At 45.1% G+C, this 71092-nt stretch overlaps 5 protein-coding genes across 8 annotated transcripts in view; 3 read left to right on the top strand and 2 right to left on the bottom strand.

Moving 5' to 3' along the window:
- The first annotated feature begins 851 nt into the window (after positions 1-851).
- On the top strand, positions 852-13674 carry DEK (DEK proto-oncogene). The gene is made up of 12 exons (XM_061549370.1): positions 852-1050; positions 2508-2856; positions 3761-3877; positions 4511-4620; positions 4836-4930; positions 5530-5653; positions 6115-6393; positions 7295-7489; positions 7807-7948; positions 9756-9928; positions 10647-10715; positions 10940-13674. The coding sequence occupies exons 2-12, from the start codon at positions 2580-2582 to the stop codon at positions 10949-10951; spliced, it is 1593 nt and encodes a 530-aa protein (XP_061405354.1). The 5' UTR covers positions 852-1050; positions 2508-2579; the 3' UTR covers positions 10952-13674.
- A 5982-nt stretch (positions 13675-19656) lies between these two features.
- On the top strand, positions 19657-25515 carry LOC133340892 (uncharacterized). The gene is made up of 2 exons (XM_061549365.1): positions 19657-19755; positions 20537-25515. Exon 2 carries the CDS (start codon positions 20567-20569, stop codon positions 23996-23998), a length of 3432 nt encoding a protein of 1143 aa, XP_061405349.1. The 5' UTR covers positions 19657-19755; positions 20537-20566; the 3' UTR covers positions 23999-25515.
- LOC133340893 (transient receptor potential channel pyrexia-like) lies at positions 25115-43368 on the top strand. Of its 2 annotated transcripts, none has more exons than XM_061549367.1 (23): positions 25115-25252; positions 27564-27645; positions 27903-28033; positions 28685-28771; positions 29307-29457; positions 29812-29973; positions 30540-30649; positions 31376-31466; positions 32351-32379; positions 33196-33287; positions 33789-33897; positions 34775-34945; positions 35356-35408; positions 35781-35948; positions 36917-37035; positions 37318-37519; positions 38265-38420; positions 39210-39258; positions 39829-39923; positions 40051-40208; positions 40342-40450; positions 42470-42533; positions 43206-43368. In XM_061549367.1, the coding sequence occupies exons 1-22, from the start codon at positions 25247-25249 to the stop codon at positions 42498-42500; spliced, it is 2361 nt and encodes a 786-aa protein (XP_061405351.1). In that variant the 5' UTR covers positions 25115-25246; the 3' UTR covers positions 42501-42533; positions 43206-43368. The 2 variants fall into 2 exon arrangements, with proteins under 2 accessions (XP_061405351.1, XP_061405350.1); XM_061549366.1 differs by having other exon boundaries at positions 35338-35408.
- SPO11 (SPO11 initiator of meiotic double strand breaks) lies at positions 42174-57111 on the bottom strand. Its single transcript, XM_061549368.1, is given in 14 exon segments — positions 42174-43860; positions 44590-44625; positions 44627-44702; positions 45872-45948; positions 47220-47257; positions 48208-48307; positions 48927-49036; positions 49648-49684; positions 50663-50749; positions 51718-51826; positions 51952-52018; positions 52674-52762; positions 53746-53859; positions 56862-57111. Coding segments are annotated over 14 exon segments (1263 nt in total). The 5' UTR covers positions 57065-57111; the 3' UTR covers positions 42174-43740.
- Positions 57112-70107: 12996 nt separating this feature from the next.
- The window catches only part of LOC133340891 (regulator of G-protein signaling 20-like), a 17647-nt gene continuing 16662 nt past the window's right edge, over positions 70108-71092 (bottom strand). For all 3 annotated transcript variants that reach the window (XM_061549363.1, XM_061549362.1, XM_061549364.1), the window contains exon 5: positions 70108-71092. This exon is cut by the window's right edge and continues 7698 nt beyond it. The gene's annotated coding sequence lies outside the window, so the exon portion shown is untranslated.

Below are 71092 nucleotides of genomic sequence, written 5' to 3'. Positions count from 1 at the left end.
TCAATCAACTATTAGCATGCCAATTCCAAAACGGGTCATCAATAATAATAGTTTTAAACATGGTACACCATGGGAGGTGTAAATAAGTGCAAGTCGCCAACTCTCATTTCCCACACCGTCTCTTCTGCCTCCCTGTGTGCTCTCGAGGAGGAACATTGCCCCAGAACATCGCTAAGTGTACACTTTTTCTTTCAAGGCCACACACATCCAGTGTTATTGAGGAACTTGTAGATTTTTTAAAATTATACACAGTACCCGAGTTGCGGACGGGCCCGACTTACGGAAATCCAAACCTTACAGAAACTCTCCCATAAATCGTTGCAAAATAATAAATTGCGCGGAAATCTTCTTGTTTTTTTCGGTAAAGTCACGTAGGGAAAAAAATGTTTATAAAAATGTTTTTTTATTATTTAATTAAAAATAAAAATTGTATTATTATTTTTTTCCCTTCTATGTGGTTTTACCAAAAGAACCAAGAAGATTAATCCCTGCAGTCACGAAAGCTTTAAATCGAAAAATGCGCGGAAATGTTCGCGTTACTTACGCAAACGCAAGTAGCGCAGCGCGGTGAGGTTGCGGCTTCACTCGGATTAAAGTAATTGTAATTTATCTTGATTTTGGGGAGCGGGGAAATCGTCCAGTTTCCAACATACGGAAAATTCGGGTTACGGATCGTTCTCGGGAACGTATCCCTTGCGTAGACGCGGGGACTGCCTGACGTCAACGATTGGCGGAGCGGCTGCAGACGATGCCACGAAACCCAAGAATCTCAGCGCGTGCCCACCGGATCCACACGTGACCCGAACGGCGCCCTCTCATTGGCCGGCGGTGGCTTTTGGGCCTCGCGCGGGGACTTTTTTTTTGCCTCCATCTTGACGTCGCGCGCGGGAGATGAGCGACACGGAGCTTCGCGTTTAAACAGAAAAAAAAACAATTTTGTTGCTAAAACAATCAAAGAGAAAAAAATTAAACCACGAATATATAAAGAAAAAAAATTACAATACACGAAACTCAACAGAGCGATTCGACGAGCGTAGCGCTGACGGCCCGGTACGTGCAATGATTCGATTAAACCGAGTTTTTTAAAATGTTCCCTTAAAAAAAAAAGAGATTAATACACGTTAGCTCAAGCCATCGATTTATCGATTCAATTAACGCGATTATTCACCCGAGATCTTTCGTCTTATTAATTCGTTCGCTTTGATGATTCGTACGGAGGATGGGAGGGGAGATGCTGTAATGTGCAGTTCGTGGTATTTTGTTTTACGACTGCGTCGCTTGTTATTTGCTGAATGCCAAATGTTGGGGCCTTGTGCGGCTCGTGAGATTAACGCTCGCTCGCTCGCAACTCTTGCAATTTATAACTTAAATAAGCAACGCGATCAAAACCTACGCCGGTTTTAAAGCATCAACAATCTCTCCCGAGTTATTTGCAATCGGTTGATTTCAAGCTCGCGAAACAAAAACACCGCGTTCTTTTGATTCAAGAGTGTGTGGATTTGCTTAGCCGCCCGGTGGTTAAATCATTTGTGGTGAAGTATGGTCAAAGTGAGACTCTCACGACGACCCCGCCACGTGTGTGGTGAGGACCTTCATCCAGCAGTGGAGAGACTCTCCCCCCCCCCCATACGCTCGGGGTCATACTAAACATTTTTTTAAACTCCTAAATTAATTCTAGATTTGAAGCTTTCGTGACTGCAATGATTCATATTCTTAGGTTGTTTCGGTAAAGTCACGTAGGTAAAAACATAAAGTAAAATTAAAATAAAAATCACGACGTTTCGGAGGCAACACAAGCTTCCGTCTTCAGGTGGAACCGTCACAGCCACGACAGCTGTATCAAGTAAATGAGAGATTGCAGGAGCTACCACTCTGTTTATATAATGGTTGGAGAAAATTAATCTTCTTGGTTCTTTCGGTAAAGTCACGTAGAATGGAAATAATAAAATAATAAAAATAAAACATTTTTATTTCCCTTCTACGCGACTTTACCGAAAGAACCAAGAAGATGAATCCCTGCAGTCACGAAAGCTTTAAATCCTAAATGAATTATAATAGATGATGTTTCGGGAACTAATTATAGCAGAAACGTCATCTATTCTATTTTTTATATTTTAAGTGAGTGGTATTGACCAAGGTGTTGAGTTTTAGTTATCTATTAATGCACCACTGCGAACTCAGTATCTCACACTTGTTTTTACTTAATTTTAACGCATTTATAAGGCTACTGTAACCTCACTGGAGCTCTTTGGCGATCAAATGTGAACGACGCAAATTTATTTGTTCATAAGGCCATTGAGTGCACGTCGGCTCAACCAAAACACGTGGACATTCCCGCCCAGAGGTTTTGCTTTCATTTTGTGTAAGAGAAGATATATAGATCGGGTAGATACGTGTTAAGTGAAGTCGAGCAGTCTTTGACACTTGATCCGTGTTCCTTGTTGGACGTTTTCCTTGCCGCATTTCACTCGTATAACTGTGCTGCACCATGTTGCCCTCTGCTGTAGCATCGCCCCTCCCTGCCCCGCGTAGGACGACTGCTAACCACCCTAGTGGCTTGCCATTACCCTCGAGTCGTCATGTCGAAGGACGCCAAAGCGAGCGATGCTGAGGCTGGAGAGAAGGTGGCACCCCCTTCACAGCCGGAGAAGGCAGTGGAGACCGAGGTGAAGGAAGAGAAGCATAAAAAAGATACCGAGGAGGTGAAGACTGATGAAAAGAAGGAGGTGAAACAAGACGAGAAAGAGTCTAAGAAAAAGGTGCAGGCGAAAAAGAAGGGGGAGAAAACGAAGAAGAAAGAGGAAGGGGAGGGGGAATCGGACCAGGGTGAGGAGAGTTCAGAGGAAGAGCTAAAGTGTAAGTATTCCTGTTGATGTGATTATTGTGGAGCATGTGAAAATACTTTTTACATATTATTGCGGCGGAAAACAGAGCAAGTTCATCTTGTCTAAAGACCCAATCAGAGACTGCTCTGCAAAATGCCCCATCAGATACGGTTGATATGATTATTGTGGAGCATGTGAAAATATGATAATTGGTTTTTTACCCTTCTATCTGGCAACAAAACTGACACCTTTTTTACAAGGAGTCATGTTTGCATAGACCACAATACCTGCAGTCATAATGCAAGCAAAAAACATAACTCTGATAATGTATGCACTGTCCTTGAAGTTGATTGGTCCACACCCGAGACAGCTTTCCTTAGAGCCTAGTCTCACATGGGTTGAACCAGATGACGCCAAATGGCAAGCTGTCTCGGGTGTGGACCAATCAACTTCAAGGACAGTGCATACATTATCAGAGTTATGTTTTTTGTTTGCATTATGACTGCAGGTATTGTGGTCTATGCAAACATGACTCCTTGTAAAAAAGGTGTCAGTTTTGTTGCCATATAGAAGGGTAAAAAACCAATTATATTTTTTACTGGCAAATGAGGTTCCGATGGTGCACGTGAAAATACTTTTTACATATTGCGGCTGAAAACAGAGCAAGTTCATCTTGTCTAAAGACCCAATCAGAGACTGCTTTGCAAAATGCCCCATCAGATACCGTTGATATGATTATTGTGGAGCATGTGAAAATACTTTTTACATATTATTGTGGCTGAAAACAGAGCAAGTTCATCTTGTCTAAAGACCCAATAATCAGTCTCTTGTTTTAGAGACCCAATCAAAATAATGGTGACCATCTGCGTGCGTCGTGATCACATCGATGACGATCGCGTTGGTTCTCAACTTTGCCGCGGGCCCCTTGTTCTCAGTGGGGCTACTGGAGCGGGACCCTGTGGTGAAGGAGGGGAAGCGAGAGAAGAAAAAGGTGGAGCGCCTCAGCTTCCAGGCGCCCAAGTCCAAGGCTGAAACGCACAAGATAGAGGAGGGTGAGCCCTTGCCGTTGCACTACCCTCGTATTTCACCGTGCTCTTGAAATTCGATTGGTTCAGTTTTTCTGCATTCAATATTTGTACCGTGAATGTTTGTTGCTCGGTATTTCATACCTGTCAACCCTTTATCAGTGCTTACCTTATTACAGACCAATTCAGACCTTATTGGTCACCCCGTGCCCTTATACATTTCCACGTTCGTCCTACAAAGTCCCATCACAAGGGAGAAACATCAACAAAAAAATATTGCCCGTATTGAAACGGCTGTACGCCGTATGGACCTGAAAACTCTTATTTCCCTGTACAGGAATATGGGTAAACCGTATCGGTTGACAGGTATGGTATTTTCACTCAGGTCTCACCTGCTTCTGCGCAAGTAAAGTGTATTGATTGAGTTTTATTTAGCCACGTATGTTGTCTAATCATCCTGTACAGGCTTATGCATGCATGATAAACTAAAACCTTTATCGTCAAAACGCTAGGTACAGTGCTGGCCACACCACCACTTGGTGTACCGTCCCAGCCTTCAATAGGTTGCTTGTTAACAGCACTTGTCCCAACCACCTATATTGGCTACATGGTAGATCTTTGATCATGTGGCAATTGCATGTTCCATGTGTGCTCATGCAGGCACAGGAGAGCGGCTGGGTGAAATCGAGAGGGTCAACTTTTTCATGAATAAAATGAAGGCTGATATTCTGAAGCCACTGCACAAGGTTATCTACAACCGTCCAGGCAATGTAAGCACTGTCTCCTTACCATGAGCTATCCTGTGGTAAGGAACACTCTTTACTATGATATATCCCATGGTAATGAATACCCTGTTTACCCAGGAAAGCTGTACTGAGTCTCATTACTTTTTTCAGGAGGGTCCTCGCCAAGATCCTTCGAACAAGAAGCAAGGGTAATGAATAAACTCCTAATTTTAATCGTACCCTGTGACTTTTTATTACAGCTTACAGAAGTCAAGAAGAACATCCGTCAGTTTAATGGCTTCTCCTTCTCCAAGGACAGCGATATATACAAGCGCAAGGAGGACTCAATCAAGAAGTATGTTAAGGGGATTTTACATTTTGTGTGTAGGCTGGTGGTATATGTGTGTCGTACATCTGTGTTTGTAATACGTGTGTGTTGCACTTGCAGTGGTGATTGCTACCTATCTTGCGCTTGTTTGTGGAGTGGGCATTACGTGGAACTTGGTCTGAACAATTTTATGCTAACACTGGCACTGCCTGCACATTTGCGCCAGGTGCATGGCCGGCCAAAGGGGTGGGTGGGGGGGGGAACACATGACATCAGCACGATGCATGAACCCGGCTCAATGCTGTAGGATGCGGGTGATGTCACCACACACACGTGTGTGGTGACATCACCACCATGCACTTTCCCACCCACGCACCAGCCAGCCAGCAAAACTTATTTTATATACAGTATGTTGTGGCATTCTTTCACGTGGACAATATATATTTAAGGCTGAGTTAACTTCGGGACGCCCCATCACCAGTTGAGATGTCACTTGACACATATGCTAACAGTGGATGGGAATTGATGCTGACTAACTGCAATTGTTCAAGTAATATTTATGGCGATATGGGTATGTTTGGGGTTTTTTTTGTACGTGTTTAATTGGTATCGCTGCACCACTGCAGGTACCACAAGGACGTGCTGAAGGCTAGCTTCTGTGATGTGCTGGACTTAGAGAAGGGAGGAAACAAGGATGAGGTCGTCGCGCGCATAATGGAATTCCTGCTGCAGCCCAAGTCTTCTGGCAAGGTGCACGTTGTACACACATTTGCACGCCTGTGGAGTATATGGGTATTGACTCACGTTTTCACATGAGCCATGAAAAGGTACACATGCCAACAATGCCACCTAATTACCACTAAATGGCAGCAATGGCAACATAGTGCTCACCGTCTAAATTCCTAGGAGCAATTTTGCTGACCCGAATTCTGATGTTGAATTCAAGCCAAGTGGAAATATAAATAGCTTTGAAAAGACTTGCATGATAACTAGAGTAACCTGGACATCGTCAAAGAAGCGAGGTTTGTTGTTTGAATAAAGTGGAGCTATTTCCTAAATAATACAATTAGACAACTGAAATTCCACAATCGTCAGCGTATAAACTCCATGCAGAATACTAAATTCTGCAAACTAACCTCTTAGGTGTTTTTTTTAAACAACACAATGACTCTGATGTAACATCTCTGCCCTCTGGTTATGTGGTCCGTCAGTCTCTGCCAAAGTCGAGCCACAAGCGGAAGAGCTCTGGACGGGGCTCAAGAGCTTCGCACTCGAAAAAAACTCCCGGGTCAGCTGGCGGCAAAAAGAAACGCAAGGTGGTAAAGAAAGATGATGAAGAGGTACCCTCAGATTCCAACTCGAGCAATGATGAGGAAGAGGAGGAGGACGAAGAGGAGGAAGAAGAGAAGGAAGAAGGGGATGCAGAGTCGAGTAAAGATGAGGAGGAGGAGGATGAGGCTGGAGAGGGGGATGGGGACGATGAAGATGAGGTAAGGGGGAAAAAGACCTTACACCCAGGGCCTCTGACAGAAGTGTTTGTTGAATATTAATTAAATGTTCTTTGGGTCTTTCGGTAAAGCCACGTGGATAGAAAAATAATAAAAATATCACGACGTTTCGATTGCAACACAAGCAATCGTCATCAGGTGAAATAAACTCCTTGAATTTTTTTTTTTAAACAACGGTTTTATTCACAACTTTGTTGAACTCGCCCTCGCGAAGTACGTCAATGATGCAGCGCCTGCTCCCACATCAACGCTTACCTGAAATAATTGGTTAATTTATAAATTAATCTTCAATGTACAACTTTTTGTGTGTGTGGAGTGATGGTGCCCATAACTCGTTCACACGGAGCAGGCGCGCCTGAGACACGCGGCGCCTGCTTTTTGTGCGAGGCCATTGGACAGTTTAGGGACCGCGGCGTTTTTGACCTACACAAAAATATATAATTAATAAGGCGTCCATACTAAAATTGTAATTGCTTGAAAGGAGCCAATTAATTGACGAATTGATGCCGATTTTGATACAGGCATTATCACCGGATCTGAGTACGTGTGCAAATTTTCAATTGATTGGACAACAGGAAGTAGACAAAATTTTGATTACAAGATTTGACCACAACAAACAGGAGTCAAGTTAAATAAAACCGTTGAAAAAATATATATCTACGTGGCTTTACCGAAAGCCCCAAAGAATATGAATTCCTGCAGTCACGAAAGCTCTAAGTCAAGATTTACTAATTAAAAATTGTGTTTATTATTTGGATGTGTTGATGTTAATGTGACTGCCCCGTACACCGTATAAAGGTTTTTTTGTATGCCGACAGTATGTAATTTGACCACAATCTAGTTGCGGTTGATTTTTCACTTTGGTATTTTTCCCCTTTCACAGCCGGCCCCAGGCTCAAGCCGTAAGAAGGGGGGCGGCCGGGCTACCGGTGGAGCCAAGAAGGCTCAGGGTGGAAACAAGAAGGCTCGGGGAGGGGCTCGCAGAGTCATCTCCAGTGACAGTTCAAGTGACGGCGAGGCCGATGAAGAGGCCAAAGAGGAAGAGGAGGGAGAGGACACGTCCAGCCCAACCTTAAAGGTGGCACCCGTGGGGTTGCGACAGAGCTGTGTAAACAGGGACTTGAATCTTTTAAAAGTGCGTGTGTAAGATTGTTATAATTCATGCTAAATGCGAGCTGTGGGACCAACACACTCCACATCAAAAAGTTACGCGAATGGATTATTCATCGCATGACATGAAACCAAGAGCACAATTAGGATAAAGTTGAGGGGAAAAGGTAAATGGTAAGAAAACATCCCAGTGCAGGACCTTCCTGCAAAAGTTTGAGCCCAAATAAGGCCTTCCTGGTTAAACAAAAGGGCATTCGTTATTTTGTAATATTTGTTTCTCCACAGGAAAAGGAGTCCTCAAAAGGGAAGAGTCCGAAACAGAAGTCGCAGACGAAACGGAAGAGGGCCGACCTGAAAGCGTACGTGAAGAAGGCAGACAGCAGCACCAATAAGAAAGCTGCAGCACCCCAGCCTAAGAAGAAGCCAGGTATGCCTTGTACTGCATGTCTCCTGCGCATTTGACTTGTTTATCACATATTTCCAGTCTATTTTTAAATCCTTTATATTAAGTTCACTTGCTTGCGCGCTTACAACCGTGCAAATCTTTCGGTCGTTTTTTAACCCACTTCCCGTGATCCAATCGAGCTGACATTTTCCACACAGACTCGTTGTGTGTGACAATTAATTTTCGTGAAAAATTTTTTCCTAAATTTTACACTTTTTAGGAATTTTTTAAAAATATTTAATTACCAATTGTTTAATGGTGGCAGGCAATCATCTGACCCATAGGTGGCAGCCATCTCAAGCCAGAGGACGAGAGGACTCTAGCCGCCACGCATATAAAGGATTTATAGTGAAAAACTTTGTTTTTACGGGTTACCTTTACGCTACCTTTTACCTTACCGCAATACAATCACTCTACCTTTACCTTTTATCCTTTAGCAAGGTAAGGTAAAAGTTAAAAAGCAACGAGTCTACCCTTACCCTACCTTCTACCCTTACCCCATACAAATGACCCGATTACAGGGTAATTACCGGGGTACTACACGTGAAAAAGGTTTATAAATGCGAGGTAGAGCGCTTTATTCGTATCGAATACTCTCTAATCGGGCGTTGAGGCTGTCGACGACACCGTCCTCCATAACCTCATCCCAGTCGTCTTGGTCGATGACGATCTCATCAACAACCTGATCAAGTTAGTCATTGGCGTCGTCCTTGGACGAACGACGGGCAATAAGATATTTTGCCGCTCCGGCCCGGTTAGACGGGACCTTCAGGCAGCCGGCTACAACCTACGATCACAAGCACATGGACTGGATGAATGAGCGTCGACGACAGCGACTGGCAAACGCATGTGAACTCCCGCCTGGCTCCGCTATTCGCGCGTTCGCAGAGAGTTGACGTCGCCGGTGCTCCCAAGTAGTCGCAGGCCATCTTGTAGTGGGCGTGGAGCAGATCTTTGCAGGGAGACCACCACTGCATTACGTCAATGAAGGCGCTGGCGGTCGTGACGCCCATGCTCAGAAAACGATTGACTTCATCTTCGATGGAGCTGCCGACGTTGCTGAATAGGGTGCTGAACAGCGACCCCTTCTCCATGTGGGCAGCGACTGCCGTCGGTGGGAACGCGAGCACGTCCAAGTAGCGATGCTGCAGGACAGAGCTGGATCGTGGCCTTCAGTGTAGCTAGCTCGTCTTGGTCTGTCGTTTTCGGCAGCTGTGGATTCAAGTAGGATGCCACAATGGCAGGGTTCCTGAACCAGGAAGTCACGGTACCAGCACCAGCTCAGCCTTCATCTCGGGTCGACGGGCCCTCGTATCCCTGCGTCATGTGTGGACCAAGGTCTTGAACTTGTCGCTGCCGGCGGCTCGCAAAGAGATTGCACCTTGGATAACAAAATCAACCAGCCGCAGTTCTGAAACTTTACCAGGAGGCAATCCGGGATTGCTGGGTGGCTCAGCATTTGCTGTATTAGGCGGCTTTCCACCCCGACTGTGTTCGTGTGGGAGAAAACCACTTGCGGCAGTCTTGGTGACATCTCACATCATCGGCCACATCACTGACCATGGCTTGTGGTGGGTTTTTCTCACCTTAGGGAAGCAAAATGTGTGGGCAGCAACCATTTTTAAGGGGCCCGAGTATTCAGTAATAAATGTCGAAAATGGTAAATTCAGCGACAACTCGTTCAAGGACTAATTTAGACACTAAATCTGAATTTTAATTTGTATAAAACTATCAAAGAAGATTTTATACATGTCTTGTCTGCTTAATCCATCCCCATACACATGCACAGCGAGTGGCGCTGGTGATGGTGCCAACTCAGACTGGTCCGACAGCTCGGACGACGAGCCCCTGATCAAAAAGACAAAAAGGCCGCCGTCCGACGACGATCTGCGTCAAGCCGTGCGCCTCCTCCTCGACGGAGCCGACTTGGAAAGCGTCACCATGAAGCATGTGTGCAAAGAGGTGTGTGGGGCAGACCGGGGCATGGGCTGCAAGGGAAGGGTGAGGGGGGAGTTGGTGATGATGGCTAGAAGGATTTGATATCGGGAGGGCATGGGGGAGGATTGGGCGTTAGAGGATGTTGAATGTGATGGCACTGGTGGTAGGTGGACGAGAAGCTGTGAGTGGGGAAAAAAAGTTTGGGAGGAAGTGGGTGGTGAAGGAAAAGGAAGATAGTGCACTTAAAAGGAAGGCGCACTGGGTTATGGCTCACCGTGACATGAAAAGATGCAGATTATAGTATGATGACAGAGAGATAAACAAGAAATATAGATGAGACAGCTGTAGACAGAAGATAGAGGTTATTGAGGTTATAGCAAGATAACAGATGAGAGACGTGGAGATGAGACGTCATAACATATCTCCATGTGACGTAAAGTCACGTGGCCCACGGGAAGTCATAGTTGAAGAACTCTGGTATTGGTTAAGGAAGCGTGGGAGGCATTGGCCATTCTAGCTGAAGGGAAATTGACATTTGGGGTGTAAAGATGCATTGATTCATCAATTAAACTCGATTTTCACGGCAATGGTTAAAGGAAGATTTTGAGGATACTGTGCTCTAGTGTTGGATATATGGATACACCGGGTACGGAGGACTGCTAGTGTTGTAGAGGGGAGTACGAGAGTTGTGCCTTGTGTTCTTGTGTCACATGGGGATGTGATGGTGGTGTCGTACTGCCAGGTGTATGCGAAATTTCCTGACTTTGACCTCACGGAGAGGAAGGACCTCATTAAACAGGCGGTGAAGGAGGTAAGAGATGCAAACACGGAACCCATTTTCAGACTGGTGTGATATGCATCTGTATGTGTGGTGTGTGGGAAGTTAAGCTCGGTGGCATAGTTGTAATGCACACTACTGTACAACTTTTGACAATGTTTTGACAAAGTGCTTCCTTAACACCTGTCCCTAAAATCTTGGCCTAAAAGTGTGCCCTGTTTGTGTGTGTGTACGCGCATGCGTTGCTATGCTCACAGCTCATTTCGTGAAGATCAGCAGCGCACTCCTCCCCCAACGGGTATGGCGTTTCTATACCTCGGCATTCCTGAGCCCCGGCCGGCATTCCTGAACGTGGCTCTCGCATCCTTCCCCACAGCCCTCAGCGGGCTGTTTTCACAACAGTCCTCGGTATTGATTTACTGTCAATAATCAATGAGATCTGGGGAGAATAACACGCCAATGAAAACGGGCATACAAAAACATGAGGTCTAGTTGTAAGTGGTGTTAGGGATACATAAAGGCCAATCTTAAGGAACTTTAGGATTACTTCCTATCCAATCCAATGTCACAGATGTATAGTGATTAATTGTGGGGCAAAGTTTGACGTCATATTTGATCATCGGACAAGCCCAGTGTCCATAAAGCCCTACTCGGAGCAAGTATGGGTTCATTTACTTTTGGGTTATGAGACAAAAATCGGGTATAATGTGTGTTTTTTAAGATTATCACAGTGTGGTATAAAACATTTTTCGTGAAAAATTTGCATAAATTGATGTTGATTTTGTTTATCGTTTAATGGAAGGGAAGCCTGAATGGTGTTTTGTATAATCTTGGTTGTTTCTACACAAATAGGGATTTAAACATCTCACGCATGGGTGATTTTTAAATAAAGTCATAGATATTATTTTTTAAGTAGTGATTCTTCCAGTTAAGTCTGAGCAGGGGGTTGGGAGGGCTGGTGGAACCTTATTTGTTACCAGTGAGACCTTTTTTTTAATGTTTATAAAAATATGATTACCATCAGAATTAACAGGCGTCATGACAGCAGCCAATGGAGCTCCAATCCCATGTGGAATTTTCTCATCTGACCTTTATTTTGTTACAGAGCACGTTCTTCATGTGAAACACATGCATTACCTTTATTGAATACGTTTCACATGACGAGAGCGCCTTTTAGACATCCATACTTCAGAAATGTCATTGTATCTGGACAGTTTGTTTGAAAACCCATCGTCTCGCTCCAATTTGCCTGGTGGCTCAAGACATCAGACCACTAAGCTGGGAATCTTAAGATTGCTGGGTTCAAATCTGGGAAGCCTTTAAGTATTTTTTTTTCATGTAAGTTGTGCCAAACAGCAGGGCCATTAAACTAAATTCATGTTGTGGCCACGATAAAAGTTCGGCATACACAGGAGAATGCCTTTAACTATCTAGACCTGTGTTCAACCAGTCGTGAATTATTACGACATGCTCACACAGACTTTCAGCCCATGGAATGGAAATATGGTTGGCAAAGATTGTTTGACTCCAGTTTATCAATTTGAGCTATTGAAAAATATTGCTTGGTTCCATGTAGCGTCATTCATCCAAATTGCGTCTCACAGTTCCTAGAGAGCCAAAGACAAGCCAGAAAGCAGCCAGGTGGTGAGCCAGCACAAACAATTACCCCCAAGCCCTACAATCTTAAAATGTTTTCAGCCCATTAATGAGTGTATCTACATGCGGGAAGAAACTGTAGCAGCTGGAGAAAACCCATGTGCGAGGGAGCAACTGTCCCATACAGATGGAACATGATATCAGTCTGCATTGTGTGCTTGTCTTCTCCTGGCAAGCCAGAGTATGGCTCCTCCTCTACTTCCCACGGGAAGAGAGATTCACAAATGGAAATTGTATATTACAATGCAATTTCACTTATTTTGAAATGTCTATTTCCCGAAGATTACAAGTAATTATAACCCTTTACCAATCCACTGCTGCATAAAGGCTTTCCCACACTCTGTCACAGGGGATGTTTGAACGTAATTCACCGTTGTGCTCCGTGTACATTGGTGAAGAGGGGGAGGGAGAGTTTCCAGGGCCAACGAAAATATCACTCGCCACTAATATTTAGCCGTGGCTGGGATTTCAACTTGGGTCTCTCGGTTTACGGGACTCGTGCACCACCAATCCACCTTGAAGATATATAGGACGAAAATAAAGGCGTTTTCTTTCATGGATGCCTCGCAGTATTTAAACATGCTTGGATTTGTTGCAGAGACTCTGCAGACTCACTTGCAGCCGATGTTAAAAGCTCAACTTGACACAAACTGCTAACGCTAATTGACTCCCGTTTCCATTTTGAGGTGAGAGCTCTTGAGCTATGCTAAGTTAATCCACTGCAGGGGAAGCTTATCAGTATGACCTCAGGGTGTCTCGCTTTAGCCGTCTACCCGCTCTAACTTTTCGCTGGAGGGATGCATGCCGGCATGAGCCAACTCAAGTATTTAGCCTGGGTTAGTGGTCACACGGTCAGGTTGATATAATTGAATCTGTGACAAGCGTCCCCATGATTATCTTGCTGATAACCAGAGCTCAATAAGGTTTGTCTTTGTGAATGTAGGCTGTTATAAATCGTATACATGTTTCAATAGTGTCACATAAAGCACACGAGGTTTTGTCCCACAAAAGTTTGAAATTCAACTCTTAGAATTGATTGCAAATAAGGGTGTCCCAAAAGCAAATTCTGTCACGTCTGTGGGTTATATTTTGTAATTTTTTTTACTCCGTTTTAACAGATTAGCGTGTGTTTAGGCGCTATCGATGTTTCCACCTACTTTTTTTATGATGGGAGATATGAAAAGTGGGTGTGGTTTTGAGCCTGTGAAGGAAGGCGAGTCTGGAGGCTGTGGTGCAAGTTCTCACTTCCGCCTGCCCTATTGGTGGTAATGTTGATGTATTTGCGCATGTTTTTATCTATTTTGTGTCCGTTTTCAATAAAATTTCTGAACTTAAATATTTGTGCTCCGCATTTCTTTCAGAGAGATCATCAAGTACATACATCGTATTGATTTACACAAGCGTGCTGTTTGAATAATTAATACTTGTGGAACAAATGCCCCCCTACATCTCAAGGCCCTCCCCTGCAACGAGCTCTAACGTGATTATACTGGTAGGAACCTCCTGGTTACACCAGCCCACAGGGGATTATTGTGTCCGTCGTGCAGGGAGGAGCTGGATGGGGAGGGAGGAGCTGGGTGGCGAGGGGAGGGTGGGACTGGGTGAGGAGGGGCTGGTCACCATGTGGTGCCCTTATAAAACTCAACGTTTAACCTACTCACGCCGGCTTGTGCCCGTCCTCACAGTCGGGCATATTTGCGGAATACACCACGCCGCCGTTGACCCTGGCCATTGACCGAGCAACCCAACGTTCCTACCAGCTCCCTCCGCAGGAATGTGTTATATAACGTTCATGTATAGTATATCAGACATTTAAAGGAACGGGTATACAAAACCAATATTCATATACTGGTCTGAATGCTGGACTTGGGAAAAACCATGGAGCAGATGTGCACCATTGACAGGATGGGAGATGTATTTCAGGTATACAAGGCTGGATTGAGTAAAAATTCAAGGAAGAAGGGTTTGTGGTACCCGTCTCACACAAGCTGAATGGTACAGTCGTTTATTCAAATGAAATGGGAAGATAGGTGGTGAATAGGAAATCACCAGGGTAGAGACCAAGGAATCGGCCTAAAATGAATGTAAAACTTCTGTCCCACCATACGTAGCCAACCGTGTTCGTCGGAGGTGCAGGAAGAGGCGGTTTCATGTGATGGAGGACTGCTGTCGACATGGTGATCATGGCCAGAACAGAAATTGGTGAAAAAATTAACCCGTAAAAACTAAGTTTTTCACTATAAATCCTTTATATGCGTGGCATCGGTTTTATTTTATTATTCATTTCTGTTTTTCTTGAGTAAGAGTTTCATTTTTATCACATTGGTATTTTAAATTAAATATGAAAAAAAAAATCCTAAAAAGTGGAAAATTTTGGATACATTTTTACACGAACATTAATTGTCACGCACAACGAGTCTGTGTGCAAAATGTCAGCTCGATTGGATCACGGGAAGTGGGTTCAAAAACAACCGAAAGGTTTGCACGGTCGTAAGCAAGCACGCAAGCAAGCGAACTTAATATAAAGGATTTAAAAAGAGCACTAGGGAGGCAGATTCCACATGAGTGGAAAAAATTGGGAAAAAATGATGACGAGCACACGTACAATTGTATCCCAATTGTGCTATCAGGATGGCCAATGGCCAGGAACAATGACAGCCAAGGAATGAAACCACCAAGAGAATCTTCTTGGTTCTTTCGGTAAAATCACGTGATACGTGACTTTACCGAAAGAACCAAGAAGATGAATCCCTGCAGTCACGAAAGCTTTACACCAAGAGAATGTCTACCGAGGTGGAGTAGTTAAATCAGCTTGTGTACAGGTGACTGGTCGAATACAGTATTCCATTTCAGAATTGTGAGAGATGGTGCTTTGGGAAGCCTTTAGAAGTGAGTTGATCGTGGCTGATGATGATATGCCATGGGTGTCACGCTACGAGATGAAGCATCCATTCGGATTTCGCAGAGCAGTACAACATCTTCATGTTCTTAGGTTTTTTCGGTAAAGTCACGTAGGTAAAAAATACAATTAAAAGTTAATAAAAGTAATAATGGAAATAAAATAAAATAATAAATCACGACGTTTCTGGGGCAACACAAGTCTCCGTCATCAGGTGGGACCGTCACAGCTAAAATTACTGCATTAAGTATTACTTTTATTAACTTTTTATTTTATTTTTTACCTACGTGACTTTACCGAAAAAACCTAAGAGTATCAATCCTTGCAGTCACGAAAGCTTCAAATCTAGAACATCTTCATGTTCGACAACGGTCCGTCGACGCGGATGTCACAGAACTACCCATAAGGTCCCTTCGAGTGAACCTCTGGTCTACAAACTATAGGAGCAGCACTCTTGCCCTGCTGCAGAGAATAATGTTCGTCGTATGACTGTCAAAGCAATATGTCTTGAACTCGTCGCTGCTGGCGGCTCGCAAAGAGATTGCACCACCTTGGATAACAAAATCAACCACCGCGTTCTCAAGTTTTACCAGTAGGCGATCAGGAATTGCTGGCCGGCTCAGCATTTGCTGCATTAGGCGGCTTTCCACCCCGACGCGTTCGTGTGGGAGAAAAACCACTCGCGATTTCACATTTGGGAGCCCCCTATACCAATACACTATGTATAGTAATACTGTAATGCTGTTTGATGGCACGAGAGTTCTGGACTTTCACGGGAATGCATCACCCTGCCTCCCAGCTGCCGTCCGTCCATGACGCAAACACCCGTGTCAGTGGCATGACGCGTGATGCTATCTTTAACACCATTACTCCTGGGCAAGTGTTGTTCTTTTACGAGATATATTTTAGCAGATGTCATCATCATCATCAATAGCAGCAGTTGCCATTTTCTATCCACTGCTGAATGAAGTCATCCCCCTGTTGACGCGGCGATGTGGTAAGATCTCAAAATAGCGCCGAGTTGTGAACGCTGTTTTCTTTTACAGACTTCCGTTAATCCGCGAGCTGCTGGATGAAGGCTTCTCCGCGTTGGTGTGTCAGTCATGGGAGTTGTTTGATCACATCTCTCTCTCTCTGCTGGTCTTTGCAAGTTGGTGTAGCGGCTGTGGGTGGGGGGGTGGGGGAGAGCCCAGTAACCGGTTCAGATATCTCTCGCCACTGGTGTTTGCCAAAACGAACTTATTACTGGTAGGAACCTCCTGGTTACACCAGCCCACAGGGGATTATTGTGTCCCTTCTGCGTGCAGGGAGGGGCTGGGTGGGGAGGGGCTTGGTGGGGAGGGGCTGGGTGGGGAGGGTGAGAAGGGGCTGGGTGGGGAGGGTGGGGCTGGGTGGGGCTGGGTGGGGAGGGTGGGGCTGGGTGGGGAGGGTGGGGAGGAGCTGGGTGGGAGGGGTGGGGCTGGGTGGGGAGGGGCTGGGTGGGGAGGGGAGGGTGGGGAGGGGCTGGGTGAGGAGGGTGGGGAGGGACTAGGTGGGGAGGGTGGGGAGGGGCTGGGTGGGGAGGGTGGGGCTGGGTGGGGCGTGGGAGGGGTGGGGCTGGGTGGGGAGGGGCTGGTCACCCCGTGGTGCCCTTATAAAACTCAACGTTTAACCTACTCACGCCGGCTTGTGCCCGCCCTCACAGTCGAGCATATTTGCGGAATACACCACGCCGCCGTTGACCCTGGCCATTGATCGAGCAACCCAACGTTATTTTATTATATTATTTTATTTCCATTATTATTCATATAATTTTATTATTTATATTTATTTTGTATTTTTCCCTACGTGACTTTACCGAAAAAACCTAAGAGTATGAGTATCAACCCAACGTTCCTACCAGCTCCCTCCGCAGGAATGTGTTTTTTTGTGGATTCAAAGCGCAGTGGGCCAACCACTGTGTCACCGCTCCCCCGGCTCCTCTCCACTGTCGTAAATTATGAACGAGTTGGGTGTTGACACTTAGTTTTTACTTTTGGTATAAAACCTAAACCCTAAACACATCTCTTTACCAATCCACACTGACCGGCGTGGTGAAGTATGGTCCAGCAACCCCATGACCGACACGTCGGCTTGGGGTGGCTTGCTACCTTGACAAAGGGCTGCGGATTAACATAATATACACCTATAGACAAACCAATTACCATGGCAATATCAATATCGCTGGATCTAGTGGTTGTGCTGTATAAGCGCTCCAATGTTTTTGTCAGGTAGTATACCACGTGCTGTCCGACATGATGTCCAACGTTTCCCCCCACGTGCTCCAATCATGATTAAAGAAGCTCCAAGCAGGTGGAGCGAAACGTCGGACATCATTCCGAACAACACGGGGTGCAACCTGAACACACATCGAAGTCTAACTTTATCCCCTATCTCCTACCCATAGGAATGTCTCGGCCAATGTGTCTTGGGTACACTTTGTAAATGTGCACAGGCCCTCCCTCCAGAAATCCTCAACCCAGCTCCCTGCACTGGGAGGATGAGGCTCCGCGCTGATTGGAAAAGCTGACAGACCGGAGAGTGTCACTTGAGGTGACCAGTTCTGGTGTTAAGGAGACCCCCTTGGGCTTGGCTGAGGAATCTCCCGTACGGCCTGCCTCTGTGGTTAACATGCACGGGCAGCTCTTTTGTCAATCGACTGATGGCCATTTCTCGAAACGTTGCCGATTAAACAATTTTACTTTTCAGGCCACAATGTTGTTGACGAATGTTTTGAGTTTTTTGTTGTTACGCACGCTGGTTAGTACGGGTTGATGGAGGCGGGGGGGGCGTACAACGATGTATTTTATTCGTCCCCACAACCACATTTGACAACCTGGTGGGCATGACGATTCATTCCAGCGGTATACACGCTTAGCCCTGCTTAGCTTCCGAAATCTGACAATAACGATGGCCCACCTGTGGTGGCTATCCACATCTCGAATCCAGTACTGGAGGCAAGCCTTGGTGGATCACACAAAAGATGTGGTGGATCACACAAAAGATGTGAAAGTTCATTCCCGTGGGCATCGATGAAGTGCCATTGCCATGGCTCGTCAGGATAAGTCAGTACAGCAAAATGCAGACAAATAGCATGTTCAATCGGTATGCGATAGTGTTGCCACCTCAAGCGTGCGTTTTCTCCGGGTGCTCCGTTTGTTACCCACATGCAAACACTCATTAACACCTTAATATACAGAGGACCGCAGAGCTTGGGAAACTCTTGGCGCCGGATCACTGCGTAGCTGCTGCCTTTGCCTCTTGTCTGTGGTTTCTCTTTGCGCCTATGAGTCGTTCTGTCTGTGATAGTGAGTGAATTCTGTCCGACAGCACGTTATGAGTTGAAATGTATTATTATTCCGCGTGATGTAGTCATACATTGATGGTTCCGGTCAGCATCTGCAGGTTATCACGATACTTTAATCCGTTTATTTTTTTATATATTTCATTTGACCTTCCTTTATCAACAAGAATGAATTTACTCTCGCCTACATTCCTCGCCAAGGTGTTCACTAACAAGTTTCCACAAACAGTTGCCGAATCTAGCTCCGCAAGTAAAGCCTCGCGGCTTCGGAGGTGTTTTTACATTCTGATACAATGTTCGAGAGAGAGGCCAATGATTCAATATGCTAAATCCTCTTTTACAACAATATCACGTATGGAATACTCTTACAAACTACGCCATCCCAAACCTGACTTTAACCCTTTCGATCGCTTACTTCAACGGTATACGTGGGGTTTTGTGTTTTTAATAAAGGGCAATAAAATCGCATGTATTTATGCCCCATCGATTTTAAACGACCCTTTCACTTTCGTCTCAACAGCCGATTAGATGTTGTGAAAACGATGCTTTCCATGTCTTACAGAGCTAGAGGCGCGAGAAGATTTAACGTGTGCATTGAGATTGGTGGCGGGAGACCTGTGGAGGCTTTGAAACGAAGACACCGGATTTCCCTCCAGTGTTGTTCCTCCAATCATTGTTTAAGTGGCACATCTATAAATGTATCACCCTGTGTGTTTCGAATACTGACATGTTATGGATACAATAGTCACGACGTTTTTTTTAGTATTTAATAGTGATTGAACAATTGGAATATTTTGTTCATAATTTTGTTTTTTAATCGCGTCTCAATTTTTGTATCGTTACATTTTTCTATATTTTTTATTTTGTGGTCTCGCTGTGATTTTTATTTTATACTTCTGATCTCCCTTGATTTGACTGCCATCGTCTCTTCTCCCCAAAACGACGTCCATTTAGATGGGAGAAGCCATCCAATGGTGGCGTGTTGTAGCCGTGAACATCCTGGGTGCACTTTGTAGTTTGCTGATGCATAGGGGAGGTGTAGATAACGTGGCAGCCTCTCTATATTTATCCATGGCAGATGCATGCACGAGCGCCTGGGATGCCACACCGTCCTATATTTAACCCACAGGCCCAAAGGCAGCCACAGACACACGGGGGCCGCTGCTGCACTTGAGGCTGCTCTGCTCTCTGGCTCTGTAAGTGTTTGGCAAGCTCGCTAAAGGCCATGCCGCTTGATCTCATGATACCCGAATGACAGTTTAAATGTTCACTTTGCCTAATCTTGACAAAACTAAAGATGTGTGTACATTGGTCTTATTTTGCTAGAATACTTGGTGTTTATTACGGTTAAAAAAACTACTATGAAGGCTTTGGAAATTTAATTAATGAAATAAAGTAAGCCTAATAAAAATGTATTATCATGTGAAACCGAGACGTGAATTTGCCTTCATTTGTTATTTACATACATTTGCAAAAGGGAAATGTTTTTATATTCTTTGGGTCTTTCGGTAAAGTCACGTATATAGGTTCAAAAAAAATAACAAAAAAACTACGACGTTTCGATCGCAAAACAAGCGGTCGTCATCAGGAAAAGGATGTTTTTGTTAATTATTCTTGTAGATTAAGCGATGTCTTCTACTTTAAATGGGAAATCGGTGACTTGTCCATGTATCGGTTAATATTTTCCTGTGTATCCCAATCAAACCAACTGTGTAGGCAGTGTATTCCATATAAAATATACTCGACTTATATGAAGATATAACTATTCACTCGATTTGTCTATTAAATATGAGTTGTATTTAATATTTTATGGATAATTGTCTAACAATAGTTTATTGTATATGTAATCGTATTTAACGGTTTTTGTGTATTCCTGGTAAGCAGAATTGGCTAACACTATCAGCGAAACTGAGGCAACCGAATGAGTCAGAGATTCTCATGCTTTCTGTACCTTTCGCACCCTTGACACGCTGATAGGTTGAGCGGTGATACACGAGAAGAGGCACCATGGTGGTGGGAGGCTCGTCCGAGCTGAAGATTTCCCTCGGGGATATATTTAAGAAGTTCAACCGCGCACCCATCACGCAAGGGCCATCCTCACAACCCACGTCCCCCGGCACGAGAGACGAGCCAAGTGGCGCGGAGGAGACTGATGGGAAGGGATCACAAAGTCGGCAGGATGATGACCCGGGTAATGCGAACGATCGGACCTGCGGTGCTTCCGAGAAGTTGCAGGAAAGGGCGGTGAACGGCAGAGTGGTGGAGCGAGGTGCACGGCAGGACCGTTGTGTCCCTGACAAGTCTAGCGATGCGCAACCAGAGTGCGAACTGAGGCCGGCTCAGGTGGATCAAGCAACGGAGAGGAGGCGGAACGGTGAGGTGATCGAGCAAGGTGGAACGTTGGGGAGAAGTAATGTTTTAAACAAGTTAATCAATGATCAGCTGGAGAAAAAGTTGAGTTCAATTCTGTCAGAAAAACTACAACAGAGGATGCAGAATGGTGAGGTGGTTGAGAAGGGTGGAATGTTGGAAGGAAGTAATGTTTTAAACGAGTCAAGCGATGAGCAGCTGAAGCAAGAATTGAGTTTGACACGGTCAGAAAAGCTAAAGGAGAGGAGGCGGAATGGTGAGATGATTGAGCAACGTGCATTGTTGGAAGCCAAAGGTGTTTCAATTGAGGCCAACACAAAGACCGAGAAGCAATCCCATGAACTAAGTTCAGGTCAACGAGAGAAGCCATCAGAAGATAAAAGACTTGAGAACAAGGCCTGTGGTGAATCTGGGGAGAATGGAGACAGAGATATTTTAAATATGTCAAATGGCGACTTGCCCAGTAGTGAGGTCAAATCAACTCTGTTCGAAAAGCCATTGCAGGATGATAAAGCAGCAGACAATGTTACAACTCAAAATGACAAAGAAATGCGAGACCTTATAAACAAGTTGATTTTGAACCATCGCAGCGGCCAGGGGCTCAAGCATGTAGGTCTACAACCTCAGCAGAAGCAGCCAAAACAGCAACAACAGCAAGGAAAATCCAATCAGATACATCAGCCACATGGAAAATGCCGTGTAGTTGAGCCAGCAGGTAACCAGGATGCTGCAGCAGTTTCAACTGCTTCTGCAGACTCTCCTCCCGACTCTTCAGAGTCTGTCGACTCAGATGAATCAGCGCAGGAGGATTCGACGCGCAGTGTCGTGTGGAACGGGGTCATGGAAGAATTACGAGATCGCGCGGCTGCAAAGAAGGCTGCGAGCTTCCGTTTGATCAACAGGTCGAGTAAGTCGAACCAGCCTGCGATAAAGAGACCCAATCGCGGAGCAAACGAGCTGAATGAAGGACTAAAGTCAAACACAAGCACTGTACAGCCTACCTCTGATCCATCAGCTAACACCAGTTTAAAATCTGAATGTTTGGAGCAGCAGGTTGGGAACGCTGAAACTCGTGCTGATGGCACCAAGCAATGCGAGTCTTCGTCCACCATCGGCCGGATTGCGACCTCGAATGTGTGCAAACCAGAGCAAAAAAAACCTGTACCAAACGGTTCAATAACAAAGCAAGCCTCCACTGTTGATCTATCGAAAGATTCCATCAATCCTCAGGCAAGTGTTGCCATCAGCTCCCGCAATTCAGAGCCTCCTCAGCCGGATCAACAACAACCTGTGCAACGATCCAGGCGACGTCAATACGGCATCAACAAGGGCACCAATCTGGCGTCTCAAGACCGTTCTGCTGAACCACAAACAGAAAAGCCTGTTAGTATGAGCAAAACATTGGAGTCGACCCAGCTGGAGAAACCACTGCGCTGTGAGACCACCGGCATTTGTAAGACTGATCAATGCTGTACGACTGAATCTCATAGCCCCACCAAACCAGCTTCTGCCCGTTCGCCAATCAGCTGCCCTTTGTTGCAATCCGCCCCTCTGCAACATCTGAATAAGCCCATTGGAGGAGATCGACCTGTAAATGCACAAGTTGAGAACCAGGCGATCGGTCCAGTGACGCCCCCACCAACGAATGAGAATACACTGTGTTCTTCAAAAATGGTGATTACCCTGTCGAGTGGATGGGGCAAGACGAGCTATGAGTCGACCCCGGCGAACGCCCGACACTTATCTCGCAGCACTTCACAGGTGTCCATCTCCCAGAAGACCTCGTCAGACCAAGGTGTTCATTCAGCTATCCCACCAGCTTACTCCAATGGCACCCTCAGCCCGACCGAACGTGTCCCAGTGGGGTCCCTCCAAACGAAGCGAGACAGGCCCAGTGATCATAAATCCGAGCCAAAGCAAGATACCAGTGGCTCCAAAGAGGACATGAATGATTCTAGGAGACTCAAAGAGGTGTCAAAACTAAGCTTCAATGTATCAGGACAAACCTCGCCTACTACTAGCACTGCAGGAAAGACCTTTAAGATATGCAATCCATCGACAGATGCATGCCAAAGTATAACCGCCAACATAAAGCTGAAAGAGTCAGAGAATGTTTATGTGGAAGTGAAGAAACCTGTCACCAGCCCATTAGCTTCCCCAATCTCCGGTGAGGTGCACGTTGTGAAGAAGGACTCAGTCAATCGAGGACCAACACCAACTGCAGTTACACCCAAGCCGGAGAAATGCACTCCCATGCAGACTGCAAAGCAGCTTAGTCAGCTGAACGGGGTATCTGCTGAGCATGACTCCACCATCATGACGGTCGTGGAGGATCAAGAACCATCAAAAGCCCATAGCATCCGAGACGACCAGCTTCAGAGCAATGGGGTGGTCAAACAGGAATTGAAAAAAGTCACTCATTCGGACATACAACCAAAGCAGGAGCCCCGTAAGTCCCAAGGCGCAACAGATATAGGTAGCAACAAGAAAGGGATGGACTTGGAGCCCAAAGGGGGTTCGCAGCAGCCAGTGTCAGCAGCAGCAGCAGGTACTAGTAGACGCCAACGGGTCCCTCTCAGCAACAACAGCAGTAGCAAGGAGTATGGTGTCGGTGGTCCGCGCGTCCCGCCTGGCTCGGGTGGCTGTGTCGGTGGGCTGCGCGGCGCCTGGGAGCAATGGTCGGACGACTACACAGAGAGGCAGAAGTTGAACCCATTCAGCCAGCGCTTCGACATGGAGCAGGCGCTGTCCACGCTGCCGCAGAAGGGTGAAGAGGGCTACGGGAGGCCCAAGGAGGGCACGCGGACGGCCGAGAGGGCGGCTCGTGCGCAACAGGACGTGCGCAAGGAGATGCTGGAGATGTGCTACCTCATCCGGCGCATCGGTGAACCGGGAAGCGACGGGCGCACACAGGTTGCCTTTGGGCGACTCTTCCACACGTACGCCCGTGTCTCCGACAAACTCGTGGGCATCCTGCTGCGGGCTCGCAAGCATGGGCTGGTGAACTTCGAAGGCGAGATGCTGTGGCAGGGACGCGACGACCACGTGCAGATCACGCTGCTTTGCTGACCACGTGGTGGCGCGAATCAATGCGGCACAAAGAAGAGGGGTGGGGCTTAAGGAGGCTGTGCCGCCCATATTGAGACGGTGGTGTGATGTCCAGTTGCCACCTGTCCTGGTTTTCCCGGGATTGTCTTTTTGTTTAGAGATAGAGTTAGGGCTGGGAAATATGTAAATCTTCCCCAGACGTTAAAATTGCATTGTAAGTATGATTTCAATTATCTAACCACTTTAAACTAGCGTTGGTGGATCACGCTTGAGATGGAGCAATAAAAATGTGCGTTACGCACACCTTCAGGGAAAAATAAGGTACATATAAGGGGGCAGTACAGCAAATAGGTATGATATTGTGTTGAAGGTTTGTAGGTGCAAAATGTAATAACTTTTCACATGGGTTATTATTGTTATTTTAATTCAGGACGCTCAGGTTCCCTCTGCCTCCTCGGCCACGAAAACACCACAACCACAAAAGGAGATCTCACGTATTACTAAATCGCTCGATCTTGTCGGATCTCTGAAGCTAAGCAGGGGGGGGGGGTTCGGCCTGGAGAGTGGCTTTTATGGAGCGACCACCACGGGTATAAAAAGGTGTCACAGGTTGTCGTGGGTGCTACTTGGGGGGGGGACACATCCCCCCCCCCCCCCCATATTCAAATAATCTCAAAATGCCCCCCCAATATATTGCTATAAAATAGATTTCTGTTTATATGATTGTGGTTATGGTTGTACTTTATTAATCCCTAATCTCTGCCATTACATACAATGAAACAAGAAAAGGTAAAAAAAAAAGAAAAAAACGGAGCTATGTAATACAATACACTATTAGACATTATTGTAAAAAAAAGTCCATCCCATGTGTTAGTGGTTTTTTTAAATATTTAATCAGGAAATGGGAGGAATTTTTTTTCAAATTTATATATTTTTTTTTAGGGGGGAGACCCCCAGACCCCTGGAAGATTTGGTCCCCCCCCCAATGTTGGTGAAATGTCAAATCACCCGCGGGTGACGTCACGACCACGTGACCCACGTGCTCACGGGGTCACGGGGTCGTTTGTTTCCCGCGCAAAAGCGAGGCGCTTCGACTCACATCGCTGTTAAACTTTACAATGTTTTTATCATAATAATTACGAAACGAGTTTAAAGTGCAAGTTAGGGAACGTATTCGAGGTTTCTTTTTTTTCCCCCGTGAACATCTTGAGAGGAAATAAATCTGTAAAAAAATAAAAAAAACTTTGTTTTTCTTCACGTAACTCACGTATGGAGGTACGTTTTATTAAATCAATTAACTCGCGGGTGTTATTGCGTGGCATGCTTTAATTATTATTATGTATTTGCAATCAAATGAAAGTGCAATGTATAGTTTTTTCAATGATTACAGTAGTTAGTGTTAGCAGTAATACGCTATTCGCAATACTGTACTGTAATACGACTTTGCTATTTTTTCATTTCGCTTAAATGTGCACTTTTTATGTAACGTATTTCATGTGTTTATAATATGGGAGTTAATAAATAAACGTAACATTTTCCATGTGCCTGATGTATCTGATTGGATTCGGTTTTCGTACAGCCTTTCATAAAGATCGCGACCACTTTGTAGTAAATAAAGTGGTTGTCTTGTGGACAGACTGGCTCCCGCCACGTGAACGTGGAATTGTCACCAATGGGCTCATCGATCATCATTTTGTGTGTGTTTAATTCGTTCTTCCCGGTCGGCTACGTACGTTGCGATTCAACAAACGTACAATGCAATAGCCAGATCACTTAACTCAATGTATGTCTTTTGATTTAAAGCTTTCGTGACTGCAGGGATTCATATTGTTTTATATTATTTTATTATTTCCCTTCTACGTGACTTTACCGAAAGAACCAATAATATAATATCAATGTATGTCGTCGTTTATACAAAATATACATTTAGTACATTCCACTGCGGGATGAAGGCCTTACCCGCACACCGTATCGGTTATTGGGGGGCACATTTGACCAAAGATTCATAGCTGTCAACCCACATACGGCTTAACCCCTATTCTTCTACATGGAAATTGAGTTTTCAGGTCCATAGGCCGTTTCAATACAACAACAAATGTCTTTGTGTCTCTCCCTCGTGATGGGACTTTGTGGCATGAACATTGAGGTTTATAAGGGGCACGGGGTGGCCAATGAGGTCTGAATTGGTCTGTAACAAGGTAGGGGGCACTGATAAGGGGGTTGACAGATATTCAGTGGTGAGTGTCTATTTGTTTGTGTTTCTCCCTCGTGATGGGACTTTGTGGCATGAACATTGAGGTTTATAAGGGGCACGGGGTGACCAATGAGGTCTGAATTGGTCTGTAACAAGGTAGGGGGCACTGATAAGGGGGTTGACATATTCAGTGGTGAGTGTCTATTTGTGTTTCTCCCTCGTGATGGGATTTTGTGGCATGCACGTTGAGATCTATAAGGGGGCACGCGGTGACCAATAAGGTCTGCATTGGTCTGTAACAAGGTAGGAGGCACTGATAAGGGGTTGACAGATATGATTATACCTCACCACACTGCCCAATGCGGGTTGGTAAAAAGGTGGAATCCTGGAACGATTAAGGCATCAACTCGCCACTGATTTGAGCCTTGCCCCAGAATCCAACTCGTACGTACGTGTAATACGTTTGCAAAACCAAATAATATAATTGTCCGGAACGACGCTACACAACGAATGTAACAAAAACTAAAAAGCACTACAATAAGCGTTAAGAGGTGCGTGCCTGTACGCACACTGAGGTTTAGAAAGAAGAACGCGTGGATCAGAAAACAGGCAAAATCTTGACTTGAAGGAACGGCTTGGATAAGAGCGTATTACTAAAAGTGATCATGGACGAGACTAGGGACAGAATGACAGCCAAAGGAGTGAGGATGAGCACTGGGTATGATGAGATCAGCTCATGTGATGAGTGACATGGATAACGGTATTATTGTATTGCAATACCGTGAGAGATGGTGTTGACATGGGTGAGGCATGTCTCCTGCAGTAGATAGATCATGTCTGATTAGGATTATGTCATGTTAGTTGAGGATGTGGGGCCATATGTTCTCCAATCAGCGTGTCTCAGGGGTTCCATATTTTGTGTCCTCTCCCAAAGCCACTGCGGGAGCCCTTTATAGTAATACGACCGCTTGTCGAGTACTGTGTTGTTAGGCTTACCACGGACCAATTCAGGAAGCATGTCATGGATCACCTGCGCTTCCAACACGATTTGATTGTCACCATTCTTCAAGGTCACGGTTTTATATTAAAATATATTTTTATCTCGTCTATTCAGTCGCGTTTTCTCCATTATAAAAGGTGCACGTGTTTATAATGTGCATACATTGCCACTAAAATTGGTCCCTCGTGATGCCATTGTATGCATGTATCTTGAGTGCAATCATCAATTTTAATCAGTTAACCAATTAAAGGTCACACGGCTACGATGCAGTTTGAGGTCTCCGCTGTCTTTATGGGATTTAACACGGCAACCGTGAAGACCTGAATAGGTTCTCACGAACAGATGGTTGCCGTTTGATGAACTGATATAATGTGTGTGTGTGTGTGTGGCAGTACCCGGTGGACCCAGAATGGAGGGGATTCTCCACCCAAAGATGCTGCTCCAGCTGCTTGAGCAATTCTTCTTTTAGTGCATGTATGTATATGTATGTATGTTGAACTTCTTTCGCACCGTACTTAGCCAACCGTGCTAATCGGACGTGCGTCGAGATGATAAAAATTGCAAGCAGTGATATCAGTGGTGGTCGATCTTCAGTGTCTTCCAATGTTTGCTATCTGCTCATTGGAGCGAGCAGTTTTGTTTTTGTTATGGAGGTCACGTATCGTGGAAATCGAAAGGTCTCCTCCCAGCCCCACCCTGTGACTTTCATGATCCCCCGTGACCCTGAGCAGCTTCGAGTCCACATGAGGCCTGTGCAAGTATCAGCAGCAAGGATCAACCACCACCCAATGAGGCAAAACTGAACACGGCCTTCCTGGAGTACTTCCACAGACTGGGCAGCGGTGACAGAGAGCAGCATGAGGTGATCAGAGCTTCCCCCACCTGTGTTTAGGTGTAGTTATTCGTGTTATTTATATTAGGCCAGATGTTTCCATCGTGTAATGATAACTCGCTAGACTTGCACACTCCGTTCCACGAGAACGGCGAGACTTGCCCAGCCCAGGATGTTTCACCCGGCGCTGGGGCGACGAACCTTCTCGAACGCAGCCCCAAAAATCTGGAACACCCCGCCTGCCACCGGACATCCGAAACGCGCCGAGTGTCTCTCAATTCCTTAGTCTGTGCAAGACACACCTATGCAGACTTGACTCCTCATAAAATGTAAAATGAGAAAACAAAAAACCTCTCTGTTTCTTTACTTATTATTTATTTTATTTACTACTTACCTGATGATATTCGTTGCACACGATTGCATTTTATTATGGACTAGGTTCCAATTTACTTGGCTCAGTCCGTGTTAGCCACTGAGGTCGTGACAGTTTTTTTTTCATTCCTTTTCCTCTATGCCCCCTGTACCATTCCCGCTATTGAGTGCGATATTGGCAGATAAAGTAAAGATTGATTGGACAAGTTTCTTAAATCCACCACCTATGCCCACCTCAATCAGCAGACAGCAAAGGCTCCATTAGTGTGCTGATTTTCTTGTATTTTTTTCTGCCCTCTGACCCAGCAGCTTGACGTTGGATTCCTCAGTAGCCTCATTGGAAGCGGTGCCAACGTGAACACCAAGGACCAGTACGGCCAGACGGCACTGCACATGGTTGGGTTGCTCTCCATTAGCGTTCCGATCGCGCCACTATGAACTTCACCTTTCAATTTCCGAATGTCCCCAAGCTCCTGAAAAGCCTCTTTCCAGATCAGTGCCTTTAAATGCGCAGTTGTGTTGGATCATATTTCTGGAAGACCTGTTGAATTCATTTGAGTTAAAAATGTTACGCTAGTGTGTGTGTTTGTATAAGGGTTAAACGACAGTGTAGTGATTCGTGCACCTGCGCTGCGAACCCGGCGATCTGAGTTTGATTCCTGGCCATGGCCAAATCAATGGTGAACCGGTCCCCTGTGCTTTTCCCTAGGTCAACTCAGTCTTACATGAGTACCTGGTGTGGTGTGTTAACGTCACCACTTGGGAGCCATAGGCAGCAGGCATGGCGCTGCCCACACCTACCTTGTGCTTTCATGCCATCTTTCATAGGTGCTCACTAACAGCACTTGTCCCGACAGTCTGCTAAAGGCTACAGGGGGATCTTTGTTTTGTGTATTATAATGCCTGCGTGTGTGTGTGCGCGCTCGTACAGGCGGCGCAGGCAGGGCACCTTGACGCGGCGCGATTCCTGGTGGAACGTGGCGCGCACGTTGACGAGCCGGACACGAACGGACGCACGCCCCTGCACGTGGCTGCCGCACTGGACCACCCCAATGTCATCGACTTCTTTGTGAAGCACGGAGGTGGCCACGGCCACCGCTGTCGCGCGCTAAAGCCGCCTCCATCGCCGCTGATGCCATCAACACTGCCGCAAATCACTAACACCACCACCATTGACACCGCTGCCACCCACTACCATTCACTTACTTTTAAAGTACAGTAAAGCATATTATCTATTGTAGAGCACTTTGAACTTTATTTGGTTCCATTAACCTTTATTTGTGCATTGTGTAACTGTCATTTTCTAAAGTTGCTTACATATATAAATTTTTATATACGACATTGTTACTGACCGTATCTTTAATTCCGTGTACAAAAATCGACCTTGACCTAAGTAAAGCGTTTCGGCGGCCGTGTGTGGTTTTGGCCCCGGGCAGGCGATGTGGAGGCGGCGACGCGGGAGGAGCTTCAAACGGCCGCTCATTACGCCGCCAAGCACGGCGCGCGAGCCGCCCTCGAGTGTCTATACCGGCGCCTCTCCAACATCCACGCCCGGGACTACTGCGCTCGCACACCGCTCTTCCTCGCCGCCAAGCACGGTAGGTCCGCCAGCACCACCGCGATGGGTCGAATTTTGTCGATGGGAAATTGGCTGACATGGCCAAGTGGTAGCGTGTTTGCCGCTTGTTGCGGAGGCTTGCGGTTCCTGCCCAGCGGCCGACCTGCTTAATGCTGCGAGGCGTACTAACCATGAATACACACCGTCTGCTGCACAGTGGACGTTATAGAACTGGTGACATTCAAAAAGATGGTAGGCCATGTATACAAGGTTCACGGTCCAAATTTGGTAAATTACTCACAAAATTACTGAATTGGGAAAATCCATATAACACCATCTCTCCCTACTGGCTAACTCATGTCGATTTACAGGCCAGTGCTGATTATATGTTGTGATGCACCTGTACAGCTGCCACTGGGGGTCCCCTTGGCTAAACTGCAAAGGGCATAGAAATAGTTGATATGAGATGTGAGGCACTCATGAGTTGCTGAGAAATTTAAGCACCCTATACATGCTAATTATTATCCAAATTTTGTCTCAAGTCCTCCTTTTCTCCTGTGCTTGAGACTTTTTTAACAACACAACCACAACTAAAATGTTGGGTAGGCCAGCGCGGCACGGTGCAGCTGCTACTGAACGTGGGGGCGGACGCTGGTGCCGAGGACTCGTTGGGGACATCCTGCCTGAGCGTCATTCTCGACACCGTTCCTGACATGGTGACACCAGCACAGCCACCAACAACCGCCATGACAACTGATAGCACCACCACTGCTCCGACTGACACTATAACCCCTACTGCGACTACTGCGTCAACGTTTACTACCACTGTTACCATCACCATTAGCACTACTTTAAACACTGCTAATAATACTGCCACTGCCATCACCGATACAACTACCACAACTTTCACCACCACGACTATTGCTATTACCACTGCCGCAACCATTGTCATCACGAATACTAGCGCCAACACCACTACTGCTCCTTTTACCACTGCTGCTGCTATTATTACCACTACCATCACCACCTCCACTGCTATTGCTACCACTAATCCATCACCACTGTCACAAGGACCGCTGCTGTCACCATCACTGCATGATTATTTTTGAGCCATCAGTCTTGTTCCCTATTTATTTCAAATTTTGACTTTCGTATTCGTAATTTAGGAAATAACTTGAGTTAAATTATACGTTGAATTAAACCTTTAGATTTGTGAGGTAAGTTAAACAATTATAACTTAATGATTGGAAAACAATGTTCTCCAATTGTATGTGTTGCTCTGTCTGTGGGTTCTCTTTGTTTCTTCCCAAGTTTTCACGTTTATTTTAGGCAGCTGTCGCTGTCAGAAGGGAAACCAGTACAAGGTGCAGCTATTTTTCAACTCAAGTGCCGTCGGGGTTTTTAAAAATAATTTGCCCGCTGCCTGTGTGTGTCTTCATCAGGCGCTGCTAGCGCTGAACCAGCTCCGCGTGATAAAGGAGTCTGACCAGAAGCAATACTTCTACCTAAAAATACTGGAGCCGGCAGAATCCGGTGAGGCCTCTGCTGTTTAGTCAAGAGCCAGTTGTGGAAATTCTAGATTATTCTGTTAACGTCCTACTGAGCTATCCATTGTCACCCAGTGGTATTTCTTTTACCGACCACTTAAGACAGGGTTTCCCAAAGACTGTCTCTTTGCAAGCCACCACTGTACATCTTGCAGTAATAACATATTTTGTGTAGAGCTCTTTGTAATTCCTCTGCTGGATGAAGGCCTCTCCATGACGTGTTGGCTGTGGCGGGTTGTTTGACCATACTTCACCACGCTACTGAGTGTGGATTGGTGAATGGTGTTCCAGGACCGGTTCATGTATCAATCTCCAACAGATGTTAGCCATAGACAGGAATTGAACAAAGGTTTCATAGGGCAGTGCACTGACCACTGTGCCACCATTCACTGACCAATGCTTGCCTCCTTTTAAATACATACTGAGTTTTTGCACACTGCACATGTCTGATGACTGCTAAACACATTCCACGAGGTGTATAGAGTGCCGATTGAAATGAAAAGATTCCGTGTTTGACTTCCATGAAGTAGAGCTGAATTCCAATTAGCGAGCTTTGTATACTTCACATGGGACATGTTTAAAAATCATCATGCGTGTGCGGTGTGTAACAACTTGATTTTTTTAAACATTGAATACAATGCATACGAATCAAAGACACATCTATTTTTACGTGACTCATTCGATGCATATATCACGCGTTTATTGATCGATAACACTGAATCGATGCATCATTGCACCGCTTGCACAGAGATATTAATAAAACACAGCCAAACACACCCAACAAACAACATTGGTTAATGCCTATAGGGTGAAACTATGCACATGCAGCCACTGGAACTGACTTGTTATTATTTTTGTTTTTATATACAGATAATCAAGAAAAGCCTGTTAAGAGCTTGGTAAGCATTGGCACCAACGTATTCAATTCAATAGACCAGGGGTCGGCAACCAAAATAACAAGAAGAGCCATTTCTTTCCAATTCGGTACAAAATTCAGTATTTCAAGAGCCGCAATGCATCTGAGTACATACTGTACATACGTACATATCGTCAAGAAGCAGCTCGTAAAGAGCCGCATGCGGCTCCGGAGCCGTAGGTTGCCGACCCCTGCAATAGACCAATAGACCACACCTTTAGAAAGTTAAGCTGCATATAATCCCACAAAGCGTTATTTAAGATCTTCTTGTGGATGAGTTATGTACAACTCCTTGGAGCTGCCACCAACACCACACACTGACCCCTTCCACTGGCAGTAACCTTGAGCTCAGGAGAGTGCCACCCATTAAATACTTTAAGCTTGGGCATTGCCCCTCCTAAAAATGTTCCCTGCTTAAAAAGGGTTCCTAGAACCACGTATTGAGTCACGTTAGAAGAAGTCCCCAGCTATAAATAAATATTAAATAATAATAAATAATATACACGTGTTAACAGGCAGCTGAAAGACCATGAAATCAATTAAATCAAATTGACAGCATGGATGGCTGGGGGAAAGGGATTTCCAGATTGAGGGCAGCAGAGGAGTGAACGTTGACTTGGGCCTTTGACACAGAGCCTTGCTGTCTGCAGTGTGATAGCTAATTCACATCTTGCGCCACCACTCAGATTTCTCATGCGCAGGTGAGGGGTGTAGCAGTGCCTGTTCCACCACAATCTTTCTCCTGCTGTTGCCACTGTTCGTTTCCCCTCCTCCCCCTCTGCCTTGTCGATGTTGGCAGTTGGAGCTCGTGGTGATGAGGCGGCTGTATCAGGTCGTGGACCACCCGGTCGTACGTATGTTCATCGACGTCAAGTGGAATGCATACGGCCTGTAAGTGTTCCATCTAATCTCATCTAAGAGGTTTGTTTCTCTCCTTTTGTCAGGCTCCAGTCTGAGGGTGTCTACGAGAGGTGTGACAATCTTATTGATTTATCAATTAATATCATATCTTAAGCTTATGATGCATGCATAATGTTTTAAATAATCAATGTTATATCGGGTACCCGGTTGCGACCTCTGCCCCCCACCCAGCCCCTCCCCACCCTCCCCTCTCTACCCAGCCCCACCCTCCCCACCCAACCCCTCCCCACCCTCTCCACCCAGCCCCTCCCCACCCTCTCCACCCAGCCCCTCCCCACCCTCCTCTCCCCACCCAGCCCCTCCCCACCCTCACCCTCTCCACCCAACCCCACTCCCATATTTGGATGCACGACGGAAGGGACGGACACAATAATCCCCTGTGGGCTGGTGGAACCAGGAGGTTCCTACCAGTATAAACACATGTATTTGTCTATTCACGCGATGGTGATGTGTGTATGTGTGCGCCCACAGGAAAGGGAACTGCTGGACCTTGACCACCAAGATGGCGTTCATCGTGACGTGGATGGTGCTGCTGGTGGCCGTGCCGTGGCCCCGTCGCCACGTCTACACTTTCCCCAAGGCACGGCCGCCCCGCATCGCACTGCACCTGCCTGCCACAGCTCACTAGCATGAACACTCGCATGTAGCCATCACACCATGATGTGTTTGCGGGATATACTGTATGTTTTTTCGCGTGATGGCTGAGATGTATCTGCACATACTGAGAGCTTCTTTAGTACGGTCCCGTGGAGCAAAATGTTGAAAGTCATGCTGTAGCTCGCTGGTGTCAACGCTGATGTAACCACAGCTCTGTGAAGCATTTTCTGGTTGTGCCATGTGTTGTTCGGCACGAATTGTGACGGTCGGCTCCATGTGCTGGGAGCTTCTTCAGTCTGATATTTTTCTCGACCCGCCTTGGAGCTTCTTCCATTCCAACACATTGAATGAAATGTCAAACTGACAGAAGAGGAGGGAGGGAGATAAACGTCGGATATCGTGCTGAACGACACACGACAATTTGAAAACCCATTGGAGGAGAGCTGTACGAGTTGACATGTTAACGTTTATCAGCAGCCGTTAAATTTCGATTTAAAGCTTTCGTGACTGCAGGGATTCATCTTCTTGGTTCTTTCGGTAAAGTCACGTAGAATGGAAATAATAAAATAAAACATAATAAAATAATTCTCACGACGTTTCGGCCACAACGCAAGCAGCCGTCCTCAGGTGAAGACCAGGTCTGTCGGGGAGACAGCGTCTGAATGACACTGTCTTCCCCGACGCTGTCTCCCCGACAGACCTGGTCTTCACCTGAGGACGGCTACTTGCGTTGTGGCCGAAACGTCGTGAGAATTATTTTATTATGTTTTATTTTATTATTTCCATTCTACGTGACTTAACCGAAATAACCAAGAAGAAGCAGCCGTTAAGTTAACGTACAAAGCCGTTGCTTTGGCCAGGACTGGTGGCGGGTGGCGCTCGCCTTGTGGTGCGGCTCTCACGCTCTGCTGCGCTTGGTGCTCGAGGTGCGCCAGCTCCTCTCCTCTCGCCGCTCGTTCGCTGCTTGGAAGAAGCTGCGGTACCAGGAGATCATCAGCGACTGCCGCTTCTGCCACCCGTGCTGGCCTGAGGTCAGAGGATTCGGGGGGTGCTCGTTCCGTTCTGACTCCTGCAGCCCAGCCCGACAGCCCAGTCTGCCGTGGACTTAATTGTCATCTTGTGTCCTTGTGCTGTACTCAAGTGTGTTATAATGTTCCAGTGTCCACATATCCTAGTTTCTTTAATATGTTTGATATGTCCGTACGTCCCAATGTGTATAATGTGCTAGCTTGTTTCCTATGGTCCCTGGTACAAGGAATAAATTGTGACCGTCCCCTGTCCAATTTGCCCACACATTGATATATAGACTGGCCCATGTGCCCCGGTGCAATTGCACCGCCTGCACACTCGATAGCTATCCCACTGCATTAATTCTGGATGTATTTTGGGTGTACAAATTGTCTTTGGTTATCGCTGCATTCAGGAAAGCGTCTACCTTCAGAACCAGATGAAGAAGCTGAAAAAATCACAGGCTTTCTACTTCTTGGACTACTGGTAAGCTCTGCTGGACGGCTGGGTTGACAGCAGTGAGTGCGCTCCCCACTGACCCACCGCGTGTCGAGGCAATGGTTCGATTCCCGTAACAGTGACCCCTACCTCCTCCCATCCCACTACTTTCGTATTTTCGCATCCACACAGTATGCCTCTATGTCCTCACCTCCCCTATCTGTCATACATATAGCACTTCCCAGTACACAGTCTTGTTCCAAACTCTCTTACTCATGGCTATAAAGAAAACAGGGATACACAGACAACACATTTCCTTTGCTTGTTTCTCCCAACGTGCCTCGGCTACCTGTCTCTCAACCACCCGTGTTTCACCTGTGTGTGTGTGTGTGCGCCATGTGCCTGTGTCCCCCGTTGCAGGAACGTATTGGACTGGGTGGTGCTGCTGGTGCTGTTGGCGGCGCTAGTGACACACGTGGCGGACGTGATAAGGCCGAGCGCCGCCCTCGCCTGCACCCACGTGCGCCTGGCAGCCGTGGCAATAGTACCGCTGTGGCTGTGCAACCTCAAGCAGATGCGGTCCTTCTGGTGGGACCCAGTTTACACACGCGCTTGTGTCTGTGTGTGATGTGTAATTTGTCTGCATTTATTTGTAAGTGTATGGAAAACGGTTGTATAGTGGTTAGTGAACCGCACTATGACTTTGAACACGTTCCTTCAGAGTGGGCAGGTAGGAACTTGGTTGGACAGCGCATTCGTGTACGACAGACAGACAAATAATCCCTGGTGGGCAGTGTGGAACCTGTTGTTCCGACCTGTATAAGTGTAGTGTATCGTGTCGTGTATAGTGTAGTGTGTAGGTTAAACGTTGAGTTTTATAAGGGCACCACGGGGTGACCAGCCCCTCCCCACCCAGCCCCACCCCAAACACACCCCACCCAGCCCCACCCTCCCTACCCAGCCCCTCCCCACCCAGCCCCACCCAGCCCCTCCCTCCCCACCCTCCCCTCTCCACCCAACCCCACCCCTCCCACCCTCCCCATATGTACGACAGACAAATAATCCCTGGTGGGCAGTGTGGAACCTGTTGTTCCTACCTGTATTAAACTTCTATCATTCTAGCCACACCCCCTTATGTTGTGTTGGCCTTAGAAGGTGCTCGCTTGGGGTCCTAGGCAGATGTCTCCTCACTCAATGCAAGAACAGCAGTCACTGCTTAGACGACCACTGAATAGTCAGTGGACAAATCAGTTCCACAGGAGTTCCTGGGTAGGTGTATGTGTGGTTGGGCTAACATCATTGGAGAATGATATCTGAACCGGTCCTGGACCTCCCATTGGTTGACTCGGTCTAAAATGGGTACATGGTGCATTCTGTAAAACATTCGTAATAGGGATACATAGGCGGCTGCGCGTGATGTTGACTGCACTACCGTTGCATGTGCTGCCTGCCTCAAAAGGTGCTTACTAACGTCACTTTCCAATAGCCCGTAAAAGGGTGTGCAGAGGATCTTTCTGTGATGTGTGTGAACACGTGTGGGTTACTGCGAGCCACAGGGTGATCGGCCCCTTCATCGTGATGCTGGGCAAGATGGCGGTCCACTTCTTCAAGCTCCTCTTCCTCCTCCTGCAGTTCTTTGTGCCGTACAGCATCGCGTTCCTCCTCGTGTTCCACAGTGAGCCTCACTTCTCGCTGGCGACGTCACAGCGACCGATCACCTTATTGCGCGGAGAGAGGGAAAGCCTGTTCAAATGCAACGCGCCCGACTCGCGTGTCAGTGAAAATGTTACCTATAAATTCCAAAGCATGCGGTCGCATTACCTTGTTCCACATACCACTCGCAGTCATTACTGTTCACGATGCTCACGTGTCAATGGCAAAGATGAGGAGGATGTGGTCGTTGTCAAGTTGCTGACGATAAGCACATCGCTGATGATGATGTTGGCGCTTTGCGTAGACTCTGGCATCGAGACCCTGGCATCGGGTCACATGACAGCATTCCAAGTGCTGCGCTTGGGCTTTACGGACGAATACGAGGCACTGGCCATGCTGGCCCACGCGCCGCTCATGACCCCGCTGCTCGTCGTCTCCTACGTGGGCCTCGTCTCCATCGTCTGTCTCAACATCTTCGTGGCTATGCTCAACGACGCCTACGAGAGGTCGCCCGCCCCCTTGTCCTACCCCCACGCTCTCAGCCGATCGACAACCCACTCAACCGTGCCCTCAACAACACTCTTGATTTCTGCTTCTAACAACAGCTCCCACTACTCTGCCAGCGATTTTATGAATTGTTATGATTCGGGGTGGTGCAGTGGTTAACGCACTACACGACAAACCCTTGGACTTGCGTTCGATTCCCGGACATGGCTAACATCTGCAGTTAATGATATCTGAACTGGTACAAGTTCAGGTGACCACTACACCTAATAACAAGTGTAGTGAGTTGGTGGTGCCAGCCTGATCATCAATGATCTGCACACAAAAGAGCATCACAATGAATGTTTTACTTAAAATCTTGAGTTATTCAACTACAGTTAAATTGCCATAAACCTGCCACAAATAGTTTAATAATTGCAAGTTTACAACCTACGTATGAGTACACAAGCTGTCAGTTACACACAAAATTACTTCATATAACGACCATGCTATCAGTGACTACCAAAACATTTAGCAAAGCACTAAATAATAGGTATTTATTTAGAACATTAATTATTAGGGGTTTGTTAGTTCGTACTTATTTTCTCGGGAAATAACATATCTAAAAGATAATTCAATGAGCAACGATAATCATGGTATATGCAGCAAAACGGACAGTGCAATTATCGCGGACATCACATTGCATGGTATATTGTATCGCCGCTATACCGCGGTACACTAGTGGTGACGGTACGTGTCCGAATGCAGTGTGAGCGAGGACCCGCGTGCCAACATGTACATGCAGCGCGCCAGCGTGCTGCTGGGGCTAGAGAAGAGCGTATTCTTCCGCGGGGATCGCGAGGTCACTCGCCGGTTCCTGCACGACGAATGCTCGCCACTCCACGCCTCCTACAGCCACGAACGGTGCATGCACACACGCACGCACGGCCTCCCCACCACCTCGCCCGCCGCTTTTCCTCTCTTCTCTCTAAAATGTCATCAGCGTCAACATTTCCCCATTGTCATCACCGTTATCAACTAAAAATTAATCGGAAGCAGACGAAGGCATTCCCACACACACTGGAGGGGTGACGCCAGCCGTCATCCGCCATCAGGGTCCCCTGCCGGCATCGATCCACTCAAGATTAATATCAGCAGAATAAATTCAAGAAAATTATTAGCGCCTATCACAAATATTATTTATGACAATCGCGTTGTTTATTGCTGGTCACTTGGTACTTTGGGCCTTTGGACAAATTTACCCTGATTGCTAAAGCAGCACAAGTTTTATTTTTGAAAGTGTATGGGCGCACTGGCAATAATACCTGATTGTCATTCTGAGTGACTCGTATATTTCATTCTAGATTTGAAGTTTTCGTGGCTGCAAGGATCCATAACTCTTTGGTTCTTTCGGTGTTGCAATCGAAACGTGATTTAATTTACTTTAAATATTTATTTATTTCAATTTTTTTTCCCGACGTGCCTTTACCGAAAGAACCAAAGAGTATAGACTTGTATATTTATTAGTGTGTAAGTTTTCACGGTTATGCCGGATTTAGGGTTGTACCGCTTGTTGTTCAGCATGATGCCCAATGTTTCACTTGCTAAAAAAGCTCCCAGCATATAGAGCGAAACGTCAGACAACATAACGAATACACGGTACCACCCAAAAGCACATCGTAGACTCACGTGGTGTTGTTTTTTATATTGCAGTGCGGTACAGACAGATTCCGAGTTGCTCACGGCAGCGTGTGAAATCCAGGTATGCATGTCACTGATTCTGCGTGTGAATGATTGTATTGTGTAGAAGCCTACATGTATACATTGTTATGTGTGTAGATGTGTGCGGGGCATCATTTGCTTATTGCACTGTAATCTCAGTTACCTGAGTACGAATTCCATCTTAGCACATTGGACAGTTTTAATGTATTGTTTATTTTCAGTCTTGTTAACTCTTTGTTATTAAATGCTAGTGTGAGAGGTGCACTATTTCTCCCGATAATATCAGGTCAGCCAATTAGTGAGTTGGTGAACCATTTTATGTACATATATTGCCAGTTACCATTTTTGATCCTCTCAGTGCATTGATGTTCCTAAATTATTGTAGTTTGCATCTTCATTGAGACTTGTAATCGCCATGCTTTGATCTTTTATGGGGAGTCGTAGTCATCACTCAATGATCAGTGATTAAGATTAAAGTACACTTGATGGATATGTGCAAAACATTTACCACTGGTCTGGGGCAAGTGGTATAAACATTTCCTGGGCCTCCTCTATGTTGAATTGCCCTCAAACGACGACCTGATGCAATGTTTAATTTTTTTTCTGGAAGGATGGTCTGGAGGAACTCAGGGAGTACGTGCATGATGACCACACAAACGGAGAGACCAAGGAGATGTCTTCCACCACCAGGCCTCAGTCTCCCCGGTTAGTCCCTGGTTCCAAGCCCACAGACCCGGATGGGAATGGAGTAGCTCATGGTGTCAATGCATGTGTTTGCACGGATCTGTGTGCAAGTGTTTGCATGTATGTATGCCTGTGCGTGTGTGCGCAGGCCATTTCCATCGGGCTCTCTGTCGTCGGTGTGCCAGGAGGTGCTGGATATTCACTGGCAGCTGGACCTGCTGCGCATGGAGCAGCGTGACACCATTGCCCACCTGAAATACATGCTGCGCGACCTGCACCAGCGGCTCAACGCATACACCCCCATAGGCACCTCTGCTCTTCCCTACATACCCTCATACGTGCATACACACATGTACACTCACAGACACAAACTGGTACACCCTTGTACACCCTTGTACATGCACCTACATAACCTAAATGGTTTTCGTTGTTGCTGCAGATGGGCAACCAGGGGCCATGGATGGTGCGAGTGCAGGGTTTGTGGAAGGAATAGAGACACCACCATTGCACGTTGTTTGGGAGCGGCCGGACCAAGCCAGCGAAAGCAGGTGTGAGAGGCAACAGAGGCAGACAACATCTAGCTGAGCGTCTGACGACTCTGTAAACCAATTTTTCTCAACTCCAATCCCCACAACATCCGCACGCTCCCACATTGTTTTGATTACCATTTGTTTTTTATCATGTAAATTAAGCCACTGTACACTGCATGCACCTGATGATGATCATGGCAAATTAGTCTCAGCAAAGGATACTAAATATTCATGACCGGTAGACATCAGCCATGTAATGATTTGCCCCCCTCATGATTAGATACATTATCTTGATCCAGGATCGCAATACGATGAATTTTTTTGTTTGTTAAATAAGTATTATTATACACCATTGGAACCTGATGGTGCATTGTCTCTGAGTTGTGCGCCTTTTGGCGTCATCTGGTCCAACCCATGTGAGACTAGGCTCTAAGGAAAGCTGTCTCGGGTGTGGACCAATCAACTTCCAAGGACAGTGCACATTATCAGAGTTATGTTTTTTGTTTGCATTATGACTGCAGGTATTGTGGTCTATGCAAACATGACTCCTTGTAAAAAAAGGTGTCAGTTTTGTTGCCAGATAGAAGGGTAAAAAACCATTATCATATTATACATATAGATGTTTTAGATTGTGGTGAATGTAGCACCTCTAATGTCTGCAGTGGTTACGTGAACCCATTACATACACACCACATAATAAATAATGAATTCCTACATATCCGCTTCATGCCTAGAAGACACAAAATAGCTGGATTGCTCAATGCAGTCATGCGAGTGATGGCGAGATCGAGACCTATTTATAACGCTTTGGTTCTGGTACCGCTTTGCTGTTAAGAGGCCGTCCATAAATGACGTCACGCGATTTTGGACCATTTTTGACCCCCCCCCCCCCCCTTTGTCACACGGCGTTACAAAAATCAGACCCCCCCTCAAATATGACCCCCCCCCCCCAAAAAAAATATTAAACATGCTTCAAATCGCTTTAAACTATTGTCATTGCAGTGCGTATTTAATGTAGCGCTGCACTCTGATGTAGGAGAAAACATTTATTAAAAAGTATAAAAGTATTTTTAATTAAGTAGAACGTGTTGTCTATATTTATTTAAAATTTCACATTTTGATGTGACGTGACATTTCTCAAACCCCCCCCCCCCCTAGGTGCGTGACGTCATTTATGGACGGCCCCTAATGTTCCTTTTGTTAAAAATACAAATAGACACTTGCTCCTCCACTTATTACGGAAGAAACCGTGCCAGACTAAAATGAGGACTTGATGTTTGCTATGTAATGCTTCAAATGTATTATGTTTATGATATGCATAAAATTGTGCTTGTTTTAAATGTATTGTAGTTACTGTTTGTACAGTTTATATGAAAATAGTTGTTTTAGGATAATTGAACAGGCGAGGGAGAATATACGGAACAGACAATAACATAGAAACAGTACAAATTATACAACCAAATTTCTTTTTAAATTGTGACCCCGACGTATGGAAATTCATGGCATCATAGTAGGGTGAATCATGACATTCCTTTATTGATGACGTGATATATCGCTATGATGTGGTGCTGGCTACACTGCTCTTATTTGGCATCGTAGTCTTAAGGTGTGCTTGCTTACCACACTATACGTCACATGTCTGAGATGTATAGGACTAAAGGTGGATATGTGAACATGTCAGATGTGTGAAGATCTATAGAATGATGGAAAAGCCATGCACAAATAGGCCACTGGACAAAAATCAAGCACAAACTGCTTTAATCATGGGAAATACAGTGTTTGAGAAGTAAATGTACGCGAGGTTAAGAACACATTGCTGAATATGAAAAGGTTGGATTTGTGAACATCCGAAGAAAATGACAGTCACAGCACACACAATTACTGCACTCGTGGGCAGTTAAATGGTCAGGACATATATGTGATGATCGTATATGCGACATTGTTCTTTATTTACTTCAACAACTTGTCTGGGATAAAGAGAATATCTTTGTCTTGTAGTTTTTTGTGTGACGGAGTATGTATGTGTGTCCTCTGCAGCGTGGAGGCTCCATCTACAAGCACCGGTTAAAGGAATACCCCTTGCTGTACTCATCATATGATGGTAAACACATAAATGAACCATGTTAAATGTAGTCTCACTGAGACACGGTTAACAGATGCACGTACAACCTTTCTGAACCTTGTAACACAGGATTCTGGTAAACATACACAATAAGGTCAGAGCATGCGTAACATTTCAGGAAAGCTGTACACAACTCAAGTTGGGTGTGAGCGCATACGACGCTTTATTTAGCCGAGCCACTGAGCTATAAATATAAATTAAATAATGAGCTGTTAACACATTTATTGGAAAAAATGTCGAGCACTGAGTGAGCGATACAGCAGCTGCAGACTCCTAACTCAGAAGGTAAACAACAGCTTGAATATTAGGATCCACATGCCGAGGACATTTGTAATTTGATGGAATCGTGTTCTTTTGTGGACACAGCAGACCAGACAGCAGGTCTGCACAAACATCTGGCAGGTGTAAGACACAAAGCCACAGGAGACCATCGTCTGACAGCCAAATAAATAAACTTAAATACTTAACAGGGTTGGAGGAAAACATTTAGTGACTGTCGTAGCAGCAGTGACGCTCGTTGCCTCTTGACTAAAATTATCTTGGTTCATTGATCGCTCAAAGCAGTCACGTTTTAAGTCATATGACCGTTTTATTATAGCCACAGCATCTAAATTAAATGTGTGACTTAATCCACATTACGTGTTGTTCCAGGATCTTTGAAGGAAGACGCAACGCAAAATCAAACAGCTGTTGATGCATATCGAGGGTGTGTGTTGGATTAGCCAACATGAGTTGTAAACTTCATGAATGAGAAAATTACTTGAAAAGTAAGTTTAGGTGTTCCTTCAGATTCCAGTGGTGTTGCTGCGCCGATGTATTTAGACGTATGAAAGTGACGTCGCAGTCTTCTCCAAGGACAGACAGCTATCAAGATAAAGATTTACTTTACACAAATCCAAGATGGCCACAAATAAGATGCCTGAAATTTTGCTTAATTTATATCATAATTGATATAAAAGTTCACAATGGCACAAATCTACCAATATGTTTCACAGCACTTCATAAGAGCAGAGAAGAACAAGTTATCTTTAATGTAATCTTTCAAAACAAGTGGACACAAATAACCTAGCCTAGTCATTTTTCATAAACCGAGCAAGTGTACTTTTAAAATGTAAACATGTTTGTCCTTTGAGTTTGTTCCTGTAATAGCTACACCCAAGCCCAGAGCCACCTCTGATAGAGTTGCTCACAGCCACCCCCCAAATCGCAGTTTGTTGGGCAGGTAGTAGCGGCTAAGTAGCCCTGGCGAGATCGACTCCAGTGCCTGCATCTCTGCCTTCACGGCACGTGCTTGCAATATTTCCAGCTGAAATACAAGACGCACTCATTTCAAACCTGGCAGATGCGATCGCTGGTATGTGACATTGACTCAGTCGAAGTCTTCACCTGGTGGTAATTCTGTGTTGGACCTCGAGAAAGCACTGACTGGTTTGAATTATGGCTAAATTAACCTATCGGGGGTCAATCTGGTGGTAATTCCTGGCCGAGTTAACTTGGCGGAGGCCTTCATCAAGGTCTGATATCCAGCAGAGTCAACCTATGGGAGGTGTTTGCAAATGGTAATTTCAGGCTAAGTTGACTTAGTAGAAGTTCTCTTGTGGTTATTACTTCACATTTAATGTATTGAAGGGTCATATGTTGTACTCATGTTCAGGCTGAGCCAACTTCGGGGAAAGCCTCGCTGGTCTGAATGTCACTTTAGGCGAAGTCAACCTGATATCTTGTGAGGAGCACCCAACCCAGACACCAATGACCTGTATATATATATTTTACCTGCTATGTATATTTCCTTTTATAAGGCAGTGTTGATGACAAATCGTTCATGTGTACCACTGCGAACGCAGTCCAATATTTGTTTTGCTTAATGGAAAATGTAAGGTGTCTTATGCAACTGGTTAAAAGTTTTAGAAAAACCCTAGCCAGTTTGAAAATCCACCAGTGAAGGAATCCTGTGCACACACGCTTGCTCATCACGCAAGCTCGTAGCCATGGCACGAGTTTCAGTTTGTGAGGGACGCTGAGGTCAGCTTCTAACCTCATTCCGCCACTCGGGGTGCAGCTCCATGAAGGGACCTGCCTAACAGCTCCCGCAGCTTCCTCTGGTCTCTGTCAGAGAGTGGCAGCAGCACAGTTGTGGGAATGTTCCACCTGTGGAGCAGGGAATAAAGAGAAATATCCCCCGTCTGGCATTTCACATGCTGTAGGGGAAAATGCGGTTAGTGAGCACCTATCAAGGGGAGCATGGTGCATAATAAGATGGTGTGGTCTACACCACACCTGTCCACCTTTATCTCCCCAGTGCTGATGTTTACACACTGGACTCGGCACTTAAGGCTGTGTCAACCTAGGTGAGGTCCAGGACTGGTTTAGATATTCGTTACCGATTGCTGGCCATTAGCGTCACTCCAACTCAAATTTCTGTGTTCGTCGTGCAGTGTGCCAACTACTACACTTTACCACTCACTTAACGTATACACACACACACAGGTGCTCACCAATACCCAACACTTAGGAGTGCATTTTACCTGAATATGCGTAGTTGCTGCGTGTAGTTGGTTATAATGCAGTCTATACTTAAGATACTTGGTATATGTCATGCACAAATCGTGCGCATGAGACATCTAGCTGCAGGGAAATGAGGACATGGCAGTAGGATACAGTCCAGAAAACAGGTTGCGGACCTATCTGTGTGGTGTTTGAGTGAGATTATCTGAGTATGCGTGGGTTTTCTCCTGGTACCCTGGTTTCTTACCATACTAAATTAACACATTTTTGCGGAGGGAGCTGGTAGGAACGTTGGGTTGCTCGGTCAATGGCCAGGGTCAACGGTGGCGTGGTGTATTCCGCAAAAATGGCCGACTGTGAGGGCGGGCACAAGCCGGCGTGAGTAGGTTAAACGTTGAGTTTTATAAGGGCACCATGGGGTGACCAGCCTCTCCCCACCCAGCCCCACCCCTGCCACCCCCCACCCAGCCCCTCCCCACCCAGCCCCTCCCCACCCAACCCCTCCCTGCACGACGGACGGACAGGCACAATAATCCCCTGTGGGCTGGTGTAACCAGGAGGTTCCTACCAGTATGAAGTTTGGATCCAAACATCCTGAAACAGGATCCTTCTGAAAAGTAGTATTTAAGACTCGGTGATACTTTCTTGGATAAAAAAAACACAGTAATTTTTTAGTGGCCAGGTGACTTGGTGACAGATTTGGCCAGTACATTGGGACAGTTTGAAAAGGGGGTTGATGGTTGATAATCTACCTCCACCCAGTAATAGATACAATCCCAAGACGTGAAATTAAGCCAAGTAGTGGGACCCACCTCTCTATTTCAGAGGGTAGCACACCCAGCCAGCAAATGGTTGGCACAGTTAGGTTGGCAGCATCGAAGGACATGGACTGTAAGGACAACAGGACAAGTATGGGTTAGCCAGAAGCAGCTTTAAGCTGAGTCAATGCCTGAGTGATCATTTGTGCAAGATTGCAGCAGAAATTTCACAACTTAATATTTTCCAACTGCTTTGTCCACATCTGAGTGGCTAAAGTGCATAAAAAGGTTGGTGTTTAAGAGTTGGCGTTTACCCTTTTATGGTTAGCTCCACCCCCCACCCATATCAGGATTATTTATAACCAATTATAGTTTGCAAATGTGCACATTAAATACTTTGCTACACATTTCTGACCAGATTGCTTGAAATTCTAGTCTACCTCTGCTAAAAGTAACAGATTGTGTAACTGCTCGCAACTTGTTTTTGCAATGTCCACATATAAGCAATTCAGTTACGTGCAACCAAGTAGTGTAACTAATTGCTCAGGTTTGGAACCAGATTTAAGGGGGCACCAGTGTCCGCCCCTCTGATTAGCATGGTTGGCTACGTACAGTGCGAAAGACGTTCATACATTTTGATTTAAAGCTTTCGTGACTGCAGGGATTTATCTTCTTGGTTCTTTCGGTAAAGTCACGTAGAATGGAAATAATAAAATAATAAAAATAAAACTTAATAAAATAATTCTCACAACGTTTCGGCCACAACGCAAGCAGGCGTCCTCAGGTGAAGAACAGGTCTGTCGAGAAGACAGACTCTGAGTCTGACTGTCTTCTGAGTCTGACTCTGTCTTCTCGACAGACCTGTTCTTCACCTGAGGACGGCTGCTTGCGTTGTGGCCGAAACGTCGTGAGCATTATTTTATTATGTTTTATTTTTATTATTTCCATTCTACGTGACTTTACCGAAAGAACCAAGAAGACGTTCGTACATACGAAGAGTGAACGCTTAATACAATTTATTTAAATAATTGCACCATGACGTGAACTTAGCACGTGTGAGTTAGTCACTATATTTCATTGCAGCGTGTTCCACCCAATCTTAATAAAAGCTGAGTATGTCTTGGTGTGCCTGCAGGTCACACTGAGTGAAGTGTAGCAAAAGATTATAGCATTTTCTTGAAAAAGTGTATTTCGGTTAAGCTGAATATGAAACGTACAAGTTTAGTAGTTTTTCTTAACTTCCGAAATGGTGATGTTTGATTAAAAAAAAAAGTATATTCTTAGTCTTCATTTTGACCTGTATCTAATGTCTAGTTTTCCCAGCCTTCGAATAAATACTCGGAGGTTGGAAAGTCTAGCGGTCGTGTTAATTACGTTATATGTGTTTTTTTTATCCACTTACCAGGGACCCATACTTGTAGATTGTCATAATTTCAAATCCTGAAAAACAAAACTTCGTTAAAATGTTCATACTTAGCTCAGACTGCAGCATAAATGTTATACTGTGTAGAAAGAAAATAAACTTTGACTTGAAAAATCATGTTCTTGTTCATGTTTGTACTTTTACAACCTAGTTATGATACAAGAAATGTACTTAATGAAGATACTTTTCTAATGCTGATGGGAGTATGCATTGGTCTGGTTCGTCATTCCATCTATATACAGTCAGTAAAATGAGCAACACTTAGTGTCAAATTCAACTCAACAGCAATTGTTGTGTTAAGGATGAATTGACTCCCACCATAATGTGTCATTTATACTAATACCCTTGAATTAAACAACACTGCCTAGCACTCATTCTTCAAGAAACTTGACATTTTGTTTCAGTTGGAGAGCAGGAACATTCAAACACCTTCAAGTGTGCACTGATGTTTTCCAGTGTTTTTCATCCCCTAACCCCGATTTGTAGAGCGTGGATGATGGGACACCCGTATATACCAACCAGATCAGCTGAACAAGATGTCGTGGGCAATTCTAATTAAAGCTTTCGTGACTGCAGGGATTCATCTTCTTGGTTCTTTCGGTAAAGTCACGTAGAATGGAAATAATAAATATACAATAATTCTCAAGACGTTTCGGCCACAACGCAAGCAGCCGTCCTCAGGTGAAGAACAGGTCTGTCGAGAAGACAGAGTCTGACAGAGTCTGACTGTCTAGACTCTGTCTTCTCGACAGACCTGTTCTTCACCTGAGGACGGCTGCTTGCGTTGTGTCTTACTGTCAGACTCTTGTCTTCTCGACAGACCTGTTCTTCACCTGAGGACGGCTGCTTGCGTTGTGGCCGAAACGTCGTGAGAATTATTTTATGTTTTATTATTTTATTATTTACATTCTACGTGACTTTACCGAAAGAACCAAGATGTCGTGGGCAATTCAGCACATCCTTTTACCGTGAGGATCTGCGTCCACCAAGGCCAGGGTGGGGATGTGGAACGTGTCCCATAGCTTTCGTACTAGGAGTCGCGTGTTCAGGTCCGGGACGCCTTTTCCCTGGTTTCCGTAGAGAGCACATGGATTTACACTGGCTGCAGCAACAGTCATCATGCCATTGACCGGAGCAGGGAAGTGATTTCATTTTACGTAATAAAGGTTTTCAATCTCTATTTCCACTCATGGACATGCTAATTTCTCTAACCCCTACCTCCCCCCTCTCTCTATTTAAGGCCTCGACACAGAGGCGTATTTTCTCTTTGTGCCTGTTTGCTCTCTATGTATCTCTGCGATATGTCTGCTTATATGTCTGTCTATATGTTTCTGGTTCTGTTTTATCTCTCTCTCAAATTTAGCATTCTCAGGAAGAACGTAATCAACCAGATAGGGTGTTGACTGTTATGTTATCCGACTCTCTGTTGTATTACATTACAAGTATACTAGATTTGTGTTTCTATTTAATTTATACCTGATGACGATTGCTTGTGTTGCAATCGAAACGTCGTATGCTAGTATTTAATTTAATTTATTATTTTATCTTTATACGTGACTTTACCGAAACCAAAGAATAACTTAAGGTTAATGTTTAGATTTTCCATAATTATTTTCTTTCAGTGAGTGTGCCGTATTTGTGTGTGTTGGCTTTTATTATTGCTGCCACAATTGTAAGACTTGGTACCGTAACCATGATGCAAGGGTGGAATCTCTTGCAGAAGCCATCATCCAGGAGGTGCTGGAAGGTGGCATCCTTCTCCACAACAAGCACGAATCGTGCCTTTGTCGTCAGGTCTACGAGGCTCAGGAGGCAGGTTCGCGCTTACATTACGTGTGCATGTGTACATGCACGTGCATGTGTACATGCACACGCATGTGTGTGTATGCAAGTGCACACGTGTATGTGTGTGCGTGTGAAGTGCTCTCCAATACCAATGTCTATTTTTTTCATGGATATTTGAGCTGGATGCACCCATAAAGATTAATGAGTCTTAGGCTATTTGTGTGGGAAGGATGTCTTAATCGTCTCTGTAGTGTGTTAAGATATAATTAGAATATATTCCAGAAATGTATCCTTGTGGCCATATGGTGTAATGCCATTGTCAAGAAACTAAGTCGGCACCCCTGAAATATTCTGGATTCTTATGTTCGGATCTTAAGTCATAGGAGAAGTGTATGTTAGTTATTATTGTGCGTTAGTACAGTACTGCTAAGTTGCGGGCATGAGAGGACATGTTTGTACTCTTCTAAATCCATGATTTGCATAGTGTAGGGAGGCCTTCATTCAGCAGTGGATTGACAAAGGTGCTGTACTATTATTTAAAAAGGCCAAAGACGTACACAGCATGATGAAACAGGCAATCGTGTATTTGTAAGTCCAACATAATCTGTGCATTAAAGGATACTGTGCATTCCCTGCACATTATTAGACACCAGCATCCCCTGTAAACGGCACACAGTGACACGTTTCAACACTGGACCACCTTCACAATAAACAAAATCTGTGGTCGACATTGGCACTGCTGGTCTTGAAAATATTTATGTTGCCAATCGGTATCCCCTAAACCCTATTCCTAACTCCAACATTGCCCTTCCCCATGCATGCATTTTATGGTATGCCCAACCACATGCAAACTACCTTCACCTGTGAGCTCAAAACCCCACGATTGATTTCCCATCAGATCTCTCGCAAAGCAGTACAATCTTTGTGTGAGACAACAGCCCATGGTAGTGGATATGACAGTGCTTCCTCTAACATCCAGTTCAAGTAACTTCTGGTGGAAATAATAGGGGCAGCACTTTCTCACACACTCTTCCACCAAGAGTAATGGTTGTCGCTTGACAGTCAAACCAATTTTTCATAATCAACGTTTTTGGATTAGATCGCGTTATTTATAAATGTGTCGTAACCCTCCACCACCCGACACAGCCGGTGTGTTGTGGTTTCATGCTTCAACACACCGGTGGGCTAAAGCAGTGAACTATTTGTCTTTTGTCAACGTGACACTTTTTTTGCTGATTGGCCGTGTCAGGTGGTGGAGGGTTACGACACATAAATAACGCGATCTAACCCAAAAACGTTGATTATGAATAATATTTGTCGCGAAAGCCTACGTGTTAAACAAACCAATTTTGTTTTCAGAGCTGCAATTAAGCCAGTCATTGCAGAGGTGCCCGGGCTAAGACCAGCTTTAAATACCTGAGAACCTGGTTTATTCATAGGCAACCATCTGGATTTGGAAACAGGATCTCAGTAATGCTAGCTCAGAGTTCTGACCTCTGAGCCACCTCGTCAAAATCAACTCTGGTGGCAGCAGTGCTTTTTTTTAACACAACAGCATCTTCCACTGCAACCTCTATCAGTGAGACAATGAGAAAACAACCTCCAGTCTACTCTGCCTCCCATACATATGTGCGTACATTAGAACTGCAGGTGCAGGAGATCTTTGTTCCGTCCTCCTCGATGTAGCAAAGGTTGCCGGCTACACAGCCCTTGGAGGTGGACTGCTGCAATTGGACATTGAACAATCACAGTGAACCCATTTGGGCCACGTGTACATATGTTTGTATCGGATAAACAGTGGAATGTTTATGGTTACATGGCTTTTGATTGGAATATAAAAATTTTCATTTATTTTCCAACATTAAGACTAAAATTGCAAGTAATCTAGGATAAGAATATATATTGGATGAATGATAGAGCTAGGACCTTGATGAGTGATGGAAGTTATCCTTAAAGGTAGTTCCAACCCAAAACACAAATAGTTTTCATCTTGCACATATGTACCTAAGCTGTGAGTTGTAGGTGGTCCAGTATAAGTGTGAAGCTTTGTTCATGAGAAACAATTGCTTCAGAAATCAAATTTAGCTCTCTCGGGAAATCACTGTAGTGATATTTTTAAATGTAACGAGTACAACCGCTGGACATCATAAAAGTGTGCCTGGCTGATATTAAGTATTTTTTTCTTTTTAAGGAAGATTCAAACACATTTTAAACAGCCTGCGACATGCATCTTCGATGGGTAACTGCTAACACATGTAAATAATAGCTCTCCCCAGCAATTTTCTGAATTGTCACAATTCAGGATCAAGATTTAATTACATTTTTAGAATATATCAGTTTTACTATCTCATTTGTATTGTTTTTATGGTATTTTACTCCATTAATCGAAATGTAGAATTAACAACAATTTTTATATATTTTGCATACATTGTAAGTTATCATTTCTAACACGCACAATTCGACGAGTGTAAGAATGTATTTTAATCGAGTAAATGATGCATAGATGCCTGTCATGTATCTTTATTTTTTATTTGATAATGTATTTCACCTGGATAATCCCTTGAGATGAAACATCTCATTTGCAATGGTGTCCAGGGTATCAATTGCAACATAAGAGTGCTTTATTTTTTCGGGTTGTATTTAGCCGATGTTACCCCTTCCCCTCTCGTGCTGCTACTGTAGACCCTCTTACCACGTGCAGACAGTCCCGAGGGACCCTCAGCAGACAGGCGATGTTGTCCACAATATTGTTAACTATGGTCTGGCTTCTGAACACCGTGGGGTATTGGTAATAGATGTCTCTAAAATCATAACCAGACAAACATACACACAAAGGTACTTGCACACATTCTCGTTCATTTACAGTCATCTTTTTCGTCATGCATGGAAATATGCTTCAATGCGCACACATAGAAGCTTGGCTTACCTCTTAGTTGAGTTTTGGTTGGTCTGCACGAGATTGTAAATCATGTGCAGGACTTTCATAGTCATACCTAACACACGCATCGTATGGCATGGCAAAACAGTAGTAAGATACTTATGGTGCCACATCTACCAAGTGTATTGTATCATATGAGAGTGTGAAACGGAAATACAGTACAGCAACCCTGTATGCACTATGTTACTCTACACTGTTTCAGTTGGCTGGTCAACAAGACCCATATAAGCATTCATGTATATTTGGTCAGGAAATATTAATTATTGATCCCTTCATGTAATAAGTTACATGTCTTGTATTAGGTCATCTAAGAGCCTGTCACATGTACAGTATACCAAAGACGTCATGCTGGGTCTCTTTGACCCAGGGCTGCATTATATCATTAACTTTTGCAAAGACATTTGCGTATAGTTAAATTACAGGACATGTTTTTGAAATGGTGATACTCAAAGTAAGCCATTTGCTGTAAAGACATTGAAGACCCTTTAACATCATGCACAAGAGGTCATAGTGTGCGGTCCATAAGTACAAATTTTTATTTAAAAAAAAACAGCTGAATTGTAAATACATTTTATGGTGTGTATATATAAATATATTATTATATGGCTTCAGTTTATTTTGCTAGAGACAACAAATCTCAATGGGCTAAAAAAAGAAAACTGAAAAGGGGTGGATTGGATGAGAAATGTGCTTCTGAGTGCACTACTCACAAAAATTCAGCATGGAGCCTTGCATTGTGAACTTCTGCTCCCTTAACACCAGTTCAGGCAGCATTTGCAGCCCCACCTCCTTATTGAATCTGAAGACACTCGGCGAGTGAGGTGGTTCCTTCACATAAGCACATTGTTAACATGGGGTAATTTTACCATTTACAAATGGGACCCTTAGCAATTGTGTTGGTGGTTTTCTGTTCAGCATGAGGCAGTGCTCATCTCCAGTTCACAGCCGAGAGCCGGTGTTGGAAATTACATATTCCTATAGTCTGATGAGTATCAATATGACAACCCCTGTTGATTTTCCTCAAAGTGTGGGTTGCCGTGTAAAACAGCTCTAGGTATTTGGCATTCAACTATTCACCCTTCCAGTGAATTGATAAGATTTATGAACTGCATGTTTTATTTGATTCTCATTAACCTCGTTTTACAATATAATTTGCAGTGTTGTTTCTTACTAAATGTTACAGCATATAATTTCTCATACGGCATGTATCCTGAGGGTAAGAATCAATTTTAATCGATACATCGAAGCATTACATGCATATTAAGTACTGTATTAGTAGTAGGGTAGCAAGGCTGGAGTTCACTGATGAGTATTAATAACGATCAAACCAGTTAACCTGCCATGTGCTTTACTGCTGACTGAGCCAACTTGCAGGCCATTTTCTATCCCAATGTTTCTTTTACCCCTTTTCCACTGGCACATTTGAGCCAAGCTAGCCCCGGGTCCTCACGGTATAGTTGAGTTTCTGCTAGCTATTTGCCATGCCGAGCCAGAGCCAAGCCATAATACTCTATGCCGGTCTCACAAGATGTCCGAGTCTGGTTTGAGGTGGAATAAATGACATGATCATTGCATTTGATGTCAATGCACTGTGAAGAGACAAGTCACCACGTCTCCTACGTACATCTGAACTCGTTCATTGCATGCGATGTTCAATGGCACGGCTCGGCTGTTGTAAAGGAAAAACAATGCGGTACTTCCTGTGCATTGGAAAAGGAGGTATTATTGGCCACTGCGATTGCCAGAAAGCACCCTTTGAGGGCACGTTGACGTGCAGCTCACCGCACGGTGGCCCAGCTGTGCCGGTCGACACATGAGAGCGATGGTGCTTGCTTCCTAGCGATGGAGGCCAGCACCTTGCCTGCCACATCCTCAATAGCCCTCAGCACCTCCTCCCTGCAGACAAAACCTCATGTCAGTGGGCTCAGTCACCACAGCCAGATTGTAAATTGCCATTGAAAAATGTCGCAGTCTTATCCTTGATATTCATCGGATTTTATGGTTATAACATTATATTTTTTGTGCAATTAAACCACATTATTACATTCACACTGTGAATTTTTCCATATCTAACATTTCCATTGACATTTTCTGCATTTAAGAATCAGTTGGGCTGATCACCTTAAGAAAATTTATAAAATGGGTTTAACTTTTTTATATGGATAAAATATGATAAAAAATAAAATGGAGTTAAAATATTTACAGTACTTGTGTAATCATAGTATGAAAAATATATATTTAAATATACATCGTATAATCATAAATCTTCAACCATATAAAGGTGCGAAACTATACCAAATGTCATAAATTTGGCATTGGTAAAAAGTGCTTCATTTCAAAAAGAAATTAACCAGGTAAGTAAGATCTTGACTTAAGACTTTTGTGACTGCAGGAATTCATATTCATAACCAGGTAAGCTTATAAACTGAAAATATTATTTTGCTGTTTGCATCATTTGCAGAAAACCACAATGAGGGGAGAACACTGAAACTGATTTTTTTTCCAAATGTGAGATTTGCATTTCATGAACGAGAGGGATTTGAAGGGTATTTGATAAAAAAAAGTATACATAGGCTTTTTTGAGAGGTGAAATTTTGGTTTTCTCAAAACACATTCGTCAATAACACTGCCTTAAAAAGAAATGTAGGTAACATGGGCAGTGGCTATTCATCACAGCACAGAGAGGCCAAACGTAAAGTCACTATTCACTCTACCTCGCTGGCCTATTTTCAGGGAAGAATAATTATAATTGACTTATTTATCCAGGCCTCTTTTTCATGAGGGTCCTGCAGTCGGTTTTTATTTTAAGATATTTTCAGCCAATTTATGATGAGATGTTTATTATACAAGTGGGAGGAAACCGGAGCACTCAGAGAAAACCTACTCGTGTAAGGGAGCAACACTCTATCCCCGTACAGATGGAAACCGATGGTGATTAGTCAACTTATAGTACTGCCTTCGGATGAGCCAAGGTATGTGGCACCTTGACACCCACAGGATGGGAGTTTAACAAACCTCGCTTCCAGTTCTGGATTAGAGGCGTGCATAGCCACCACCACCTGGCTATTGCCTGAAACGTTGCCCAAGCTATATAGCCCTGTGAAAGAGCTATATTGAATGTGACGTCAATGGCATGGCTCAGTGGGCTTTACCTGGTAAAAAAAAAGATAGTTTTCATTTTATACATACTTTTCTTAAGGACAGTGTTATTGACGGATGTTGGGTTTATTGTGGTTATGCACCACACTGCCAACACAATAACAAATTATTTGTCGGATTTTCAGTACTTAGAATATACCTGTCAACCCATACGGTTTACTCGTATTCTTGTACAAGGAATTTGAGTTTTCAGGTCCATGCGGCGTACAGCCGTTGCAATACGGGCTATTTGTTTTGTCTATTTGTTTGTGTTTCTCCCTAGTGATGGGACTTTGTAGGATGAACGTTGATATTTAGAAGGGCACGGGTGACTAATAAGGTCTGTAATAAGGTAGGCACTGATAAGGGATTGACAGGTGTGTTAAATCTTGATTTGAAGTTTTCGTGACCGCAGGAATCCATACTCTTTGGTCCTCTCGGTAAAGTCACGTAGTTAGAAAAATAAATAATAAATCACGTTTCGATCGCACCACAAGCAATCGTCATCAGGTGGAAAGATACAGCAGTAGAACTGCTGAACAAGAAAGGGCTGCTGAAACAAGAGGTTATATATATATATAGGTTTGAGGTGGGTGTCACCCAAGGGCAGAGGTTGCAATCGGGTACCCGATACCCGTACCCTACCCGGCTACCCGTACCTGGCCGGGTACCCGTTTGCGACCCTGGTGCGGCCGGGTACGGGTAGGCCGTGAGTCACTGGTGAGTAACAGTTTGTCACTCATTCCCAACGTCTTGTCTCTTCTCACAATTCAAGTTCGTAGAATCAACCCACCCGCGCCTGCAACATGGCTTCATCCCAGAGGTCGCAATCGGGTACCCGATACCCGTACCCGCGGCCGGGTATTGGGTACGGGTAACCCGTACCCGGTACTCGGCTGGGTATGGGTAACCCGTACCCGGCTGGGTACGGGTACCTGTGTGCGACCCTGGTGCGGCCGGGTACGGGTAAGGAATCAAAACCCGTTTGCGACCTCTGCCCAAGGGTAAGTAGGCGGGGTCAGAGATGGAAAGGAGTCCCATCGCCGCACGCACCCACAACAGCTGCGTCAAAGGGAGAGATTGGCATGTCAATGTAAACGAGTGAGATTGGCATGTCAATGTAAACGTGTATAATGGATAATGAACACCGTAGTCGCACACGAGGACAGCAGCTGCGGCAACGGGGCTCATTTTCCATGAAACTCGTTTACATTACCGTACCAATCTCTCCCTTTAACGCCAAATTATCTAAAAGCATGTTTCAAAATGTTGAGGGAAAAACTGGAAATCAAGCTATATAAAGAGGCATTCGTAAACGTGTGTAATGACCAGAGGTGTGGACTCGAGTCATGTGACTTGGACTCGAGTCAGACTCGAGTCATGAATTTGATGACTTCAGACTCGACTTGGACTTGCATAACAATGACTTTGTCCCACCTCTGGCACTAATGACCCCCTCTCATCTCTCAATGTCATACAATGTCCTCGTCTTTCCGTTGTTTGGTCGAGTTTCTCACAATCCGCTACAACAACGTGAGAATGTTGAAGTAAAACGTTTGAGGGGGACATCGAGTCGCTAAATGTGAGGAAACCCATTTAAGCTTCCCATTATCCTATCTTCACCCATTCTAATTTTATAAACCTGGTTGTTGTTTATTTAAACACTTTGTGTGCAAGAGGGGTAGGTAGTGCGATGTGGTCTGGGGGGCCTTGAACAGCGACGTGAATCCTGTCCGAGCGACCTCGTTCCACTCACGGACCGTCCGAGGCGTCGGGTCGAGACGAACTTCGCCTGCGGAGTCGAGGACGAGGTGTTGACGACGTCGTGGACGAGCTGCTGCTGCTGCTGCGCGAGACGGAGCTCGTCCAGGGCCGCGAAGAAGCCGCCGCCGCCGCGACCCGCCGAGAGCGGCCGGAGGACGCCGGCTCCGTCTTCACGCGGGAGCCGCGGGGGCGTCGCCATTGCTCGTCGTGACGCTGCGGGGGGAATGGCCGCCGCTGTGTGGGGCGAGGGTGGGGGCTGGGGGGGAGGGTGGGGGCTGGGGGGAGGGTGGGGTGGGGGGTGAGGGTGGGGAGTGGGCTGGGGGGAGGGTGGGGGTGGGGGAGGCCTTGGGGGTGGGAGCTGGGGGGGGCTAGGGGGGATGGTGGGGGATGGAGGGTGGGGGCTGGGGGGAGGCTGGAGGTGGGGGGGGCCTTGAGGGTGGGGGCGTGGGGGGAGGGTGGGGGCGTGGGGGGTTGGGGGAGGCCTTGAGGGTGGGCGCGTGGGGGGGGGCTGGGGGCGTGGGGAGGCTGGGGGGGAGGCCTTGGGGCGTGGGGGGTGGGGGAGGCCTGGGGGATGGGGGCGTGGGAGGGGGGGGCTGGGGAGGAGGGTGGGGGTGGGGGGAGGCCTTGGGGGTGGGGGCGTGGGGGGGGAGCTGGGGGTGTGGGGGGGCTGGGTGGGGAGGGTGGGGGGGTGGGTGGAGGCCTGGGGGGGGGGGCGTGGGGGGGAAAGCTGGGGGGGTGAGGGGAGGCCTTGGGGGGCTGGGGGCGTGGGGGGGGGGCTGGGGGCGTGGGGGGGGGGGGGGCTGGGGCGTGGGGGGGCTGGGGGGAAAGTTGGGAAGGGTGGGGGGGGCGTGGGGGGGGCCTGGAGGGGAAAGCTGTAGAGGGGGTGGGGGCGTGTGGGAGGCCTTAAGAAAGCGCGGGAAAAGTGAAATCCGGCGTGAGACGTGAGGGGAAAAAATATATTTTGCGATATAATCGATATTTTATTTTAAATTCGATACTTCCGGAGAGACGCAATGCATGTGTGAATACGAGACGGTTCTTAATAATTAACGTCACGAAGGAGTCCTTTAAGAACCGCAGATTGCCAACCCCCTTAGCTTAAGACCGTGACACTTTAAAGTTATCGACATTAACCTTCAAATCTTTTCCATTGTATTGCTTATATAGTGGTGTAAACTAATAATGTGCCGTGCATGTAAAAGTTTAAACTACAAGGGTTTTTTTTATTAGTTTACAGTTAATGTGTATTACTGAAGAGTAATACACATTAACTGTAACAAAACAACATATTATTGGTTCTTTCGGTAAAGTCACGTAGAAGATAAATAATAAAATAAATATACAAATAGTAAAAATAATAAAAATAATACAAATATAAAAAGATAAAAAAAAGATAAAAATATAAAACAATAAAATTCTCACGAGGTTTCGACTGCTTGTGTTGCAGTCGAAACTGCGAGAATTATTTTTATTTTTTTTATTCTTTTTTATATTTTTATTATTTCTATCTACGTGACTTTACCGAAAGAACCAACAATATGAATCCCTGCAGTCACGAAAGCTTTACATCAAAAAGACAACAAACTTAACGCTTGCCTGCCACGAAGCGTGTTCAATGCACCAAGGTGAAAGAGTTAAGGTGGTTTTTTAAAGCCAAGGTGTGAAATTAGTGTGCATGAAAGGCACTCGATAGTACTTTTAAAGTACCGACATGTATAGGGTGCCACGTGGCGAGATGTTAACTACCTCGCCTGGTATACAGGAGGTTGTGGGTTAGATCACGACCCTGACGCCTGCTGCTGTATATTTGGAGTTGGCATGTGTTCTCCCTCCACATTTATAAACATGTATTTTAGATTTCGATTTAAAGCTTTCGTGACTGCAGGGATTCATCTTCTTGGTTCTTTCGGTAAAGTCACGTAGAAGGGAAGTAATAAAATAATAAAAAGAAAACATAATAAAATAAAATTATTTTATTTTATTATGTTTTATTTTTATTAATAAATAATAAAAAGAAAACATAATAAAATAAAATAATTTTATTTTTATTAATAATAAAAATAAAACATAATAAAAGAATTTTATTTTAATAATAAAAATAAAACATAATAAAATAAAATAATTTTATTTTATTTTAATAATATTTCTTTTTTTAAATTATTTTATTTTATTATGTTTTATTTTTATTATTTTATTACTTTCCTTCTACGTGACTTTACCGAAAGAACCAAGAAGATGTATTTTAGATTATTTGGCAGCTATACATTTGCACACGATAAACCACTTCGTTGAGCTATCATTTGTGGCCAGGTCGCTTCTGAAAAGGAGCTACATAACTCAGTGGGCCTTACCTGGTAAAGTAAAAAATTGTTTAGTAAAGGCAATACATTGTGAATTTAATGGTGTTTTAAAACAAAATTTTTAAAGCAACCACCATGTGAAATTAATAGTGTTCTCAAGGCGCTGTAATGTGAAACTAATGGTTTGTTTCTTATGGCCTGGCAGTACCCACAATTATCACTGTTCGGTATATTCTCGACACAAACACATTCCTGCGGAGGGAGCTGGTAGGAACGTTGGGTTGCTCGGTCAATGGCCAGGGTCAACGGCGGCGTGGTGTATTCCGCAAATATGCCCGACTGTGAGGGCGGGCACCAGCCGGCGTGAGTAGGTTAAACGTTGAGTTTTATAAGGGCACCACGGGGTGACCAGCCCCTCCCCACCCAGCCCCACCCCTCCCACCCCCACCCAGCCCCACCCTCCCCACCCAGCCCCTCCCCACCCTCTCCACCCAGCCCCTCCCCACCCAGCCCCACCCTCTCACCCAGCAACTCCCTACCCTCCCTCTCCACACAGCCCCACCCCTCCCATTTTTGGATGCACGACGAACGGACGGACACAATAATCCCCTGTGGGCTGGTGGAACCAGGAGGTTCCAACCAGTATTACCAAGCTGTGCAGACAGACATCTACTACATTGCCTTGTAGGTGGAGCGATGAGATGAGCTCATGTGCAGGAGCTACATCGTGAGTCCGTAAGGGATGGGGACAACTTGGGGAGGCCTTCATCCAGCAGTTCCTCCAGCATGGCTCTATGATGATGATTGCACTGATATATGTCCACTAATCTGGACCACACGCAGTTGCCTGCCTCTCACCACGTCAATAGCCTCACCCTTTACCCCTTTTCTGGCAGGTGTCCCGGTTTGGGTTGGCTGTGAATTCCCTTCGCCATCTCAGCACGGAGGAGGAGGTGGTTTCTGTTGCACGATCGCTCATCAAGAGCTGGAAAAAAACACCTGGGTGCGCATTGACGGAACAGTTTATTTTTTGTAATTTCTTAAATTTTCCCCCAATGGCGCTCTCAGCATCGGTTCACGACGTAAAATATCCTCTCTGATCTTTTATAATCCTCTGTGATGAGAATCGCTGACGGGAGCTGATACCACAGAGCTACATCTGAGAGTCCTCATGACCTCTGCCATCGGGTCTAATAGAGAGTAGCACTTTCCCACCCACTGACAGGCGTGAGTAATGTTCGTTGTGTGGTGTCAAAAGTGTATTTTAAATCTCAGAGCTGGCATTTAACCAAATGAATTGTAGAACCAAAGTGTCGATGTGCAGTGGAACATGTGTTGTGTGGTGTGTGTCCTGCACCTAGCCTGGCACAAGCGCTGTGGTGACATCACCGCCACTTTTTTCACGAATGGTGTCTGTTGTTGTGTCCTGCAGATGTTCATAGGAAGATGATACCTGAATCTTGTGTGACCCATGACCTTGGGGCTAGCATTCCTACATCATCCCGTGTGATCAAAACTCTGTGAGCTAGCGTGGTTCCCATGACTTTTAACCCTGACACATGCATTTGCATTGACATTTGTGACCTTGAACCCTGACTTGACTTTTAACCCTGACACATGCATTTGCATTGACATTTGTGACCTTGAACCCTGACTTGATGTGTAACAGACTCACAACGCTTAACCAGACTCATTGCTCATAACTCTTAAATTTGCATGCATTATTTAGTTATGCTCAGCTCTAATTGTTTAATTATTTATACAAGAATACCGCTGGTTCGGCTAAATAATGAAACAATTCAAGCCTCCTCCACGCAGTCTCTGCTGCCCCCTGGAACATATTGCTGAAGCGTGAGAGGGACGTGGAGCAAATTCCCCCATGGTTTTTACTGCACGACGGTGGAAAATAACAGTGTCCAAAATACTACTGTTGATGGTGAGTCTCAATGGGCTCTCATCTGGTGATGAAAAACTCCATAACTTTTTATGTTTGTGACAGTGTCAGAAAAACTGCGGGCAATAAATGCTCTACTCCTCCAGTCGCTGAGACGATGCATCCATGCGAGAGGCAGAGCAGCATCCGCATCAAGTGCAGGCAGGTGGTGGTGGCCGCGGTCAGTATTCAGGGTCAAATAGCAAGAAGAGACGTTTTTACATCATGGGACCTCCTCTGCCAGTACCAAAATATACCAATAGGGGTTTTCCCCTTTTTTTCTGGCAACAAAACTGACACCTTTTGCAAGGAATCATGTCTACATTAACCGCAATACTTGCAGTCAAATGCAAACAAATACACAATACTCTGGTAATTTATGCATTGTCCTTGAAACTGATTGGTCCACACCAGAGACAGCTTTCTTTGGAGCCTCGTCTCATATGGTGTTCGACCAGATGACGCCAAAAGGCGCACAGTTCAAGACAACGCACTACCAGAGTAATACTCTGTTTCAAAGACAATGCATAAATTACCAGAGTATTGTGTTTTTGTTTGCATTTGACTGCAAGTATTGTGGTTAATGTAGACATGATTCCTTGCAAAAGGTGTCAGTTTTGTTGCCAGAAATAGGGGGAAAACCTTATTGGTAAGAAACGTTTTTGTCGAATTCGGTACAAAACTCAATATTTTAAGAGCCGCATTGCATATGAATACTTACATTATGTCACGAAGCAGTCCGTAAAAAGCCGCATGTGTATAGTGGCCTCATATGACGACGGAGAAGGTTGATGGAGGCAACACGTATTTATTACAGATAACTTCAATACAGCAGAGTAGCGACCCTGACACTCGAAGAGGTAACGGGCCTCTTCACCCGTTCTTATCGGGGGAAGTGTTCACCAGCTAACGCCCCACGTCAACTCCCTACTTCCCCTACTTTAGACCTTCCTCCTGAGGAGGCTAGCTAACCCGGCCCAGCTTCGGCACAGGTCCCGACCACCAGCCACACCACAAGTCCGGCCCTTAGAAGGACATCGGCCCTCGCGGCTCTGGGGTCGCACCACTGGCTTGCTCTGCCCGGCCCTCAAAAGGGCAGCGGGTCAGAGGAGTCCCAGGGTCTAGCTAGCTGGCCTTCAGTCTTCACTGGTTCTTCGTCTTGCTGGGTCGAACTGCTTCTCTGCTCTCCGGCTCCCACCTTTTATACGATTTCCCACCGAGGGGCGGGTTTCTGTGGGATCATATAGGCCTCCCAGCCCCCTCCCCTCAGGAAGCCTGGCCAGAGTTGACACAATCACCCGCACCGGTAAGTATTGTAAGTCGGCCGGTTCGGCGTGTCTGTGCATCAATACCATCACCACACATGCGGCGCCGGAGCCATAGGTTGTTGCCTTTCCCGGTCCATGGTCTATCCACTGCTTGAATATCTATCCTACCGACATCTTCATCTCTCACAGTCATTATTCATCTCACTACTGCGCATTGGCTAAATTCTGCCTCACAGGAAGATAACATTTGAGTTAATGCCACCCCCTCCTTCGAATGGAATAAACGCGACATACTGTTTTCACGCTTGGTACGAGCACTATCCCTAGTATTGGCAATTGGATACTTCCTAGCAAAATGCATGTTGGAAACCGTTACTAATTCCATGCTTTTGCATGACCTTTTAAGTAGTTTTTTGTATTTACCCAAAATGTATCCAATTGCACTATCTCTATCGTCGTGAGACGTGTGAGAAAATGATCCGTAAGCGGATATCACAGCTACCTGTCTGGATCGCTTCAAGTGACCTGGCACACACAGTAAGGAACAGCACTTTCCCACCTGCTCTGCCACTTAAGAGTAATGTTTGTTGCATGACGGTCAAATAGCCATTTTTACATTCTCAAAGCTGCAATTTAGCCAAATTAAGTGCACGTTTTTGTTTGCAGTCATCAATTTGCTATATCTGAGTTTCTGGTTTAATCGCAGGCGGCTGCTTGGATTCAATCCCAGGATCTCGGTACTCTGACCTCTGAGCCACCCAATACTTTTCTCTCTTAATATTTGTTTTCTCTGAATGCTGCTTGACTCTGGGACACCCGCACGCATCTTCCAGGAGACAGTTAACATGGACCAGAAGTACCGCAACCATGTGCGCAGCCGCATCAGCAACCCGTGCGACTCGCGCAACCCTAACCTGTGGAAGAATGTTCTCATTGGTGCCATCTCGCCTCTGCAGATTGCCCGCATGACTGCTGAGGTATGGCTCCCAACTTTTAGTCGAACTCCAGCAACTGGTGTTCTATAAGGCAGCAGTACGGAAGCCAATGGGTAGCTGTGAGGGCAAAATGAGTTTGTATATTTACAATTGGTGAATTGTGTCTTATGGTATCAAACTGGGTGGTTTTCATAATGGTAAGTCCCAAATAGCAATCACAACATCATACAAAATGTTCCTTTAAACACATGGACGGAGAGAGCGAATACAATTAACTTTTCGGTCATGCAGGGTTCTTCAACGAGCAGTCTGCTGAGTTTTGACCTGTCGAGAGATATGGCTCACCGAGACAGATACAGATGGGATGATATAATGGCGAGGTAAACAATATAGACGTGAGAGACCTTGATACAAGAAGTCACGTGCAGATGAGAGATACGAGTGGATTCTTCGTCTCCTGACTTGACGCCGATGGCGCAATCAGCATAAAATTGAGGGAAAGCAGAACATGGCTACACAATCATCTTCTATTATTAGTGGCGCTGGAGTTTAGTGCAGATTTATACGAAGGTCTATTAACTTCTGTGTGACAAAGTTCAACACGTCCCTACACCACACACCCACCACCACTACCTCCCGAGGCAGGAGATGGCAAGCGACGAATTGAAGGAAACCCGCCGCTCGTTGATGGAGGTGGCGCTGCGGGCGAATCAGCTGCAGGTCGTCACAGCCACGGAATCCGACCTGTGGCCCTGCCCAAAGTGTGGCATCACTCAAATGCACGTACTCGCAGGTGGGCAGCAGCATGCAGGCACTCAGTAGTATGTATATGCGCACCTGCGCACATACGTAAACGGCCGTATGCAGGGTTGAGCATGGAAAGTTCTTAAATTGGATGATCACCGTGCATAAACATCGGTGTTATAGGCTTCTGCGAGTCTATATTGTGAGCAGCAGAGGGCCAGTGCATCAAAGTCCATGGTATAGTGCAGGGGTCCTCAAACTACGGCCCGCGGGCCACATGCGGCCCGCCGAGGACATTTATCCGGCCCGCCGGGTGTTTTTGCCGCCGCTGCCTGTCACTTTTTTTCTGCATGAGAAGGACGGTCATTGGTGGAAGAGGGAGAGGGAGCGGAGTTCCCCCCAATCAGACTGCATTGATGGGCAGTGCAGTCTGTATGTCTCTGTGTGGGCAAAGTTATTACTGGTATATTGTTTTTGTAGCGCTATATATATATTGGTATTTTACTAATATCAATTTTGACTCCCTAGGAAACAATGATGTCAAGAAAGAGAAAAATTGACTCGGAGTGTAGGATATTCAAAGAACAGTGGACTTATGATTACTTTTTCATGCAGTACAAGGAAAGAGCTGTGTGTCTGATATGCCAGAATATAGTGTCTGTGTTCAAAGAATACAATTTACGTCAACACTATAAAACTCAACATAAAGATAAATATGCTTGTTTGGTCGGAGAAGTGAGAAAAGATAAAATATTAAAACTGAAAAATACATTAACAACTCAGCGAAATAGTTTTGTGAAGCAGAAGCAGCTAAATAGTTCATCACTGCGAGCAAGTTTTCAAGTTTCCAAGCTAATAGCATGCACTGGCAGACCATTCGTGGAGGGAGAATTTGTTAAAGAATGCCTTCTTTCTGTTGCCAAAGAGATGTGTCCAGAGAAGGCCGATTTATTTAGTACAGTGAGTCTTTTAGGACCTACAATTACACAGAGGATTGAAGAAATGGGAGACAATTTGCATCAGCATTTGCAAAACTCCACAAAAAAACTTTCCTATTTTTCCTTGGCACTCGACGAAAGCAATGATGTTCGTGATTCTGCACAACTTCAAATTTTTATTCGTGCGACGAATGACTATTTCGAAGTCACAGAAGAGCTTGCTGCACTGCAAAACATCAAAGGAACAACTACAGGAGAGGATATCTTTCGATTTAAAGCTTTCGTGACTGCAGGGATTCATCTTCTTGGTTCTTTCGGTAAAGTCACATAGAAGGGAAGTAATAAAATAATTCTCACGACGTTTCGGCCACAACGCAAGCAGCCGTCCTCAGGTGAAAACCAGGTCTGTTGGGGAGACAGCGTCTGAATGAAACAGCACACGAGCTTGGAGCATATATAAGCTGGGTTGGAAGCGGGGGAAAGAGCGCCTTGACAAAATAATTTCAATATCAAGAGGAATTTAGCATATTTATGGGAAATGCAGGAATGTGATTAGTACTACATATGCCCGTGCTGCATATGTAGTACTAATAACATTCCTGCATGTCCCATAAATATGCTAAATTCCTCTTGATATGCAAATTATTTGTCAAGGCGCTCTTTCCCCCGTTTCCAACCCAGCTTATATATATGCTCCAAGCTCGTGTGCTGTTTCATTCAGACGCTGTCTCCCCGACAGACCTGGCTTTCACCTGAGGACGGCTGCTTGCGTTGTGGCCGAAACGTCGTGAGAATTATTTTATTATGTTTTATTTTTATTATTTTATCACTTCCCTTCTACGTGACTTTACCGAAAGAACCAAGAAGAGAGGATATCTATGAAAAGGTTTGCCAAACTGTGAATGGTTTGGAGCTGAACTGGGCTAAACTAGCCAGTGTGACAACTGATGGTGCTCCTAGCATGGTGGGGTCTAAGAAAGGAGTAATTGCTCGCATTAACCAAGAGATGGACAAACATAACCATTCTCATCCAATAGCCATACACTGCCTCATCCACCAACAAGCGCTGTGTAGTAAATCACTGAAGTGGGACTCGGTTATGAAATTTGTGGTATCTTGTGTTAACTTCATTAGAGCTCATGCACTAAACCACAGACAATTTCAAGCATTTCTGTCTGAGCTAAATGTTGACTATGAAGATGTTCTGTATCACACAGAAGTCCGTTGGCTGAGTCGAGGGAGAGTTTTGAAACGTTTCTATGACTTACTTCCGCAGATTACAGCTTTTCTGCTTTAAAAAAACAAAGAAGTACCAGAACTCAATGATGCAGAATGGAAATGGCGCCTTGCCTTTCTGACAGATGTAACAGAGCTACTCAACAGTTTCAATGTGCAACTTCAAGGAAAGGGGAAGCTCATCTGTGATATGCAATCACATGTCAAAGCATTTGAAGTAATATTAGGCCTCCTCATCAAACAAGTGAAGGAGGAAAACTTCTGCCATCTCCCCACAACTCAAAATCTGTTAGCGGAAAAACCATTGGTTGCATTCCCAAACAAAACGTGTGGATTCACTGGAAAAATTGCAAAAGGAGTTCCAATTTGGATTTAAAGAGCTTCATCTCCATGAACAGGACATACAGCTTTTCCGTAACCCATTTTCTATTGACATTGAAAATGTGGATACAATTTACCAAATGGAACTGGCTGAACTGCAGAATTGTGACTCTCTGAAAGACGCATTCAAGTCAAGCAGCCTTCATAATTTCTATGCATCTCTCCCCTCTGAGACATATCCTCATCTCAGGAACCATGCACTCAAAATGGCAACCATCTTTGGCAGCACTTATGTCTGTGAACAGACTTTTTCCAGAATGAAACATTTGAAATCTCCAACCAGATCTAGACTAATAGATGCACACTTGCATCACTTGTTACGACTAGCAGTGATAAATATGGAACCGGACATTGACCATCTCATTAGCCAAAAGCAGGCCCATAGTTCCCATTGAAATACTGGCAAGTTTGTTGATTTAACTTTACTTGTTCTTCATTTTAAATATTGTATTTATTCCCGTTTTGTTTCTTCACTTCAAAATAAGATATATGCAGTGTGCATAGGAATTTGTTCATAGTTTTTTTTAAACTATAGTCCGGCCCTCCAACGGTCTGAGGGACAGTGAACTGGCCCCCTGTTTAAAAAGTTTGAGGACCCCTGGTATAGTGTATTATTATGCTACCACATCGTATACTACCTCCCTTGGCCAACCTGCATTCATCAGTGTAGTGAACTAGGCAAATAACCCCCATGACCAGCACGACGTCAGGAGGCCCTCATCCAGAAGTGGATTGACAAAAGGTATGTACTGCATGTAGATACACATACTTGTATTCTCATCAGGGCTGTCCTCTCCTCCCCCTTAACTTGTATTTAAGAGCAGAGGCGGCTTGATTCCCTGCCTCACTTGATGCAGCAAATCTGGCTTTGACGGTCCCACCTGATGACGAAGACTTGTGTTGCCTCCGAAACGTCGTCATTTATTATTTTATTTTTTATTAATTTAAATTTCATTTTTTACCTACGTGACTTTACCGAAAGAACTAAGAGTATACTGTCCTGCACTGATGATTTATAACGAGGGTGATACTTGTTAGCATAGTTATCGCATGCGTAGTTCAGCAGGGTTAGGGGTTGCCACTCTCGGTGACGGTCGCTGTGCATTACAGGTGAAGAAGAAGCGAGGCCTGTTCGTGCCCATGACGACCTACGCCTTTTGCATCTCCTGCGGGCACTACTGGAAGGTAAATCTATCTCAAATTCTTATTCTACCGCCCTTATGCGAGTGTGTGCAGCAGTCATTACAGTATTGAGTGCTAAAGTGTCACCGGTGCATAAATAAAATGTATTCGTCAGATGTTTTCTCTACTTGCAACAGCTCTAGTCCCAAATCCACGCCAATTGTTCCTGCAATGATAACCCTAACATTCTCAATAAACCACGGTCCGGGTATAGTCTACCCGCGAAAGGCCAAAACTAACCCCCGCGATAGCTAAATTGGTGGACAAAGAGGTTGCCCGTGATATGTCTAGGTCGCGAAAGATAAACCCACGGTATTCAAGGGTTTCCTGCAACTCTGAATACAGTCCTGACATGAACCCCAAATACAAGACAATGTCTGGGTCAATTTAGGAACTACGCATCTGGCTGTGTCTCCACGGCGCATGTGTTTTAACCCCGCAGTTGCCCGTGAGCACAAATAGAGACGGAAACCCCTACACTGCTTTAATATCTCGTTGTACAATGCAAGCCGTTAGCTGGTGTCGCTGTTGGCGGTTTCAGCAGTTTGATTCCCACAACACCTTCTCAGCGGGTTGCGCAGAAAGTGACCAGAGTACACCAAATGCTGTAAAATGGACATTAAACACAATGTGACATTTGTTAGAGCAAAGTTGTCTTATGCTGGTATGCATGTATGTGTATGTTGATCTTCTTTCACATCATACGTAGCCAACCACGCTAATCGGAGGTGCTGGTGTTGTGGCCTGAAGTATAAAACTTAAACTAAATAAACTTAACTTGTTCTTCCATAATCATCTTCAACAAGGACCAATCCTCTGCTGGATCAAATCCTTCCCAAGCTGTTGCGATATCTTCTCACAGTCCTGTGATGTAACAATCCACGTGGCACGTGCACACGAGCTGATTTCATCACATCATCTCCGCCTTGAACGTTCTCGTTTGCACGTTTCCTCTGCGTGGCCGTGACTCCATTGGGATTCTTTACCATCAGCCATCATCCTTCTAGTGACGTGTTCATCCAAAGTCCTTTTTAAATCTTTTATATTAAGTTCGCTTGCTTGCTTGCGTGCTTGCGTGCTTGCTTGCTTGCTTACGACCGTGCAAATCTTTCGGTTGTTTTTTAACCCACTTCCTGTGATCCAATCGAGCTGACGTTTTGCACACAGACTCGTTGTGCGAGGCAATTAATGTTCGTGAAAATGTTTTTCCAAAATTTTACACTGTTTAGGGAAAACAAATTAAATATTTAATTACCAATTGTTTAATACTGCAGACAATCATCTGACCCATAGGTGGCAGCCATCTCAAGCCAGAGGACGAGAGGACTCTAGCCGCCACGCATATAAAGGATTTAGAGTTAAAAACTTTGTTTTTACGGGTTATACTTATTAAATCCTTTATATTAAGTTCACTTGCTTGCTTGCTTACGACCGTGCAAATCTTTCGGTCGTTTTTTAACCCACTTCCCGTGATGATCCAATCGAGCTGACGTTTTGCACACAGACTCGTTGTGCGTGACAATTAATGTTCGTGACATTTTTTTCCCAAAATTTTACACTTTTTAGGACAAAAATATTATATTTAATTACCAATTGCTTAATGCTGCCATGCAATCATCTGACCCATAGGTGGCAGCCATCTCAAGCCAGAGGACGAGAGGACTCTAGCCGCCACGCATATTAAGGATTTATAGTGAAAAACTTAGTTTTTACGGGTTATACTTGTTCTTGTTTGTCTCAACCCTGTGTGTTGTCTAATCCACGTGCTACTCTTCTTGTTGCTCAATGTAATTCAAAGCGTGGCAATGAGATCCAAGATCTCCTTTGCAAAGGGTTGGTTTAGAAAGAAGATTACATTTTAAGGAGGTATGCAGTCAACAATGCTTGACTCAGGGAGGAGGACACCCCTGCCATGCATAGTCCCATGGGATGTTGGCTATCAACAACAAGGCAACTCCTATGACTAATTGGGAATGGGACGCAAGCGTAGGATTGATCACCCTGTCGCTGGCCGCCTTTGGGGAGGGTGTATAGTATGAAAGGCCGAAACACCCTAGGAACCAAAGGTTCACTACTGACGATGCGCTCCCCAAATTTCACCAGGCTCACTGTTCATGAACTCTTGGAAGTGCTTGCACAAAGGATAGTAACATCTCATCCTGTGTTCTTTGGAATCTGAATTTGCTCAATGTAATTCAAGGCGTGGCCATGAGATCCAAGATCTCCTTTGCAAAGGGTTGGTTTAGAAAGAAGATTACATTTTAAGGAACACCAGACATGCAACTTCATCAGTAATTTGTATAGAGATTTCGACACCAATGAGAGTGAAATCAAATAGCGCTGTTTAATTCGCAGTGAAATAGAACAAATGTTGCCAACTTGATCGAGCCATAACAGTACGCTTTACATATTAAGAGGGGGGGAAAAAACCCCGAAATAAAAGCAGTGCTTCACACTCATACAGTTGAGAAATCGAGTCGGATCCATCTACAGTTATCCGTTGTTGTTCTTTGTGTAGAAAATGAGTAAATATGTTTCTTTGTTAAAAAGTGATGAACCAGCACAAAGCAGCCTTTTGACAGGAAGTTCTAGAGCAAGGTTACGCATGAATCGAGAAAATGAAAAGCCTCTCTCGAGACCCACCTGCTGTTTCTGGTGCTGGAGAAAGAGCTTTGTAAAATATTTCTGTGTGTGTGCATGTGTAGCAAGTGGTGGTGTAGTGATTCAATGTTGCACTATGGTCCCACCCACCCGGATTGAATTCCTCATCCTGCACATCACCAGTCGCAGTCGTTATGTGAACAAGGTCTGGGTCTCCCCAGCCTGACCTAAAATGAGCACCAAGGGTGCAGTGATGGGATGCAGCATTTTCAGTACTGGATGTGGCGGTAAAAATGTGACTACGCATTCAGCACCGAGTGAAATGTGCGCTGTGTGATTGTGTGCATGTGTTTTATATGACACAAGCATTCATGTATTAATATGACATGCAGTTATATGCACACTTAGCCCTTATAAAGTCTGCATCAACACAGTTTTTTTTTAAACATTGGCGAAATGGAACGATAGAAAATACTCACTGGGAAATAATACTTTTATGTTACATTGTCTTCCTGATCAGGAACAATTACGATCATCAGTCACACGTCAGGATCGGTGGACTGAAAAAATCCAGGTGCAATGGGATTTCTTGTTGGGAAATTGGTGGAAATAGCACCAATTCCCAGGGGTGGTGGCCCGCTGTGTGTGTTTTCGTGCCACGCTAATATAAATTAGCATTGGATTCAGCAGCATCGTGCACACACCAAAC

This window comes from Lethenteron reissneri, chromosome 10 (assembly GCF_015708825.2).
Source record: "Lethenteron reissneri isolate LAM-NWPU_2019-01 chromosome 10, ASM1570882v1, whole genome shotgun sequence".
NCBI classification, from domain to species: Eukaryota; Metazoa; Chordata; class Hyperoartia; order Petromyzontiformes; family Petromyzontidae; genus Lethenteron; species Lethenteron reissneri.
This window is presented reverse-complemented; position numbering and strand designations above follow the sequence as displayed.

What these genes read in the sequence shown, in the direction of transcription:
- LOC133340893 (XM_061549366.1), top strand. An exon ending in CTTCCTCGCCGCCAAGCACG is followed by an intron (nt 29,974 to 30,539) that starts GTAGGTCCGCCA and finishes AATGTTGGGTAG; the next exon opens with GCCAGCGCGGCACGGTGCAG. An exon ending in TTCTACTTCTTGGACTACTG is followed by an intron (nt 35,409 to 35,780) that starts GTAAGCTCTGCT and finishes CCCCCGTTGCAG; the next exon opens with GAACGTATTGGACTGGGTGG.
- DEK (XM_061549370.1), top strand. Translation starts at nt 2,580, where the DNA reads ATGTCGAAGGACGCCAAAGCGAGCGATGCTGAGGCTGGAGAGAAGGTG. An exon ending in AGCCCAAGTCTTCTGGCAAG is followed by an intron (nt 5,654 to 6,114) that starts GTGCACGTTGTA and finishes GTGGTCCGTCAG; the next exon opens with TCTCTGCCAAAGTCGAGCCA. An exon ending in ATGGGGACGATGAAGATGAG is followed by an intron (nt 6,394 to 7,294) that starts GTAAGGGGGAAA and finishes CCCCTTTCACAG; the next exon opens with CCGGCCCCAGGCTCAAGCCG.
- LOC133340892 (XM_061549365.1), top strand. Translation starts at nt 20,567, where the DNA reads ATGGTGGTGGGAGGCTCGTCCGAGCTGAAGATTTCCCTCGGGGATATA.